General features: G+C 36.1%; 2 long non-coding RNA genes and 2 pseudogenes across 5 annotated transcripts; all 4 read left to right on the top strand.

The window, feature by feature from the left end:
- The first annotated feature begins 15,250 nt into the window (after positions 1-15,250).
- Positions 15,251-17,790, top strand: LOC147388073 (uncharacterized). Of its 2 annotated transcripts, none has more exons than XR_015171588.1 (3): positions 15,251-15,603; positions 16,838-16,967; positions 17,477-17,790. It is a non-coding gene; the product is annotated as an uncharacterized LOC147388073 (long non-coding RNA). The 2 variants fall into 2 exon arrangements; XR_015171587.1 differs by having other exon boundaries at positions 17,063-17,790.
- Positions 17,791-25,456: 7,666 nt separating this feature from the next.
- Positions 25,457-28,959, top strand: LOC147388072 (expansin-A8 pseudogene; annotated as a pseudogene). Its single transcript, XR_015171155.1, has 3 exons — positions 25,457-25,584; positions 27,733-27,911; positions 27,988-28,959. The product of XR_015171155.1 is annotated as an expansin-A8 pseudogene (transcript).
- Positions 28,960-36,393: 7,434 nt separating this feature from the next.
- Positions 36,394-46,428, top strand: LOC147388071 (expansin-A8-like; annotated as a pseudogene). Its single transcript, XR_015171192.1, has 5 exons — positions 36,394-36,447; positions 42,405-43,342; positions 43,511-45,540; positions 45,617-45,929; positions 46,026-46,428. The product of XR_015171192.1 is annotated as an expansin-A8-like (transcript).
- A 601-nt stretch (positions 46,429-47,029) lies between these two features.
- LOC147388070 (uncharacterized) lies at positions 47,030-50,252 on the top strand. The gene is made up of 3 exons (XR_015171193.1): positions 47,030-48,132; positions 49,552-49,601; positions 49,720-50,252. It is a non-coding gene; the product is annotated as an uncharacterized LOC147388070 (long non-coding RNA).
- Positions 50,253-72,089: the final 21,837 nt, after the last annotated feature.

Here is a 72,089-nt window from a genome sequence, read left to right as displayed (position 1 = left end):
ATTATCTTTTATATACCTACGGGTTCGAGTCAAGAGTTGTATCTTTCATAAATGATTTTTGCATCCCGCGAGGGGATCGACCACGTACTAGTACTACGTTGGCAATTGGGACATGTGACCGTGCGGCTTACCATAGGACAAAGGCTCAGGTCGCTCCAACATGGGTGTATCAATATACCTTTCAGAATCACCCGATCAAACGGTATTGATGCCCCAATTTTATATACCTTATGGTACGTGATTGGAGTTGTGGTTTTCATGAATGACGTCGCATCTCTGAGGAGACCGGGCCACGCACTAGTGCCACGTTGGCTATTAGGGACATGCAAGCGCGCAATGCAGTAAAGTAAACGTGCTAGTGATGTGTGCAAATAGGATAGGGTGTGCCCGGGGCATTTTCTAGATGAGTGGGCCCGTTGGCAATATCAAACCATTTCTACATGGATACCACATAGCTCAAAGACTACCAAATCTATTACATCCACATTACAATCATGTAGGCACATTAAAATATACCTATAGAGACCATGGCCTTTTAGATAATTAGTCCACAAGGATAGCACATTCATGGTTATGCATCAACCAATCGATTTTTTTTTTTCATCATTTTTTTTTCAATTTCTTTTAACGAATGAACTAATAACAAAAGTGCTTCTCTTTCTATTTTTATATTTTTTATGTTCCAATTGATGATCGCTTTGAATTTTCATTTTGATCAATCAAATAGTGGAGAGCGGTACGCCTTGAGTTTAAAAAAATGATCCGTTAGATCTTTTGAAGCTTTAAAACTTAAAACAAAAATAAATTCCAAGAGGAAAATTTCCAAGACTGATGTAAGGAACAAGTTGAGTAAAAACAAAAATTTTATTTTAATTTTTTTTTTTAATTAATTTTTTTTGTGCTCATTTTAAGGCACATTGCCTCTGGCTTTTGGCTTGGGCCAAATTTTTATTTTATTTTTATGCTCTTTTTTCCTACTCATTTTGTATCCCGACGAGACGTCAAACAGAAATGCTAACGTAAACGATAGCAAACGAGTTCAAAAACTGATTCTGACTTGACAAAATATTGCTGACTTTGTCATATTTGGAAGAAAATTTTATTTTTCCCCAAATCGATATACACTAATAGCTAATCGGAGATCGGACAAGAAAGTTACAATCAGTTTAAGTTCGACTGTCCATTCGACCAAAAAAAAAAAAAGAAAAATGACTTTTTTATTTATTTATTTTTATTTTTTTATTTTTATTTTTTTATTTTTTCATACCCATTTTGAGGCACATTGCCTCTGGTTTTTGGCTTGGGCCAAAAAAAGAAGTATTTTTTTTTTCATTTTTTTAATGATATGCATGCTTAAAAGACATATAATCGGATAAATAAAGTAAAAAATCGATTTTTTTTTTTACTTAAGGAGTAAATAAATAAAAAGAAAACTACCTAAAAAATAAATACAACAAATAATGTTAGCTTGCAAATAAGAATATTTTGAAAATTTTTTTTTTCAAAATGACCGAGTTGATACGAGGGTAGAGCCTTTACTCCCCAGTGGAGTCGCCAAGTATAGATACGTGATTTCGTCATTAGGATAATCACATCTACTAAGGTTAGGAGTCGCCACCATTCATATTGTAAGTGGGTGTAAATGGTTACCCGATGTGCATTTTTTGAAAAAGTGAAATTTTGATGTTTAGTGACTCTCGATGGATAAGGTACGGAATCAAATCTTTAGATTCAGGATAAGCGGCTCGATTGGAGAAAAAGGAAGGTGTTACGCACCATTTTCTCCCCACTAAATAGTGGTAACCTCAACTCAACTCGGTTATTTGATTTAAAAAAAAATATGAAAAATAAAAGTACCCCTGTGTGCATTTGTACCCTAAGTAGGGATTTACTTTCGGCTCGATCATAGGATCATCTCATTGAAAGAGATGATCCTAATGGATCATTTGCCTTGAGATCCACTCATCTTAAATCCATTTAAAATAAATGAGGAGGAGAGGGGATAATAGAAAAGGAAGGAGGAGAGGGTAGAGAGAGAGAGGGGGGGGGATTGTCTTGAACCCACCTTGAAGCTTCAAAGTTTTCTTTTCTTTTCTTTCCTTCTTTCTCCTTCTTTGAGTCCTCTTGAGTCCTTAGTAGACTATGAGAATATGAGATTGGGAAGAGGTTATTAGAGAGAGTAGGGATTTTCTTTTTTTTTAGTGAGACTTGGTGTGGAGTTAATGAGAGATGATTGGTAGACTGGGTGAGAATTGGTGATGGTTGTTAGTAGTGAGAGTTGGGGGAGAATTTTTTATAGTGAAAGTTGGGGGATTTTTTTGGGGAGAGGATGAGGATATTTATAGATGTTGAGGAGTTATTTTAAGGATATAATAGGTAAAATGAAGAGAAGTGGTAGAATGGTGTGGGTTTAAGAGAAGGGTAGGGGTAAATTAGAGATGATTGAAGGGCATTTGTGTAAGAAGGGTAAATGGGTTATTTTACAACCCAAATGGGTTGGATCTTTCAACTCATTTGTGTTGAATATTAGATGGAATAAAATAAACGAGAATAGTTGAGAAGATGGATTGTGTAAGAGAGTAATTAATTGGTGAAGTGAGTTGAGGGGATGAGATTTAATTAAAAGAAGGGTTGTGTAAGAAGGTGATTGATGATATTTTAGGAGGGTGTGGGAGATGATGTCACATGTCAAAATGGGTTAGAGATGAAGAGTTGAGATGGTTTGATGGCGAGGTTGAGTGTTTTGACTTGAGAGGATGGGTGTAGGTTTAGGTTGTAGATGTGGGTTTTATAGGAGGATGATGGTAGATTAGGGGGAAGTATCGGTTAGGGGTGTGGGTAGATTAGATTTTTTGAGGACTGTGATGGGTTGATGTGGGTAGATTCGGGGAGGTATCGGTTCCGGTGTGGGTAGCTGTGCTTGATTTGAGAGAAAAGGGTGCTTCTGTTGCTGTGTGGGTAGATAAGATTTAAGAAAATTCCTGGGGCGGTAGTTGGCTGCTGGAGGTGAGATGGGGTGCTGCCATGTGTTCCCTTTTGATGCTAAAAATAGTGCTTGGTTTGCTGTCGGTCGTGGTTTGGGGTTATTTTGGTTTTGGCTGAGCTTTGTTTTGGCATCGATTTTTGGGGGTCGGTTCCTTTTCGGCTTTCGGTGCTATAGGATCCATTTTCGGTTGCGCGTCCGGTGCGCCCTTGTTTTAGAGCGCTGCGGGTTTCTGGCCCCTCCGTGGGCTTCGGTTTTTTTTTTTTCCCCTTTTTGGAGCTGGAGCGGTGGAGGGTATAGGAGGTGGTAGGCGTCCCAAGTCTCGTTTTTTTTTTATTTTATTTTCTTTTTGCGCTTTTTGAATCATTGGCTTGATGGAGCTGCCCCGTGTTGGCAAATCGGGCTTTTTAGGCCCCGTTGGAGAATTTCATCGAGCATTCGGGTATTCTTAGATACAAAGGCGGAACGGTGAGGGTTGGACAAGTGGAGGATAGGTGAAACCCCTTTGGTGGTTCCTTTGGACCATTGAGAGGTCTCAGGGGCCTCGGTTTGATTAAGACATCACTTTTTAGCGATTTGGGCTTTTGAAGCCCGTAGGCCAATTTTGTCGAAAAATCGATGTTTTGAGTAGAGCGGCGTAGATGGGAGCATGCCGAGTCGTTTTGGTGGGCTCCCTAGACCCTTAGGGGGTCTTAAGGGTCTTGATTCGATCAAAATGCCATATTTCGATTGCTTTGGGCTTTTGAGGCCCGTTGACAATTTTTATTGAAAAATCTGTATTTTTGGACCTTTTCGAGTATGGGCCCGTTCAAATTGGGTGTCTACAAAGAGAAATAAACCCGGATTCCAGTTGTGACTCCACTCTCATACGCATCCCATACCACATATGAGATTTGTGGTCCCTTCCGTATATCCCAAGATAGTACACCACTCTAGATGATATGACGCACTATCCTTTTAGGCATTCACAGACTCTTTAACAGCTCACAAAATAGCTACATATATAGACTATTTTCATTTGAAAACAAAAGAGAAATTAACAATACAAGGTTGAGAATGGATATCCAGTTTTCTACAATGCAAGTGTGGCCAATCGTCCTAACATAAATAACAGAACAGAAAAGTAAACAGCGCCTCGCGCTAATAGAAAGTAAATTAACATGTAACTAGTAACATTATCCCTGGATATCTATTCACCAAACTACATAACACAACAACGTAAAATGTAAACATCACCCCTCGAGTGTGACTCTGACATTTTATCATTTCATACCCTTTTTCCCTTTTTTCGAGTTTTACAGTTTTCAATCTCTTCAATAAAATATCCATTTTATGATATTCATCAACTCAATATGAGTTCATTGAATATTAAATCACATTTTCCAATTATAGAATTTATTTTTATCAACAATATTGAAAAAAAAATACAAATTTTATATCAAAACGGGGTCCGAGCAGTGCACAAGACCCAATTGATGGAAATAACCCGTTAAAATACCCTACCCGCGTATAATTTGTTAAAAATACAATTAAACATATCAAACATGCAATTTCTGACGTGTATTTTTAAATAACAAAAGAATTCTATATTTTGGAAATACATCAAAAAAATTTCGATAAAATCTTAAATGTAATTTTCACAATCTACGATTACTAATAGAAATTGAAAGTTCCTTACAATCTATGTGCGAAAGGATCGAAGTGCATTCGTGAAAATCAAGGCGAATAGCACGGAAATCGAGGTAACTCATACTTCGAGATAGTTGATTTTCAAAATCGGTCTGGTGGTTTCGAAGATCTCGATGTTGTCGTCATTTCTCCCTTCTACGGCGGAAGATGGTTTGACCCCGAAACGGATGAAATCTGAGGTCGAAGTTTTGAAATCCCCGTATATACGTACGGCTGATTTTTGACGATACGAGGTGAAAAAGATGAGAAAACGGAAGGAATTTGAGTGGGTTTTGTACAGAATGAGGCTGCGGACGTTTCTCCATTCTGCGTCAGTCGACGATAGTGAACCGTTTGTCGTAGATCTGCGATTGAAATTTGAAAAAAAAATGAATTTTTTTGTTTAATTTTCGTTTGCTATTGGACGGGTTGGAGAAGACGAGTTTAAAAAAAAATTAAAATTTTATTTATATAAAATTTAGGACGAAATTGGTATTTCGCCTATTGTTTCGATCGTCGATAACTTGACTGTCACCTAATTTTTCATTCCGAATATAATGGTATAGTAAATTTTCACAAATTCTATCGCTAACAAAAATTTACATTTTTGGCTTGAGGTGACCACTAAAATTGATGTCGTTTTCATTTTTAATGATAATTCGACTTTCTGGTCTTCAAAAATGACAAATAAATAGTTTATGTTCAATAATTTTTTGTTATGAACCCAATGGTGTTATCAAATCTTAATAATTCTTACTTTAGCAAAAAGTCACTATTTTAGCCTAATCCGACTCGATAATCAAGGATTTTTCAATTTTTATATTCGGACTCGTAATTGAGCATGCTTACATGCTAAAGTGTTCTTTTCGATCATTTTGAATCCAATGATAAGTTCAGATTCCATTAAAAATGATCAGAAACATCCTAAAGTTTTACCCCTAAGTCCTACTTTCAAGATTTTCTTAAAATTCCACTATTTATTTTTTCCTCGAGATATAAATTGAAAATTCAAGGTTTTACAGTATACGAGTGGAGTGTTATTTTAGGAATCACATGCATGCCTGATAGGCATAGACGAAGATGATTAGTTAGTGATCACGAACAATCTAGTAGTAGTTAAACGTTCTGACACATCGAAAAGAGACCCATTGGTTACGGTCACGTCAAACGGTCAGCCTGAGCCAGATAAATGATCTCGCAAGTGTGGTAAACAGCGACCAGGCACAAAATCAGGAACTACAATGTTATCGAGGAATATCATGTCTTGACTGGGAGCGATCCAGTCGTGAATCCCAACTCTTTAATTCCAATACTCCACCACTTGTATTATGTATCTGTTGTTATATTTCGAATTATAAACTGAAAAGCATGTCTATTATTTCAATGTTGTCAATGGTATTTGCATAAAATTGAAAATGTATAATGAGTATGGATAATTGATGCTATGTGTAACTTTTAAACTGTTTAGTTGCTCATCCCTGGCTATATGTACTAGTTGATCGTATTTTATTCTGTAAAATCTTGCATGTATTAAAATGTTCAGTATACTTTATTCGATCATGTTTAGGAAGGGTTATTAGTAGGAATTGGTTGTAGACTTACTGGGTAACTCTCGTTACTCACCCTTTCCTTCCTTTTTTTTTTTTTAGTTTCAACACTTACAGTTATTGAGACAGGCGTAGAGTCAGTAATTGAGGAGTATCTGGTCGGTCAGATCGATGATCAGAGTTTATTGCCTAGTGAGCACTAGGACTACATCCCTTAGTGTTGTCAGTTTCATCCAGGATGTATGTAATTTTTGGATTGAGAGTTTAGGCCTATGTTAGAGTGAGAGTGTTTTGGTAAGCCTGCATATTGTTAAATCTTCTGTACTCTGATCTACTTACATGTTAGATGTAATTAGTCTTCCGCTGTTATTCCTGTATTTACAGCTTTACATACAAGTTTTGTTATAACTTGGATTATCAGGTTTTCGAGTTCCGTAGAATGCTAACATAAACAGAGGAGACCATGCCGAAATTTCGAGGTACCATCTAGTACCTTGGGATTTGGCCTTGGGATTTGTGTTAGTGTTTGGCAGGGCGCCAAAGAATGGTATCAGAGTATAACATTAGATCCGTTTGGGATACAAGGTCGATTATGTTTTAGAAAATAGGCTGATACCACCACATTAGAGGTAATCATAGAGTGTTACTAGTAATCCGATATCTGAGTTCATTAGTAGTTCCGTATTGAAATTGCTAGCTCCTCTATGTCTAGAAGTCCATAGAGCCTAGTAAACCTAAGATTTGTCATGTTAGTAATGAAAATGGTGTTCATTACTCGATTCCTTCTTATAATAATGGTTAATGCTTCCGTAAGAATGATGTTGACATGGATCTAAGGAGTGCCTTGCTTCTGATAAATAGTAGATTATTGAACTCGTAAGTTAGGAAAGATGCAAGGAAACAGAGTTACAATTGGACCCATGACACAGAGTCAAACTGGTGGGGAAGACCTATTTGGGCCTAGTAAACTCACCAAGATAGAACAGTTGATAGGAGCAGTCTCGGAATTACCCAAAGTCAAGAAAAGATACAATCGGAGATGTTTGAGGCTCAAATGATTATGGTGGGGCAACTGACAAAGAGGTTAGAGAAAATAGAAGAAAAGCTCGACCACTATCTTAAGGATAAATCCCAAAAGGATGCTAGAGTAGATATCCTAGCACAGGGAGGACTACGAAAAGAAATAGGGATAGGACAATCATCACCTCCAAGCCTATTTGAAGAAGGGCAGTTAGGACCTAATAAGAAGCAAACGATTATGAAGCTAGCAGAGTCACGGGAAAAACGGCCATACATAAGAAACGAGACTATAGAAATACTCATTCAAGAAATGGAGGAGTTTTGTAAGAACAACATCATATGATGTTAAATCCATCAAAGGAAAGAGTAGTGGCATGTTACAATGTGATAAGTTGGGACACAAAGGGGTGCAATGTTCGGGTCAATGGCAACCAATTAAGGATGCATGGCTCAGAAAGATGTTAAATGGGCCAATTCAAGGAACAATGAGGCCATCGAGTTTTAACGCGAGCGATGACATGCTTATACCATGGCAAACGAATCGAACTAGCAGTCAAAAACGAGAAGGGATGGAGTTACAGATGTCCTAGGGACAGACCAGTCAACTCTCGACCTCTCTTCCTTCCAGATTAGACCCAGCCAAGAGGTCGATGTATTCGAGGCCAACTGCCCCTGGATCAGCGTATGCACAGTATAGAGCTACTATACCACCGAGTTGTGGAGTGCCCTCATCGCTGAGTCATAGAGTGGTTGGAACTCCAGCAAGGCTAGCAAGGCCAAGAGAACCAACGAGACAGGTCCAGAGAGTACGGGCTCCAGTTTACCAATTGTCCACTCTACAGAAATGTATAAAGACAAAATCATTAACATGTTATGGGTGTGGTCAAGTGGGACATTTTAGGAGAGAGTGCCATCTATCACAGTCGCAGGCAGGGATTATGACCCAAGAGGAACCAACTGACTCCGACAATATATTAGAAGGTACGATTTTTAATTATGATGTTAGAAATTGGAGTTCTATTCAATATTGATTCCTTTAGATCATATATTGTTGCTAAGATTTTTCACAATTATTGGAGCTAGAAATTTATTGAGACGGATCGGATAATAAAACTAGTTACACTACTATCAGAAAAGTTGTTGAGAACTATGGGACAAAGAATGTTGATGAGATAGGCACAATTAGGTGAGGTAGGAATGAGTATTATGAGTAGAAATGTGTGTTGTGGTATAAGTGTACTCATAACATGATAGTAATATGGTATTGAGTATGTGTTAATTAAGACTAAAAGTAATTGTTAGAAAGTGAGGTTAGAATGATACCTTGTGAAGGAAAAATGAGATTCTTGGAAGATTAATTAGGAACCTACAAAAAATTAGGTATGCAATCGAAAATTGAAATTTTTGTGGGTAGCAAGAATGAACTAGTATTTAGAAGTAAAACTTGATGTGTGAAAGATACACTTCATTAGGAGAGGTAAGAAATGAATTTATGAATGGGGAAGCGTGTTGAATTTGACGATTTTATAAGTTAAAAGTATTGTTAAAACGATTGGAATGACGGTAGAGAAGAGTTAGGTAGAAAATGTAGTCTTGAAAGCAAGGTGGATCAATATAAGACGCGAGAAAGAATAATGTTGCGATAAGGTTGCATTAACGGTGACTTAAGGGAATTGTGAGAAAATAAATGAAGAAGGCAAGACAACGATACGACTTATGAATTGAAATTCACGAGAGATAGTTGTGAGATTTGTAAAGGCTAATCATAGTACAATCAGTATTGAGTGATAAGTGGAAATATGTATGATTTAGAAAAAATATAAAGTTACATGAATAAGAATTACTTGATATTACAAGGATATTTAAACAGTAACTAGTCAATACTGTGATTTTGGGAGTAGGAAAAGAAAGTATATGACTTGCGACTTATGGTACCATTTGAAGTAGTTGAATAGATCTTAAGTAGGTTCACCGCGTGTTCTACATGCTATGCCGAAGAAGTATTTGTCAGACCCTTCAAGCGTGATTTAATTGTAAAACAATTTTTTTGATGTAAGAGTTACCCTCATGATTAAGGTTTTTAAATCACGAAGATTATGACAAAAGCCTTGAGGAGATATCACGATAAGCAAAACTTGGAATATGGAGTCGAATGTAGAAATATTGGTGTATTGAGAATAAAGGTTTGATGTGATTTGTGAAGTAGTGTTAGTATAGTGGTGTTTGTAGTAAAATAGCGTATTGAAGAGTGATTTTCATTGTAGGTACAAGTACGCATAATAGGCGATGTAGTTGGTAAGGAAAACAATGATAAATGATAGAGGAGGTATGAAAGAATTATTGATAGAAATTGGTGGGGAATTGATATGATGTGAGTTGATTGTATTTTATGATTATACAAATGATAAATTAGTTGGGGCATGAGAATGATTTGGAGTGATTAACGGATGGATGTATTGGGTTGATGAAAACTATGTGACATGCGGTTAGGAGTTATAAAAGAAATGGGCTTGAAAACTTGAATGAATGATAATCGCATATAGGTGTTGTTAGTTATACATGTTGTGTTAGTGGGGTGGCGAAATAGTCCAATAAGATATGATTCAAATTTCGAGGACGAAATTTTTATTAAGGGGGGGAGAATGTAATACCCCGGATTTTCAACTCATATCTCGAGGAAATAAAATGGTGATATTTTTAGAAATTTTTTGAAATAGGATCTTAGAGTAATATACTCGGATATTGTTTTATTCATTTTCAAGAAAAACCAACTTTGCCATTAGATTCAAAATGATCGAAATATATACGTTAGCCTATAAACAAGTTTCAATTCGAGTTCGGATGGAAAAGTTATATAATCCTCGAATTTCGTGTTAGGTGGGATCCAAAACAGTTAAATTTTGTTAGAGCAAAAATTAAGAAAATATGGCGTCACCATTATATCCTTAGCGAAAAATTATTTGAAATGGAATACTCGTTCGTCATTTTTCGAGTCCAAATGGCCGAGTTGTCGCCAAAACTAGGAACAATGAAAAGAGAATTACAAGTTTACCCTCAAGCCTTTTATTTAAAAAAGAGTGGTTCTTTTTATTCATTTCTCTTCTTCTCCAAAGAACCAAACGACAGCCACTTTTCAACCCAAGGGTTTCGACCCATTTCCATCAAGTTCTAGCGCGATCGAGGCTGAGTTAAACCTCGACGAAGAAGGCAAAGTTGTCAGCCACGACGAGAGCTACAACTTCACCATCTTTGGTTATCTATTCTCGTTCGTTTTCCCCATCCTCCATCAAAAATCCGCAGTAGGGGTTTTGATCTTACCCATTTGGAGTTCCACTTAGCTTGAAGAAGAGTGATCCATCGTTGTTGGGGGAGGAAGGACACCTCCATCGAGGGTTTCGCAACTAACTCGACCGTTGGGTCTTGAAATCATTTCAACCTCGAGTCCTTGCTACCAACATTTGATTTTTGAGTTAGTTAAGCGTATCTGACAACCACAACCAAGTAAGGGACTTTTAATTCTTGTTAATAACTTTAGATTTCCGAAATGTGCATTTAGGTTTTGAAACAAAACTTATTGTTTGCATTTAAATCGTAGAAATTGGTGTTTGACTTCAAATTCATGGTAGAAGTAGATGTTTGGATTATGTTTTATCAAGTTTTAACTATAAACTCATGGGTAGGTTGAATGATTCGAAGAACGGATGAAAGACCCAAAAAATGGATTGAAAGAACCCAAAAATCACGAAGTTTTAGTTCTGTCGGTCCCACCGACACCTACCGATGAGCATTCTGTCGGTTCCACCGACAGAATCCACCTTCTGCCACCGATAAACTTCTTCTGTTGGCAGGAACCGTCAGTTCCACCGACAGAACAAGCTTCTGCCACTAATAGCATTTTTTTGAGTCAGAAACAGACCCTGACTCTTAGCTTGACTTCCATTTACTTTAAATTCTTTAATGAAATTAAGGTTTTACCCCCCATTTTAGAACAATGGGAATGGTTGCAAGATCAAAATCTCAAAGGATCAAAATTCAAATTTTAGTTTCAAGAACAAAACGTAAATTTCGACGTTTTTAGCAAATTTTCAAAAGTTAATATCTTTCGCGTTATTTTGAATTAGACTATAAAATTATATGGTGTCGAATCTCGTGCTTGAGACTTTCATTTCCAAAAACCCATTTTTAATTTCGAGAACTTTGAAAAATTAAGTTTCTGATACTTAGCCAAATTTTCACCAGCTTTCCTTGTCTTTAACAACTTTGATCCCGTGCATCGTTCGGACCTCGTTTTGAATAAAATTTGATGGTTTTCGATGGAAAGATCAAGAATGACTTTGAAAGATTAAAAATAAATGGTTTGATTTGAAAAGACGAAAAATGAGAATGTTGAAAGAATTGGAAATGGATGAATCGGTAAAATGTCAGAATCACACCTGAGGGGTGATGTCTGCATTTTACATTATATGTTGAATGTAGGTTGATGAAAGGATATCTAAGTTATTAATGAAAGGATTGCATGTTTATTTAAGATTCTGTTAACTCATGTGCTGAGTACTGTTATTTATTTTAGGTCTGGTGGCCACAGTTACATGGTAGGAACTGGATATCAATTCTCAACCCTGTTATGTTAATTTCTCTTTTGTTTTAAATGAAAAATAATATATATATATGTAATTATTTTGTGAGCTGTTAAAGAGTTTGTGAAGGCCTGAAGGGATAGTGCGCCACATCATCCGGAGGGGTGCACTATCCTGGGATGTACGGTAGGGACCACAAAGCTCATACGTGGTATGGGACACGTATGAGAATGGACTCACAAGTGGAATCTGGGTCCATTCCTTTCTTATCTTTACTAGTGAACGTGTATTGTAAAGGTAGTCGTATATGAGTGGAGTGTTATTTTGGGAATCACATGCATGCCTGATAGGCATAGACGAAGATGATTAGTTAGTGGTCACTAACAATCTGGTAGTAGTCAAACGTTCTGACACATCAAAAAAAGACCCATTGCTTACGGTCACGTCAAACGGCCAGTTTTAGCCAGATAAATGGTCTCGCAAGCGTGGTAAACAGCGACCAGCCACAAAATCAGGAACTACGATGTTATCGAGGGATATCATGTCCTGACTGGAAGCGATCCAGTCGTGAATCCCAACTCTTTAATTCCAATACTCCACCACTTGTATTATGTATCTGTTGTTATATTTCGAATTATAAACTGAAAAACATGTCTATTATTTCAATGTTGTCAATGGTATTTGCATAAAATTGAAAATGTATAATGAGTATGGATGATTGATGCTATGTGTAACTTTTAAACTGTTTAGTTGCTCATCCCTGGCTATATGTATCAGTTGATCGTATTTTATTCTGTAAAACCTTGTATGTATTAAAATGTTCAATATGCTTTATTCGATCATGTTTAGGAAGGGTTATTAGTAGGAATTGGTTGTGGACTTACTAGGTAACTATCGTTACTTACCCTTTCCTTCCTATTTTTTTTTTAGTTTCAGTACTTGCAGTTACCGAGGCAGGCTTAGAGTCAATAATTGAGGAGTATCTAGTCGGTTAAATCGATGATCAGAGTTTATTGCCTGGTGTGCGCTAGGGCTACATCCCCTTAGTGTTATCAGTTTCATCCAGGATGTATGTAGTTTTTGGATTGAGAGTTTAGGCCTATGTTAGAGTGAGAGTGTTTTGGTAAACCTGTATATTGTTAAATCTTCCGTACTCTGATCTACTTACATGTTAGATATAATTAGTCTTCCATTGTTATTCATGTATTTACAACTTTATATACAGGTTTTGTTATAACTTGGATTATCAGGTTTTCGAGTCCTGTAGAATGCTAACATAAACAGAGGAGACCATGCTGAAATTTCGAGGTGCCACCTACTACCTTGGGATTAGGCCTTGGGATTTGTGTTAATGTTTGGCGGGGCGCCACAAATCATACACAAATTACCAATTTTTCATAATCGAACTTAGATACATAATCGTCCCTTTATGTTTCCTATGATCATTGGTAAGAATTCTGTTAACTATTTACCCTAGTGAAATCATTGATATTATATTCTGGCTAAGTTTGGATATTGATGAACCTGAGTTAATTTGGTATCCCCAAATTTCTTGATCTTACAATTTAGTTATATCTTTAGTATGCCCAATTCATACAATAAATTAGGTTATTTATTGTAACTTCTAAATATGACATGTTGCACATTTGAACTTTAGATCATTTCAAGTAAAGCTAAAATGTGAGTCACTATATTTCACTTTTAACCAAAATTAACAATAAAAATCTCTGCCTACCCCTACCAACCAGGTTCGTTCTAGAGTGACAAATAGAGAACCCGAATCCAAATTTGAACCAACGAACTAAGTAACATAGGTTAGAACACATTTAGAGAAGAACTAGTAGTTAAGATTGACGGATGAATAGTACGCAAAAGATAATAATATGTTTGACTAGTTGGTAGCTTAATATATGAGCCAGTTTAAGTATCGGAAATCCTTTTGATCAAAGTCAACAATTTTTTTTCTTCATTCACCTAATAATTTAATGCTGTATTGTTAAAAATATCCATCTAACAATAATGGGACACCTATCACCTCAAAATTTAGGAGACTAGGCTCTTGGATATAAGGTTATATAGGGGTATATAAAAAATGTGGTACCTAGGGATAGAGTATAATCTTACCCCAGATACATCTTAGTCCTATGACATGGTGAATTTGTGACCACTCGACAGAATGATCCATATCCTTTAGGTAAAGTAATTTTCTTTTATGACAATATTTCAAACTGATAGGCTCGACTAGCAAGATAAAACAACTGACCTCTTATTAAGTTTGGGAGTATAATTTAGATGAGATGTTATCAATTTTGGTCTGAGTTTTTGCCTGCATGTATATATGTTATTATAGACAAACATATGAACTAATGACTAGGAGTAAAAAGTATTTTTTAGTGATCTTTTATCAGATTTTTCATTTTTTGGTGGTCATCTAGTGCTTCTTTAACATATACTTTGAGATTGATAAATTGTGTAAAATATGAAATGAGAATAAAAAAAGAGAATAGTCAGTGGCCATGCAACTCTTTCTCTCCCTCTTACTTAACTTGCCTTTTAATCACTAGTTATTATTAATTTCAAGAAGTTGAGTGGGGGCTATAGCCCCCACTGGTCCCCATGTGGCTTCGCCCATCTAAAAGATAGTCATTTCTATTATGTGATCCTAACCATCTGATTTGATGCAATTCAGTCGATTGTAAATGTAAGATAGCAACGATCAATAACACGGTCAATAGATTGTGTGCATAGGTTCACCAACTATGTTGGTCTTTGTCCTATGCAGCCATGTAGATGGCACATGATGGATGAAGCGTGTCCTCATTACCCCTCTTGATCCATGTTCTTATCATCTTCTTCATATATAGTTTTCATGTTATGCAAGTACGAATATGATGCTAGTTAAATTTCAGTCTATTCCACATTCAGTGTTTCCGGGAGAAGAAATTATTGGATGCTCAGCTGATTTTTTGAATGTGCTGAAAATAAAAGGAACGCATACTGCAATGAAGTCAGGTATCACTCATTTATCTTATTGAGCACAATAACTTGGATATCACACACCTTTATAAGAATATACAATCTAATAATGAAATTGTATGTTTTATCACACATGCAGTTGTACCAATAAAAAAGACCCTACGTCATATTACGGTATTGACGACGCTACAATTGCGCTAAAAATGACTGCTAAAGGTTGTCGTTCATTGCAACAGATTTTAGCTATCGTTAAAACGTCGTTTGACAATAATAAGTAAAAGTTGGGGTGCCAATATCCACTCTAAAAGAAAATTACTTTCAGACCTTTGTATACAGAAGCTCGAACTTCTTCTATTCTCTCACTCGACTCTATCTCTCCTCAGCCTCTCTCTCTCTCGCTCGATGGCTATCGATTCTCTCTCTCTCCTTTATGATCGGTGGGATTTCTTCTCATTTCTCGCTCGATTGTTTGTCTTCTCGCTTTCTCTAAAATTCAAAATCCATGATCGCTCTCTCTTGAATCGGATCGATTCTCTCTCTCTCTCTCTCTCTCTCTCTCTCATCTATCTTTCTCTAACTCGACTCTGTCTCGATTTTAAGAAGAAGATCAAATCTCTAAGTTTCGATCGAAATTTTTTTTTTGGAAAGAAATCGATCAGCGTTTGATTGAAAGATCTTCGCTCGATCTCTCACTCATAGAATCTGTGATTTTGAAGACGCAATCAGATTTCGATTTGCAAGTTTTAGGGCAGAATCGATCGGCGTTTGATCGAAAGTTTTACGGCTTTGTTCGATCTCCCTCCCTTTGCTTGATTTGTGATCGAATCTTGAGGTATGTTAAAGTTTTTTATTGAATCTTTGATTTTCCTTAATTAATTTTGGGTTTCAAAATACTATATATTCTCGGATGTTAATCCTTTAATTGATATAATTATAAAATCGTCATCTAATTTAGTTTTGAGAAGAAATCTTAATCTGAAGCTTTTTTCCTGTTGATTGAACCTTTTTCAAGACCTTGTTTGCCTCAACATACCCAACTACTATCACCTTCTGTTGTTTCCTGTTTATGTCCACAGATTTAACTCCTAAACAAAAAACAAAAATATTGGAGAAAAAAAATCCGGATTTCGTTAGCAAAGGATAATGGCAAGAATAAATAGGTTATTGATTCTTTGTTCCTTTTTAAGCAAATTGGACACCTCGACGACCTTTAAAAGCTTTTCCAGTTTCTGACTTCATCTACCTATAAACATATATAATGAAACATTTTCCAGATGGTGGATATGTATTCAAGGTCCATGTCCATGAAAAGAAAAACTTGCACTTAAAGTGCTATTAAAATAACCAAATTACCCTTATCTTCGACCTTAAGGTAAAGTCTTTCATTTTATTTGGCATGCAGTCCATAATTCTTTTTCGTTGAAGCTTTACATGATGCAAAGTCTTCCCAAAATGGCTTTGGTGTAAGAGTTATGAGTATGTCATTTATTATTTTCCAGTTTCAGCATGTGAAGATAATCGCTTCTAATTGATCAATTAACTTTGTGAACTTGATAATAAGTAGAACAAACCTTCAGCTATGATGTATTTTGCAAAATGAGTCCTAATCATTGTCATCAATTGGAGATGGACATCAACTTCCATTTCATTTAGTTTGGGTAATATATTTACATATCTTATGTCCTGTTCTTCACATTTTAGCACTATAAAAGAACAACCTGATTAATAGATTATTAGCACTATTTCCGTTATATTCTTAGCCACACATATTTTATGCTCATTGTTCTTTTGGATTTTTTTATTAGTGTCTAACTGGATTTTTCAATAAGGCTTTGTTGTTATTTTTGTTCAAGTTGGTATCTCATTATGAGTTTTCTTTATTGATATCTGACATTAACAGCAACTGGAAATTATAACTTATTTTGGAAAGATTTGGGTTGAGAAACCTATCATGTTCATTTATATTGAATTGCATCACACTATTCATAATTAAAAGAAAACCTTGAGTACTGGCCCTTTCACTTTAACACTTCATATTGATTTTTTTTTTTTTTTAATCTGGACAGAAAATGAGTAACGAGGCAAATGGAAATGAAGCTCCTAAGAAACGTCCAGTTGCACAGCTGAATGCTAGGATCCTTTCATCCTTGTCAAGGAGATCTATAGTTGCGCATCCTTGGCATGATCTTGAGATTGGTACCTAGATATTGATTGTCTTCATGATTCATAGATTGAGATCTGAATTTAAACAATATATCAATACTGATTATCTTTTCAAATTTCATGTCCAGGCCCTGGAGCCCCTTCTGTTGTTAGCTGTGTATGTGTCTGCTCAGTGATCTTTATCAAGTGCATAAGTTTTTTTTTAAGTGTAGTAATGTACTATAAGGATCTAAGTGAGAAACCATAAAGTGAGACCATGGGTTTCAACTAATTAATTTTCTTACATAAAGCATAATACAAACTACCACATTTTTTCTCTTTGGAATGAGAAAAGAGCATTTTAATTTTACCCTACAACACCTGTAACCAAGGACAATGGACTTTCTCAAGCTGCCCAAACAGGTTTAAATTTCTTGATAGCCATTTTTCCTGTCTAAAGAAGTATATGAAATAATTTCAGTACACAATAATTTTTCTACTTAAGTTCTACCCTTTATGAGATTGGTTAACTGCTTCATAATCCTTTTATTCATCTGGAATAGGTTGTTGAGATAACGAGAGGAAGTAAGTTCAAATATGAGCTTGACAAGAAGACAGGGCCGATAAAGGTACATAATGCCAAATCCCTATTTTGACCTGGTTAGCATTCATCTGTCACTTGTATGCATTTGTTCTTAGTTGTTACAGTTGAAATGTATGTCCAGGTCTGCTTGATTTATGCATAATGTTCCAAATCCAGTTGACTTCTTAGATAGGCCAAAGAGGTCGAAACCTGAATTTCATCCTACATTCTTAAAAGAAGCTTACAAACATTGATTGTTTTATTTGGAACAATTTGTGTATCCTTGATGTATCAGTTTTATATTACAATATTTTTGGTTTAGAAGCTACTTGATGCATCATAATCCAAGTTACATATACAACCATTTTGTATTTTATTAAAACGTAGCACCAGGAGTAAAATAGAAATCCTATTGTCATTATAAAATTCAAAGTAACAATCATTGTCGGTAGTAAACTGTTGAACTGATAAGAGATTTTTTGTAATTTGAGAAACATGCAAGACTTAACTGTAACTCATAAGTAGAATTCGAAGTGGAAATGGTAGAAGAACCAAGATGAGAAATGGGAAGAGCAGCACCATTACCTACAGACACACGGTCAAGTCCAATGTAATCAGATTGGAGAGACAGATTAGATAGATCATTTGTAATATGTTGATTAGCTCCAGTATCTAGGTACCAAGTATTATCAAGTGGTGAGTAGAAAGCTGCATGAAGTGCGCTAAGTTGATTTGGAATTCTACGTCCTTGATATGAGTGATCAAGGCGATGGTAACAGTTAAGGGCAGAGTGCCCAACTTTGTTACAAATATGGCAAATAAGACGAGTAGAAGTCTGATTGGTATGTGGTTGTCCAACATGTTGACCGCCATTAGCATTGCGACCTTTTCCATGACCACGACCTCTACTAAATGAGTGAGAGGCCCCTCGACCATAGTGGTTTCCACGTTGGGAATGTAAGAGAGAACGGTTAGTCACAAAGGCAGTAGCTTCATTTGCATTCGTTGAAAAAGAGCTTGTGATACGAATTTCTTCACTAATCAAGGAACCATAGAGTTCTCTCATAGTAATGGGTGGTTTTTTATGAGAAACAGAGGTGACAAATGGACCATATTCAGGTCCAAGTCCTTCCAAAACATATGTGACAAGATCAAATTCATCAACTGGTTTGCCTACAGCAGCTAGTTTATCAGCAGTAATCTTGCACTTGTGTAGGTAATCCACTGCAGACGTATTACCTTTTTTTAAAGTCTGCAATTGTCAGCGAAATTGCATCACTTGTGCTTGCGATTGAGATAAGAACATCGTCTCAAGAGCGATCCACACAGTCGTGAGTCACATAGCTCGACAACTTGGGCTAGAATACCTTCTGTCAACGTGGCATTGATCTAGCTTAGAAGAAATTGATCTTATTTTTGCCAAGCAAGATAAGCATCATTGACTTGATGAGGTTGCAATCCGCTATCTACAGTTGTCGAGGTAAACTTAGGAGGACACAATGTTGTGCCATTAATAAAACCAACAAGATCATTGCTCTTCAAAATTGACAAAAATTGTGATTTCCATAAAAGATAATTGTTCTGATCAAGTTTTATATTAATAAGATGAGAGATGTTCGGCATTTGGGAAGAGATGAATGATTCTTGGTGGGAGGAGATGTAGTGATGGAAGAAGAGGCATCCATGTGCAGAGTTCTGTTAATGAAGATGGATAAATAAATAAAAAACGTATCAAATGTTTATGGCTCTGATACCATAAAAGGACTGTATTGCAACACACAAAGTGATAAGAGTTACAACAAAATATATAGAGATGTTATTAGTTACAACCAATCGTCTTGTTATCCAAGTATTAGCCCATGATCAAATGGTTTGATGTTAATATTACCACAGTAGTATTATTTTTGGCACATGACCCATGCAATGGTATCACAATTATTGAATGGTCTGGAGTAATGTTTTGGAAACTAAAATGGACCGGCCAGTGCACCGTCTCCAAAAATGAACCGGGTGAACATTTGCCTGGAATTTTATTATTTTCGTGTTTATTTTCTTTATTTCCTGCCAACACCAAATAATTGGGATGAGGCTTTGATGCTGATTTTTTAGCCATCCCTAGAAGTGGGGTTAAGGCTTTTGTTGTTGGTGATTTTTTGACCTATTTGATTTTCAAAAATATGATTTTGTTTATGTGCATGGATGGGACACATTCAGCTCAAATGTTTCATGCTTACTACAAACACCAAAGTTTTGTTGGTACTTGGTGACAGAGACTATTAGCTACAATTTTTGAAGGGTTTGTGTTATTTGCAATCAGGTACTGATAAATCCACTCTCATTTGCAGCCAGCAAGTTTACACTCACCTATTCAATACTTAAAGCCAGATGGGTTGGTATCTTTTGATGTATCGACATCGCTATACATGTTTGTTTAACCAGAAATCTTCCATTTAGGTCCATATACATGTTCATGTGGGTGGGTAAAAGTAGGGGCGCAACTTGGTCTGGTTCAATCCAAGAATAGAATTGAACCGATAGCTTTGGGCTGGTTTGGTTCGGTTTGGAACAAGTTACGGTTCGGTTCTGGGTTAAGAAAATGAGAACTGATCAAATTCAGTTTGGTTCTCGGTTCAAGGCTTGTATAGAACTGAACTCTTATATTATAAATAACTATATTTTAATTTATTAAGAATTATTTTAGGATTTAGGACATAGATTAATAACATTTTTTATGGGTAGATTAGTGACCTATTATATGTAATTTCATTTTTATCATTTATCTTCTTTGTTCATTAAAATATGTTGCTTCCAAGCAAGCTTATAGGATATTGGCAACCCATAGAATCAAATCGACCTAAGTTCAGTTTGGTTCGGTTCTAAGGGCAATTTGGTTCGATTCTAATTCTTATTTAGTCGAACTAACCTATGTCGGTTCAGCTCCGATTTGACCCCAAACTGGACCCAACCGAACCAAGTTGCACCCCTAGGTAAAAGGCTAGGGGACCTTTTTTGTTTGAGTAATGACCTAAGATGAATGCCTAAGGCACACATCCTACCTATCTGACACACCGACCTAGCTATGATGTCCATGTGGTACGTGTGTGGTGTTGGGTACAACCCTTCAATGGTCCCATTCACAGATTTCCTACATAAAAAATTATATTAACTAGGTGATGCTAATTGCTAACCATCCAAGGTATCTTATTATTGTCCAAATCCCCCAACCTCAATTTTTTTTAAAATAATACTTATAATAAATTATGATTATTGTGATTCTGGGAAAACTATGTGGGAAAACTAGAATGGTCTTCCGAACAGAAGAGTGTCAAATGGGCAATAGGAGTTCTTATTATTCTACTAAAAGTACTTGAACTCCATATTTTTTTCTTTGCTCATGTTTTTTCTCCCCTTTCTCAATGTGATTTATTTATTTGTTCTGTTTCTACAGAAGCAACAAAAACCATGACCATGACCAACCCTCACATCGAGTGGATAGTGCCAGAAGGGAGATTTTGATTTAATGGGAACTCTTAGATGTATCTGATCATTGGGTATGTGGCATTCTTGGATCGTCAGAAAATAAGGCATCCAAATTGGGATTTGATTTTGTTATTTTGATTTTGTTGTCTATAATTTGAATTGTTGATCACAATGATAATCGTTGGAATGTTGAGATCGCAGAATGTAACTAGTTCAATCTTAACAATTTGAATGTTGATCTTGATAATTTATGTTTAAATATTGAGATCGACAATTTATAATTTTTTATTTCGATGATTGTACAAGGTGATCTTGATGATTGACATACACGTTAATCACAATGATTTGAACATTTAAAAAAGAAAAAGTGATACGTGTCCATATTTTTAGGGCCCATGTAAATGGTTGCTGCCCATGTAAGTGGTGACTTACTTAGTGGTAGTAGTGCTGACTTAGAATGTAGAGAGGGTAGAAGACGTGGTCTTAGTGATAGTAGTAGTTGTTGCCCATGTAAGTGGTTGCTGCCCATGTAAGTAGTGACTTACTTAGTGGTAGTAGTGGTTGATGCACTTTTACTATTAGCATTTTCTTTCTGCTGTAAAACTATATATAGTCTAATTAAGTTTAAGAAAGGGTATGAAACAATTGCCTTTAACTTCTCTCATCTCTTTTTAGATCTCTTCCCCATTTTTAAATTCACTCTTATTAGTGGTATCAGAGCAATGTCCAGATCATGGACACTCGCGGCAAAACAAATGAAGAATACCGCAATAAGGTGAATGAAATCTTAACTCGACATGAGTCAAGTTTTGATCAGGTTCATGCTGCCATCCAAATAGTGTTAACAAAACTTCAAGCTCTACGAACTTCCAAGATTCCACATACTAGCCACCTCGAATTCAACCCATTTGCCTATGCAGAATCCTCGCATTCCCAGAATGCTAATCGTTCACACAATGACCAACCTCATCATTACCTCAAATTGTCTTTCCCAATATTTATGGTGAGGACCCAACCAGGTGGATGTACAAAGCAGAGCAACATTTTGAATTCAAAATATTGCACCTGGTCAACAAGTTCAGCTAGCATCCTTCCATCTAGAGGGAATTGCCTTATAATGGCACAGGTGGTTGAAAAAATTCCATGGCCCTCTTACATGGAATGAATTCACCAGGGCTGTACTTCTCCGATTTGGCCCAACTGATTATGAAGATCCGTCCGAAGCCCTGACTCGCCTTAGGCAAACCACTACCATAACATCTTATAAAGAAACCTTTGAGAAACTATCCCACAGAGTTGTCGGTTTGCCCGAAAGTTTCCTAATTGGTTATTTTATTGTAGGACTTCGCGATGACATTCGCTTAGAGTGAAGATTAAACAACCCAGCACCTTAGCAGATGCAATAGGAATCGCTCGACTAATAGAGGAACGAAACCAATTACAAAAGAAACCAACTCCACCATTTCGTTCCCAACCAAATTCAGCGCCGTCAAAGACGACAACTAACCAACATCGGGTGTACTAGGCCCTCCACCAATCCAACAGATGAATTCCAATGTCAACACTCCAACAACAAATCTCCGCAAGATAACTAACCAAGAGGTGCGAGAACGTCGAGAAAAGGGATTGTGCTATTATTGTGATGAGAAATTCGCTCCGGGACATCGTTGCGAACGGCAGCAATTATTTATGATTGAAGATTCACCCCATCCAAGCCTCGATGATGCCAACAACGCTTCACAAGAAGCCAAAATTCAAGAAAAAATACCTAACATTTCTTTCCATGCAATTACAGGTGCAGATCACCCACAAACCATACGCGTTCTGGGAAAGCTTAGAAACAAAAACGTAACTGTGCTCATAGATGGAGGCAGCACTCACAACTTCATCGATCAGGCTATAGTCTTTTAAGTTGGGACTACCAGTGGTGCAAGACAAGAAATTCCAGGTCATGGTGGCCAACAGGGAGCGGATAGAATGCGTTGGACAATGTCAATCACTTACTCTCACCGTTTAAGGCCACACCATTATAGCGGATTACTATGTTCTTCCTGTCATGGCATGTCAATTGGTTTTGGGTGTACAGTGGCTTGAAACTCTTGGACCAACTGAAACGGACTATAAGAAGCTTACCATGTCCTTCAAGGTTGGAGGAGTTTCCCACACCTTCCAAGGACTTGGACGTTTTTCCATCGGAGCTCTAACAGACAAGGAATTCAACAGTTTACAAGGTACTGAACTTTTCTTCCAAATAATTCCTTCTATTACCAATAGCTAATTACAATCCTATGCCCCCGATATGAGCTACCTCCTCTCTAAATTCTCCCATGTGTTTGAAACCCCCACTAGCTTGCCTCCCAAACGATCACATGATCATCAAATTCTATTGTAATCCAATACAAAACCCGTGAGCGTAAGACCTTATCATTATCCTTACTACCAGAAAACATAGATAGAAAAGATGGTTTAGGAGCTTCTGCAATCTGGGCTAATTAGGCCTAGTAATAGCCCATTCTCATCACCGGTTCTATTAGTGAAAAAAGCAGATGGCGATTAGCAATTTTGTGTGGATTATCGGGCCTTGAACGACATCACAATCAAGGACAAATATCCTATTCCCATGATCGATGAACTTTTGGATGAGTTCCATGGTGCCAAGTTTTTTTCTAAATTGGATTTGCGATCTAGTTATCACTAAATTCGAGTGCACGAGGATGACATTTCAAAAATAGCCTTTCAGACACACGATGGACATTACGAGTTCATAGTGATGCCATTTGGCCTCACCAATGCACCAGCAACCTTCCAGAGCCTCATGAATGACCTTCTTCGCCCTTACCTCTGTAAGTTCATCTTGGTTTTCTTTGATGACATTTTGGTATATTCGAAATCATGGGAAGACCATCTCAACCATCTACAAATTATCTTGCAAATCCTATCAGCTAACAAATTATTTGCAAAAGAATCGAAGTGTCATTTTGGAGCTTTATAGGTTGAATACTTGGGTCACATAATTTCAAAGCAAGGTGTAGCAGTTGATCCAGCCAAAATACAAGCCGTCGTTGAGTGGCCTACACCGACAACATCAACGGGAGTCCATGGATTTCTTGGGTTGGCAGGCTATTACTGAAAGTTCATCCGTCATTTTGGAGGTATAGTAGCTCCCTTGACTCGACTCCTGACCAAAGCGGGTTTTCAGTGGAACATAGAAGTTGAGATGGCCTTCAAACAATTTAAGGAGGCATTAACTTCACTTCCAATCTAATGCCTTCCTGATTTTTCTCAACGGTTCGTGATCGAATGTGACGCTAGTGGTCTTGGACTTGGTGCAATCCTTACTCAGCACAATCGACCAGTGGCGTATTTCAGCGAAGCCTTAAAAGGATCGGCCTTGGCACTCTCCACCTATGAAAAGGAGATGTTGGCTATCGTCAAAGCAATTAAGAAATGGCATCCATATCTGCTTGGCAAACCTTTCACGGTCTGCACCGACCAAAAAAGCCTCAAATACTTACTAGAGCAATGGATTTCAACACTAGTGCAAACGAGGTGGCTGCCAAAGATTCTTGGTTATGACTATGAAATTGAATACAAACGAGTGCCAAAAAACCAAGGTGCTGATTCTCTATCTCATGTAGTTGAGTTCCAATTCTTATCTATTTCTATGCCACAAGCAGAATAGTGGCCAGTGCTCCAAAAGGAAGTCCAACATGATTCCTTTTATGAGGAATTTCTCAAGACAAGTTCCTTCCAATCACACCACAAATTGCTCCTACGAGATGGCGTATGGTTCACACGTGATAAAGTCTATTTGAGTCCAACCTCAACCTTGATTCCAAAGATACTTGCTGATTGCTACTCATCACCAATCGGGGGTTACTTTGGATTTCACAAAACTCTATCCTGTATCAAGCATAGCTTCTTTTGGTTTAATATGCGCCACACGGTGAAGGACTTCTTGCAACATTGTGATGTCTGTTAGAGGTTCAAAACTGATTGCATGCGACCAGCGGGATTGCTTCAGCCACTACCAATTCCTCCAAAAATATGGGCTGATGTTTCAATGGACTTTATCGAAGGTTTACCATCTTCAAAGGGATATACAGTCATTATGGTGGTAGTCGACCATTTGACAAAATATACACACTTTGTTCCCTTAAAACACCCGTTTACCGCGTTAACTGTTGCCAAGGCATTTGTCTCCAACATGATCCGCCTACACGGCCTTCCAACATTGATTATAAGTGACTGAGACAAGGTGTTTATTAGTTCTTTTTGACAAACATTGTTCCAGCTCCAGGGCACCAAGTTATGTATGAGCTCAAGTTATCACCCACAATTCGATGGTCAAACTGAAGTGGTGAATCGAACTTTGGAGTAGTATTTACATTGTTTTGCTAGTGAACAACCTCGGATGTGGATCGAATGGATTCCTTGGGCCGAGTTTGGCTACAATACATCCACACACTCTTCTACCAAAATGTCACCTTTTGAAGCCGTTTATGGCATTAGACCACCAAGTCTAGTAGCTCATGTACCGGGTACTTCCCGTGTCCAAGCAGTGGATGAGTATTTACGATATCGAGATGCCATCATTCGTGAGCTACGGCAAAATCTACTCTTGGCTTGGGATCAGATGAAATGTCTAGCGGATCAGCATCGACGTGAAGTCTCATTTCTTGTGGGAGATTTTTGTATTTGAAACTGCAGCCTTATCGACGAACTTCCGTGGTTTTTCGACGTTCAATGAAACTCGCGCCGCGTTACTTTGGTCCATATCAAATAGTTGAAATAATAGGATCGGTGGCCTATCGACTTGCTTTACCTGCAAGTTCTCAAATCCATGATGTGTTCCATGTCAATCTGTTGTGGAAGCATTTGGGACCAATCACCCCAGTCTCTTCCCACCTTTCACCAATTTTAGAGACTACTGCCATCCTTCCAAGGTCGGAAGCTATCCTAGACCATCGTATAATTCGTAAGGAGAAGTATCGTCCGAAGTCTGAAATCTTGGTTAAGTGGCAAGGGGCACAAACAGAAGATGCAACCTAGGAAAATGAGTGGCGTTTTTCAAAGTCTTATATTGATTTTATCCTTGAGGACAAGGATCCTTGAGTGGGGGGGAATGATACGTGTCCATATTTTTAGGGCCAATGTAAATGGTTCCTGCCCATGTAAGTGGTGACTTACTTAGTGGTAGTAGTGCCGACTTAGGATGTAAAGGGGGTAGAAGATGTGGTCTTAGTGGTAGTAGTAGTTGCTGCCCATGTAAGTAGTGACTTACTTAGTGGTAGTAGTGGTTGCTACACTTTTACTGTTAGCATTTTCTTTTCACTGTAAGACTATATATTGTCTAATTAAGTATAAGAAAGGGTATGAAACAATTTCCTTTAACTTCTCTCATCTCTTTTTAGATCTATTCCCCATTTTTAAATTCACTCTTATAAAAAAGTTTACTACCACTTTTTATTGTCTAGTTCAACATTTAATTACTATCGAGCTCAACAATATTTTCTTTAAAAAAACATCGATCTCGACAGTAATTAAATATTGAACTAAACAATAAAAATTGGTGAATTGGACAGTAAAAATGTTAAAATGGATAGTAAAAAGCGGTGAACTCAACATTGTAAATGCGCAAGATTTTTCTATTTCTCTTTTTCTTTTTTGTTTGATACTGAATAAACCTCATCGAAAGTCGAAATATCCAAAATGCTAAATAACGGTTGTCGATTATTTCAAATTGTTTTATTTTTTTTTTCAGAATTTAGTGATGTTACCGAGTTATCAAGCAACAATTTTGTGTTGTTTTGTGAGTAAAAACAAAAATCCAGAGAGGAGCAACAAACAACCATGTAAGAACAAATCAGTAGAATCCATGGGATTGGTAAAACCAATACTAATGTGAATTCATCCTTAAAACTTCACCTAAATACCTTGAACAGATAAAATGAACAGGATGATAGATGAAAGAATGAAAAATATTAATTAATAAATGTCGCTCAATAGTGATTAGTAATCATGGAGGTGGAGGTGGTAGTAGTAGTAGTACAAGGGTGACAATATGCTTATATTCTCCAAACAAACAAAAAATGATGGTCATACTAAAATGAAATAAGAGAAGAATGCGGCTAATTTTACCCGAAAAAATATTTGTAGAGAAGGAAAATAAATGCAATTCTGCTATTCGATTTCCTCACATCCTCTTTTCTCGACGAAATGATCACGATGACCAAGTGACAGTTCTGCATAGCCTAGGGCACACAAATGTGTAACCATCTTCAAGGCATTGGCTGAACCTGGATAATGAGGGTGTAATGTGGCCAAGCATAAAGTATAACAAAGGATGTTGGAAGCAGGAGTGGGAGATCATCAATGACTTGAGGGCAGACATGGCCAGGCTTAACAAGGGATGAGCCACATGCAGAGGATGTTGGAAGCCTGCATGGTAAAAAATGTATACGATACCATTGGGACGTGCATGTGCGAGTAGGCCCAATGCATAGCGGTTGGTATCCAATTTTCTACATATGCATGTGCACTTGACTCATGCAATTACTTCCATTTTTTTTGTGGCGTTGAACACCTCATACGTGAGAACCGCTAACTTCAGTTCCTTTATACAAATTCCATAGAAAATGCGGCATCTCAATTCCTCACCCAACTTGGCTTACATATGCCTATATAAGCACAACCCTCACCCCTGCCTTTTACCAACGAAACCAAAACCCATCCACCCCTAACTCTCTCTTTCAGATTTATTATTCCCTTGTTTGTTGCCCCTCTCTTGAGCTTGAAATGGCCATTCAAGGGTTATTTGTTATTCCTCCTCTTTCTCTTCAACCTATGTTTTCAAGGCACTTACGGAGATTATGAGGGTTGGCAAGGCGGTCACGCCACCTTCTTTGGTGGTAGTGATGCTTCTGGCACCATGGGTAAGTTTCATCTTTATCGATTAGTTAAAATTCAATCTTTAATAACAAATTTTCTAATGAGCTACTGATCTTGTAGGAGAAGCATGTGGGTATGGTAACTAGTATAGCCAGGGGTATGGGACTAACACTGCAGCACTCAGCACTGCCCTATTCAATGATGGATTGAGTTGTGGATCGTGTTACGAAATGAGATGCAACGATGACCCCAGATGGTGCCTCCGTGGGACAATCATTGGTACCGCAAACAAACTTTTGTCCTCCTAATTTTGCTTTGGCTAATGACAATGATGGCTGGTGCAATCCTCCTCTTCAATACTTCGATTTGGCAGAAACCGCCTTTTTGCAAATCGCACAATACCGAGCCGGGATTGTTCCAGTGTCCTTTAAAAGGTAACAACAACAACAACAACAACAACAAAATGTTACCAAGTTCTTTCCAACTAGTTAAACTTATGTGTTTATGTTACTTATAAAAATTGTTGTTGGTGTTAGCAGGGTCCCTTGTGTGAAAAAAGGAGGAATAAGGTTCACCATCAATGGCCACTCTTACTTCAACTTGGTCTTGATCACCAATGTTGGAAATCAGGTGATGTCGTAAAAGTATCAATCAAGGGATCTAAAACAGGATGGCAAGCCATGTCAAGGAACTGGGGCCAAAATTGGCAGAGTAACTCATACCTCAATGGGCAAAGTCTCTCCTTCCAAGTCACCACTAGCGATGGTAGGACTGTCACTAGCTACAATGTGTCACCTTCTATTTGGCAGTTTAGACAGACATTTCAAGGGGGCCAATTCTCGAGTTCCAACTACAAGAGATATAGTACTAGGTTCATATGGAAGCTAGTGGCCGTATGCTGTGGTAGCTAATTAGCACCCGCTAGGACTTTATATACAAAAGGTTGTGGTTGTTAATTGTTTGACAACGTTAGATTTGCATAATTGTTTGATTTTACTATCTAAAAATAGATAATTTACAGTAGGTGGTTCCGAAAATAGTTAGACTTATGAAAGTTGAAGATGAGGGGCATTTGGGTCTTTTCAAGTTGTTAGTTGGGGTCTAGGTCATCAATGTCAAAATATGGGGGTATCTCCAATATTTAGCAACATGTGAGGGGGGGAAGTGTAAAATAATTTTTTTTTTTTTTAAATACGCTATAGTGACGGTCGTTGACCGTCACTATATGCCTAGTTTATTGTCATTTTTTTCCGACTGTCTTGGACTGTAGTTTTTAAAAAACCACTCCTTTTATAATGACTCTTTTCACGACTATAGGGGCAGTCGTTTTTGGCGCATTATGACATAGTGACATGATGGATGAAGCGTGTCCTCATTACCCCTCTTGATTCATGTTCTTATCATCTTCTTCATATATAGTTTTCATGTTATGCAAGTACGAATATGATGCTAGTTAAATTTCAGTCTATTCCACATCCAGTGTTCTCGGGAGAAGCAATTATTGGATGCTAAGCTGATTTCTTGAATGTGCCGAAAATAAAGGGAACACATACTACAATGAAGTCAGGTATCACTCATTTATCTTATTGAGCACAGAAACTTGGACATCACACGCCTTTATGATATACAATCTAATAATGAAATTGTATGTTTTATCACACATGTAGTTTTACCAATAAAAAAGAAAAGATAATAAAATAAATGCGTGGCAATGTTTCACTTTTGAATGTTTACTGGTTTTTCTTAAATTTTTTTTGCCTCTATTTTTCTTTTTTCCATTCCATGTCGAGTAAAATTTGTAGCTTATTGTATGCAAATGTTTGTATCATTTTCTTAGTTATGTTAAGTGGTTGGTTAGTGTGTGTGTGCTATATTGCAAACAGGTATTATTCAAGTTGAACACTTACTACAAGCTAAAACCTTAGAAGATTCTACGGGGTGCTAATTTAACTATATCTATACATTCTTAAAGAAATAGATTTAAGTATATAAATAGGAAACGAATATAACAGTCTATCTTTAATAACCTAATCTAACTCTTAACAGTAATGTAACAAATGCTACTCCCAAAGTGATCTCAATGATTTTCAGACCACATTTGATACCTGAAGCAACACCATCTTTAAAACTTGGTAGAAATTGAAGTTGAAAATCTCAAAAGAACCTAGAGAACATATGCTTATGAACCTTGAATGGACATTTACCCAAAGCTATGCCCTTCAGACTGACTGTATCAAGAAATGAGAAAATGAGAATTTTTATTTTCCCTACTCTATTGTAAGATTTTCTTCTTATCTAGAATTTTTTTTTCTTTCTAAATAACTGTGATGCCTTTTCTGGATATTCGAATAACTGCAACAAATCAGATTGGTCATCATCCGAATGGGTCACAGATGAGACCGATTGAACATTGAGTCCAGACGCCTTGTAAGTGTGCTAGATGTAACAGTGCCTATGGGTTTACCTTTAGCTGTATTTTCTTTTTCTTTTTTTGCTAAGTGATTACCTTTAGCTTTATATCTGTACTATCATATATATAATTCAATTTGATTGGCATCTAATAAAGTAGGCCATCTTTTACAGGAATGCTAGCTGCAGAAGTTGCATTTGGTGTACTACATGAAGGCTCTGGAATGGAAAGATATTGGGACAGCTTAAAGAAGTCATGGGTCTGGGAAGAACTCCATAGAGCTTGGAATTATTGTCCGATTAGTAATGATATCCAAAATATTCTTTTTTTGATAGGCAAACAGAAATATATCCACAAGGAAAAAGATTTACAAAAAGGAGGATGATCTATCCAACTCGAAAAAAGGAATCAACAACACAACACGAACAAAGAAAACCAACCAAGGACAATTACTCCTCTAGGTTACAAACCTTTTCCCATCTCACCAGGAAATCCTCAAAGAATACCCCTTTAAGCACCTTATAGACCTTTTTCTTTTTCTGTTTTGCTTCGCAAGCTATTTTTTGTTTTTAAGTATAAGAAGGGGTTTAAGGGGTTTGAACCTAAGACCTTGAGAACATCCTCCCAAGGTCTTACCACTTAGCTAAGTGGTCCTTCTAAGCACATTATAGACCTTGCTCCAATAGAACAACCACACCAAAATCAAGATGATAGTGTCCTTAGTATCCGTCTCTTTCCCATAAAAAATCCTGCTATTACGTTCCTTCCATATGGCCCAACAAATGGCAAAGGGACATAAGCTCCAAAGAATTCTCTTTGCCTTTGCAGAAGGGTAGTACCCCCCTGGTTCTAAACTTCAAACAAGTTTTTTACCGAGCGAGGAAGGCATCCAACAATCCCAAACAGGGATAAGAAAAAATCCCAAATATGTTTAGCAAAGTTGCAATGAAGAAAGATGTGATTTGAAGATATTCAATATATTCTCTTTATCCTTTTCTCAAAATTATCATTTTTACCACTCTTGAAGGGACAACTATGAATATAAGAGGATCACGGATCGATTGACCCTCACCAAATCCATCTCTCTATTTATTTTTTTCTTTTATGTTCATTTCTCTTCCGAAGGGGGGAGATTTGCCAAGTTGGTATTGAAAAAAGTGGGGTTAGATCCACGGTTAACAATTCATCATAGTTTTAGATTTATTATGAAAGATTCCACACCTTAAACTTTGTTTGTTGTCCCCTTTTATTACTTGAGGAGTGGGGTTAAGTCACATTTCCCTTCTACCTTTCTGTTTTGAGCCCATGCTTTGTGGTCAGGGATAGTCACTTCCATTGTCTTTTTCGTGACCTATGGTTTTGTTAGGCTCCTGACCTCTTGAGACCCCGTCTTTTTGTCAAGGTATGGTTTGTTTGGTCATTATCAATTTCATTAGATCTCTATTTATTCTATGTTTTATTGTTATTAGGTGTGCCCCTTGAGTAGTAATTCCTTTCTTTAGATACCGCGCATATCCTGACTACATGGAAACAGGAGCTAGCTCCTGACTATAGACACAACTCTGAATTGTTAGGGCGGTTCTTGATTTTTAAGTTGGCTGCAGTCATCCCATCTTGAAATTTCAATCAGATTTGTTCTAAATGGACAGGTCTTTCTCGTATCTTGAGGTAACATGTATACCTATCGAATAAGTGCTCTTTTTCTTCCCCAACAATCCTTGTGAGATTCTACTACTTCGGAGTTATTTTTTACAGCTTTATTTTTCACCTTTTAGTGGTTTTTTTTTTGCCTACATTCGAGTATGGGTTGATCCCAGGTTTGGCTTTATCTACATTGGAACAGTAAGATTTTGCCTTCTTTAGTTTATCATAGATTACTCTTAGGCCATGGAGTGTATAGGTTTTATATTCCCTACTTATCTTTATTGTATCCACTCTTATAGTTCTTTGCTGTTTTATATGAGAGGAGAAATGAATCATTTTTCTCTCCATTTCTCTTGTTTTGAGGTTATATTTGAAGATTGAGAGAAGTGGAGAGAAGAGAATCTCAATCTCTCCAACATGTTTGATTGACAGGAGAGAACTTGGGACAACTTTGGAATCTTAAAATATCTTTAAAAAGATCTGGGGACGAAGTTAGAATTATGAAATATTTTTAAAGAATTTCTTTCCTCTCTCACCTTTTTTCTCTCTTCTCTTCTCAATTAACAATCCAAAGAAGAGAAATAGAGAGAAATTCATTTATTTTCTCTTCTCTTCTCTCTATTTCTCTCGATTCAAACACAATGTAAGTGAAGAGAGAAGGGAAAGTGGGAGAAAAATGCCAATTTTTGTTCTTCCCTCAAATCAAAAAGAAAGTTACTTTCTCTTCTCTCAATCCAAACAGGGTCAAGGGAAAGAGATTTCTTCTTATAATGTGATTTTGTACTAGTTATTTTGCTGGTGAAAATTAAGGATTTTAAATGAATGTTCTTCGCAGACCTTCTTTTCATATGGGATGAACTATATATACTCTTTGTTTATGTGCTTAGTAGTCCTTGTATTTTATTTGCTTTTTTTTTCATTGTTTAGCTTCTTGTACTTAAAAAAGGGATTCATCTCATCCTCCTATTTTAAAATTATACTTATTAAAAAAATGTGTTTTAGAAGAATTTTATACACACGTAACACGTACGAACTCAAACATAGGAGATCTCGATCCTCGACTGTGTGAACATGATATTCAACAGTTGAGATTTATACGTAACCTAATCACACACCTTAAGGATTTTATAATAATAAATTTAATTTTTTACATGGTTGGGATCTTATGTTTTTTTTGCAAGGAAGACTAATGGTTGAAGGTTAGGGTATTTAAGTCAAGATCAAGGGATGCATCCTTTGAAACACAGGGACACACCAAATATTCCCCACAAGCTCCTGCTTCCAAGAGTCAAAAAAACATCTTCTTTTGGAAAATTACTTAAAGGATCCTTGCGGAAGGGTAGCTTGACAGGACATCTTAATAGTCCTTTGTTTGTATTATCGAGTTCAAAAATTTTATTGTTGAATTAGACACTTTTTTATTTAGTGTCGAGTGATGACCACTTTTTATTTACTGTTGAACTGACCACTTTTTATTTACTGTTGAACTTGGCACATTTTAATTACTGTTGAGTTCACCACTTTTTAAAATAAAAAGTGAACTCAACACTAGTAAAACCCACCAGTTTTTTATTTTTGAATTTTTTCCCACAAAAATACATGAAAAGATCAACTAAAAACTTGATATAACGACTTGTTTAAATGATTTCAACTCAAAAGAACCATATTCTTGATCGATTTTCATTCAAAAACTAAGAAAAAAAAGGAAGTGAAAAAACCCTTATTTTTTACGTACATCTTCAAAATAGTTGAAAATATCTTTTTCTTCTTTTCTTAAATCCTTTCTGATAGAATGAAATCTCTGAAACTCGATTGAAATGTCAAAAATCCAATTTTTGGATGAAAATGATGAGTTCGAACTTTTAGTGCATTTAATCGTGACAAATGTGAGAGATGAGGTCTAGGGACCATTTAGAAACTAAAAGTTTACTAAATGTCAGGGAAAAAGTTTACTAAAGTAACTGTTGGCGACGTAGGGGATATTTAGAAAGAAACCCTTCCACAAGGGTCCTATAAGTAATTTTCCCTTCTTTACATGATACGTAACTCCATATATTCTCAATTGGTGAATAGTTGAGATTTTCAAAGTTCAAATGATCGTTAACCATGGTCTTCTCTTGAGGATTAATGAAAAACCTACCATAAGTCACCATTACAAATAGCGAAGATACATCGTAACACTTTTTTTTTTTTCCGATACCGTATGATATCCCACATCCCTTTTGGGATATGGATTAATTTAAATGATTGCATACCCCAACACCATGGAAGTTTCTCAACATGAAATAAGGTAAGTCAAGCGGTCACCCAGTTTCGAATACACGGCTAGAGGGATTCCCACATTTGATCAGCAAGATTAATTTGTTTAGTTTGGATTTTGATTTCTTTTGCTTTACCAGTTAGTTGGCACCTGCATTATACCTTCTAATCTTTCAACTTCATCTGTGGTTATTATATAAGAAAAAGAAAAGCAAAGCTAGAATTTTTTTAACATTAAACTCATCCTGAATTATATATATACATACAGACGAAACTCAAAACCGATGAATGAATCAAATTAGCAAACCAAGAAGCTAATTTTCTAACTAGGCCTACAAATCGGACCTCAGATGTTTTACTGGTCCGAGTACATAGACCATGAACCCATCTATTTACCTTTATTTTTTTTAATAATGATTTTACATTACTTTTTGTGTGGTCTTATTGGACAAGGCATTGCCAATTTAACCATGACTGCCAAACGATACACTTCTATATTGACATATCCTGCATACGTTTTTTTTTAGCTGCCACATTGCCTACTCCCATAATGGTTTTGTACTGAACACATTATTTAATTTGCTTATAATGTTATACATTTGAGCTTCAGCTATTTTCAGTCATTTTCTTGTAGCTCTTATGATTCGTTTGGCAGAATGGCCGTAGATCTATATTTCTATTGGTTGCTTTAACTTTAAATAAAGAATTGATAATTTACGGGTTTTAAAGCGTAACCCTCAGTTCAGGTGTGCTTAAATTTCGTTCATATTTCTGAAATCATATGCGTGGTGAATTATGTTGAATGGAAAACTATTTTTTAGGGACAACATCTTCCTTTTCCTCTTTATGTTTAACCTAGAGAAATATGATACGTGGATTTTGAAAATCAAGATGTATTTTCTATTCATAGTTTCTTAACATGACACATTGCCACTAACAAAGAAATTATTCGTGTGGAAACAAGCTATCTTCTTAAATTTGATATTATTTTGGTAGGCCTCTGACCTAGAAGATCTTTGGTCTTTGTGGTTTATGGGTCTTCTTATTAATTGGAGGATAGTGAAAGATAATGTGGAAATTGGAATTATTGATACCACCTTTTGAGAAAATGAGCAAATGTATTGTTCAACTAGACTATATTTCTGTTGAATTGGTAATCTAGGTACTATTCAGTGATTGATGATTCTCCTCATTCTTTATAGAATTTCTAAAAGGCATAGGGCCTTTCAATGTTTGACAATTTGTAGCATCATCAATTCTTTGAGTTCACTATGGGCTTGGATGTCTCATTTATATGCACCTTATGTATGTCGTGAGGGCAGCTTGGATGGAAATGAGCTGGCCATCCCTGTAGTGACAAGTTGGGGAGGTATTAGATGCCTAGCCCTTTCGGGAGGGCAATTAGATTCCTAACTCGACCCACGGGCTTGATGAGATGGCAAACAGGATGGATGGGGCCATGTTGAAATTGTTTAGGTTTATGTCATCTTGGTTGCAGGAGGTGTGATGTTGCTATGGGTACTGGAGGGTTTAGTAGTTTCAAGAGTGTGGAAGGATGTTTCTTGTGAGTGACAGGAGAGCGTTTCTCAACCGGAGCTACGGAAGTGGTTGCAGTATTGTTGATAGCTGTGAAAAAAGGATCAAAATTAACGTCATAGTAAAAAAGTGGCAATTGAAAGTAAATCAATTGTTGAAAAGAAAATTATTTACCATTGAAATCTCTTTGGACAGCAGGGCCAAAACACTTAGGACGAAAACCAAGTTCCCAGTCCCCGAAAACAATAAATGGGTCTTTAAACTAGGTGTTATCAGAATTAGGAAGGCATGTGACAAAGGTGTCTTGGCTGGAGTGAAGGGATAGAAGAAATGCTCAGGTCTTCTGACGTAATTTAAGAATGTACTGCGTTCCAATGTCTTGGCAAGAGATGTTTTAACAGGGACATCAGGTCCATGGGCCGGTTTTAGGCATTTAGGTATTATTTTATTATTTTTCAGCTAGCGATATTTTTGTTATTTATTTTCCAGCTATAGGTTTATTTACTATTATGATAGTTTTAGTGGCTTAGAACTAATTTTTATTAGTTGTAGGGAGTTTTAATTAAATAATTTATTTTTTTAATCATGTTATGCTTTAATTTTGGCCATAGATTAGTTTTAATGGTAGAGATTAGTCCTAGGGTTTTAGAAAACATATAAATATTGATTGTAAAGACTCTTGTGGGGTTACATGGTGTGAAACCATCACTTGTTCTTGGTGTGAAGCCAAGGTAAGTTCAATTCATATTATTCTCTTCCTCTTCCTCTTCCTCTTCACCTCCTTCATTTTCTAGTTTTGTTTTTACCACCACAAACTGCTGAACCTAATAGCCAATCAATCCCCACATCTAAATTCCTTGCTGCTGTCCCTACACAATCACAAATCCAGACCACCCCAACAGTTCCTAGTGTTGCCAGACTGAACCAGACTCACCCTATTGTTGCCAGACCTAAACCAGGTCCATCTATTGTGCTGCCAAATCAGATTCGATCCATCTACTGTGTTGTTGAACCCTTTTATACTCTCCTCGTTGCTGCCTGACCTCAATAACAGAACCATATTGCAATTAGATTTAGTGTTGCAGTCTTCTAAACCCCAACCGGCCCAAAATCTTACCCTAAGCTATTCTACACCTAACCATAGGCCAACCTACACCTTTTTAACCCTACCAAACCCTATCTAGGGTCCATTAAACCAACTAAAAATTGCAATCCGCACACCTAAATTTTCCTAATAGTTGGCCCCAAGAGATACACTTGGATTAAAATTGAATCCTAATCGAATGGAGGTCCAATCTTCCATTGGCATCTCTCTTCTTCCTATTTGAAGGATTTTGTTTGTGGGATTGTGAGTGCCTTGGAAATTTTAATATAATTATTCATTTGATATTCTTGTGTTTTTAGGTGAATCAGGGTCAATTTATGTTTTCAATTGCTTTTCAGTAATCTTATCTGGATCTCTAATCATCCGTTTAGTTAGGCATCATGTCCTACGTCATGTTCACTCCTAACTGGTTCATTTCGATAATTTTGTTGGCATATCTATAGAATTACCAGCCTTTTGTCTAGAAACATGGTTGTAATGACCAAAAAGCTCCCTGATAAAGGATGGGTTGGAAAGGACAAACCATTATTTAATTGGCCACCATAGAATTTGTTTGCCCACATACCAATTGGCTAAAGGCCTACCAGATATTTATTCCAATTGGACTATGGTACTTCATCGTAAGCATTTCTAGTTTATTGTGGCTCATAGCAAAGGGAAATAACAATTACAAAAAGTTAGTTATCTGAGGACAAAGAACTAGAGTGGCAAAAGAGAACTCTGAGAAATCGGATAAGAAGAAGAAAGAATGAGTATGGTGATGTAAAGAATAGAGAAGTTAGGTATTGACTCATCTATTTATTGAGAAGAATGGATAGGAAGCGAAAATGTCACCACATTGAAGGCATTCAGCCATGAAAATAAAGCCTCGTCATGGAGACGATTTAGAAATCAATGTGTTGAAAAACATGATATCTTCTGCATCTTGAGAGAGGGTAGTTGAATGAACAAAAGTATACAATGTGCCTTAGCTGGACACATGTCTCTTAAAGACCTGTGTTTAATGGAGGTGGATAATTTCCCCATTTGTGACTAATGGTTTGGCATGGGAAAGAAGTGGTACCCTGAGCTTAACGGCATTTAGGCACAACACTTCGTATGTGATGCCTGGGGAAGCCCAACGAGATGTGCTGCTATCATCATCATCTTCGGAAAGCGATGAAGTACATAATAGATGGTGCAAATCTTATAAGAGGATAACTACAAATTATTAATATCGAAAGATGATCATGGGGAGAAATTTAATGGTAGGAAATTGCTAAATTCAGGTTAATGGAGTTGGGACCTATAAATAATGTAAATTGATGCTTGTTCAAAGAAATTGGATTTCTTATTGAAAAATTATGAATCGCGCCTACCAATCTTCTCATCATCATCATCTTCTTCCAGTTCCTCTCTCTTAGCCATCTCTCTATATTTCTCCAAATACGTCTTGGCTACTCTATGTTTCTTCTCGCCAACAATTTCGACTGTAAATTCTGATTCCTCTTCTTCTTCAGCTTCTCCTCCATTGGATAGATAAATTCTAGTTTCTTCATCATCCTCGCTAATGATTTCCTCATCGATCTTACATCACCTCTTAGAATCGTAAATTTCTAGAGAAAATTTAGTGTTTTTTCTGATTCTCTTTGCGTTTGAAGGCTTCTTCTTAACGATTTTGTTCATCATATTTGACAGAGAGAGAGAGAGAGAGGTGCTGTTTGTACGAAGGCGCCTGAGAGATCGATAGCTCAGAGATTTATCGAAGCTTTTTTAATTAGAGAGAGAGAGAGAGTTCAGTCTTCATTTTTCGATGAGTTGGCGAGGCGGTGAGGTGAGGTGAGTGAGAGAGACGACTGAGATTGAGAACGACGGTGGCTCTGTTTTCAGAATTCTTTGAACAGGAAGAAGATGAAAGAAATAAAAAAATCAAAATTTATATTTTTAAATAATTATATATATATATATAATTGGTTCGGTTTTCGGATTGGTTCGGTTCTATTATATCCTAATCCGGAACCAAACCAAATTAACCGAATTTTTTTCTTCGATTCGTACCCGAACCGTGGGTGTGTTTAATCCCAGCCAATCCAATCCAAAAGCTTCGGATTGGTTCGGATCTCGGATTTACCCAATCCAATGTTCACCCTTATGTAGGACGGACCAAACTTTAAAAATAATGTTAAAAGAAAATATATTTTAAGGTTACTTGGGCCCTATAATAAAACTGGTAGCTTCTACAACTGGACTATAGTGTTAAAAAAATTTGATTTTACCGTTGTAAAAAATTGCAATTGAGAAAAAATTATTTGATATAACAGTGCAGAAGTGTTATGTTGTTTACTAGAATCTGATAATTTATTATATAATAAAACATCAGATCGTCATAAAATGAATTTTAATTAACAGAATCATCTTATAAATATAATAAAATATTAATATTTAATATATAATTATTTTAAAATAAATAATAAATAATAAAATAGAACATAAATAATATAAAATTTACCAAAATTTCAATGGCATCTCCTTTAAAAAACGAACTTATGAAAATTTACCTAATAAAAAAAAATTTACATAAATGATATCTTTAATATCAATCAGTTTGGGGTTTAATCACCAGTTATTATTAAATTCAAGAAGTTGAGTAGGGGCTATAGCCCCCACTAGTCCCTATGTGGCTTCGCCCATCTAGAAGACAGTCATTTCTATTATGTGACCCTAACCATCTGATTTGATGCATTTCAGTCGATTGTAAATGTAAGATGGCAACGATCAATAACACGGTCAATAGATTGTGTGTATAGGTTCACCAACTATGTTGGTCTTTGTCCTATGCAGCCATGTAGATGGCACATACTACGTCAAATTGCGGTTTTCACAACACCACACTTGCACTAAAAACGACTGCTAAAGACTGTTGTTAATTGCGACAGTTTTTAGCGGTCGATTAATTGTCGTTTCTACTTTATTAATTTACATCAACACCACCAAATCAAATCTCTCTCCCTCGCTCGCACTCAAATCTCTCGATCACACTCTCAGTCTCTCGCTCTCAAATTAATGGAGTCTTATTATGAATCTCGTAAGTGGAAACCTTAACAGTGTTCATATCATTAACGTTTACGAAGACGAGGATTATCTCCATATGGTTATCGAGTTCTGTGAGTCGTTCGATCTCTATGATCGCATCTCCAAACGGATATGCTGGAGAGATATTTGAGGCGAATCTGAGGGATAGATATTTGAGGCTGTTCTCCATGCACATCTTCGGTTTCCAACTCCAATCTTTCATTCTGTGTCTTCGTCGGCAAAAGATCTTTTGCGGAGGATTCTCTATAAGGATATTTCGAGGAGATTCTCAGCAGAAAAAGTTCCTAGTAATTGATTCTTGATGAAACCTTATTTACTCTATTTAAATATCCTTAAATACCTTCAATGAGAGTCTTTCAAAGAGATTTCTCAATTTCTTGCTAGTTTTTAGGGTTTTGATCACTGTTTTACTCTTATAATTCAAGGTTTTTAAAATGTTTTTTGTTTGCTTCTTTAAATTTTCCCTATTTTAGATTTGCAGTAGTTTTGGTTAAACTCGATGAACCTAGGGTAAATGAACTCTTAGAGAATATTTAAGGACATCCACCAATGCAAAATATTTGACTTGTAATCAAAATAGCTTTAACTTTTTATTATAACGTTGTTTCTTGTGTCTTCTGTAACTTTTTAATTGATTGTCTTCAAGCAAACTGTTTTGTGTTTTTGAATTTGGTCAAAATGAAAAATAATAACAATAACACGTCTGATCTAATTTACGGTGTGTTTTCTTTTCAACATTAAAGCATAGGTTAATTTACTGTTGAGTAGATGGATGAAGTATTTGGAAAAGATATTCTATGGGAACATTGTTTCATATGATATTGCCATGCTTCCTGAAGCTAAACAGGATGAGCTTCCAAATACTATTTGGAGGTAAGACAGCTCTCTGAGTGATGGTTCAACATTATTTCTACATTAATCTCTGAGGTAGTGTTGAATTGAACTCCATATGCTTATTAGTATCAAGGGAAAACTTTGAACTGATTTTCTTTGAGGTTAATAATCTAGTTAAATATAGATTTTTTGCTTTTACTTTTTCTTCATTTTCTAGATTTGGAAGAAATAAAAAGAAATAAAAATGAAATTATGGATTTTTACTCAATTTATATTTGTGTTCTGCTTCAATCTTCAATGGCTCTTTCGGGCTGGGCTTGTCACTAAATAACTCACCTAGAAAAAAAAGTTAGAATTCATTATGACTATTGAAACGAGCCTTCATTTTCCTATCTTGTCAAGTTCCCCCAGTGGAATACGCCCCGTATCGCTTTCGGCCTATGTTCCTGCATTCATGGATTAGTGGTTGTGCTTTTCGAAAAGCCATTGTTTTTTCTTTTGTTACAATTCTCATCTCCTGTCCAAACAACAGGTACTCTTAGTGCATGCTTTATCGCATACACTTTATTAATGACATTCAACATGAAGACACATTCCAATTTAGGTTCAAATACCTCACTCTTTCTCAACTCTATAGGATCTTCAAAGAGTATTTCTTTAGGTGAAAGAATGTGAAAAATTAAAAAATACATGTTTTATTTTTCATGGCATGATTTGCCTAGATCAGTTTTGAGGGTTAGTAACGTCTAGGTTTCTCATTCTCTAATTTGAAAAGGATTATGTGGGTCATAATTCCTTTTACCATGTGTTGGAATATTAATGAAGAGAGAAATCTGCGTGTCTTCGAAGGGTATGGGCACTCACTTTAAGAGATAATCATATCCATGTTCTACAAACTTAGGGCCACTGGGATGCTTTAATTGAGAACAACTTTGTGGTTGGCAATGGAACCAGGGATTAGGAAAGTAGTTTTAACACACATCTTGAGTTAGTAGCAATTGCCTTTTCTTTCATTATGCTAGTCTCCTTTCAGATCTCTCAATAACCAGATCCCATATAGACTTTTCCACTCGTTGGGAGACCAAGCTATGACATGGGAAGGCATTCTTTTAATCACTTATACCTCAAATCCGAAGATACTCTCTTGTTATTATTATTATTTTTTTAATCACTCGTTGTGCATGAATACATGTTTAAGTAGATGCTATTGACAGTTGGAATATGCACTGTAATTGCTTTTAACATATTATGTTTAAAAAAATGTGCTAGAATTTTTTTTGACACTAAATCTTCTTGTTTATGGGGATCAAAGGAATGTCATATTTCACTAAAACTTACTGGTCATTAATCTCGATCCAGACACATCTTGAAGATATATAGTCTGATACGAGATGTAATTAACAATGGGTTAGTTAAATTCATGTCTACATTCTGGATATGTTTTTGTATTTTTTATTTTATTTTATCCGGCTCACTATAAAAATCATTCCGTGTTAAAGTTATTTCTTAGCCCAACTTAGTCTCTTATCTCTGATTGTTTCTTGGAACCACAGCGATTTGTCTAACCATGTTTTGCTGTATTGTTTTCTACCTGATTGCAATTTCTTCCCATCTTTGGTGTGAAAAGCAGTTTAACTTCTATATATGATAACAAAGGTTGCTCCCTGCTTTATGCAGGTAGAAAGAGACATTGTAGCAATTAAATTGGATCCTGTTGCATTGTGGGCCAGGTTGAAAGGGTCAGCTGGTCATATTAACAATTCTGCTCCAATTGATGATTCTAACATGCTCCCTAAAGTTGTTGAAGTGATTGATGATGAAGGCAAAGAGAAGGAAAAACTTGTTCATGACTATTAAGTGTAATGGACATTGTCCATTTGTCTCAGATTTTTCAAATGTAGGTTATGTCCATGAGAATAATGAAGTTCCAAGTTCAATAAAGAAGATATGTGCCATCAGATTTTTTAAATGTAGGTTATGTCCTATTCAAGCGACCAACTGGAAGGGTTGTAGGTATCATTGAAGGGTCTCATCGTTGTGGTGCTGTTGTTGTTAAACAGTGGCTTTCTCATAGGGGGAGACCAAGAAAAACAAGAATTCCTCATTTTCTAATTGGGAATTCATCCAATTGACACCCAATGATGCAAAATTTCCAAATATGTGGGTCTCCGTGAGAAGCTTACAAGATTGCATCAAGAAAATATTGGAGGTTGATGCAACAGTTGAGATGGACTTGGTCACTGCACGAATTGATGATTGGAGGGAAGAAAATCTTCTATCATTAGCTCATGTCATTCATATTTTTGGACATGGTGGAGAAATCAATTCACAGATTGCTGCAATTTTATTTGAAAATACAATTTGCAGTACCAAGTTTTCTCTCGAATCATTTTCCTGCCTTCCAGATGTTCCGTGGGAACTGCCTGTGGAGGAATTGGAAAGAAGAAAAGATCTTAGAAGTCTTTGCACGGTTACTATTTACCCTTCTACAGCCATCGATCTTGATGATGCTCTATCAGTTGAATGGGTTTCTGAGTGAAGGATCTTAATCTTTGCAGCTCATGCTATTTGACACTAAATCGTAATGGAACGGGATTATAGTTACAATTAGAAAGGTAAATATTGGGTCCCCAATGTAGCTTCACTCATTCAGTATTTAGTTCATGATTTAGATCCTTTTGTTTTGTGTTTGCAATCGGTCTGATGATTGAGAGTTGATCCAAGACAATTATTATTCTGTAGGTTATTTGGCATAAATTTTCTCGCATGTCCCATAACTGCAGGTGTGTGCTCTTGATGAAGACGGTGTGCTTGACATAGACACAATCATATCCCTTGAAACTACCTAGCATGCTATGGAAGATCTAGTTTCAAAGGGTAATGTTCGGAGCATCGGAATAAGGTAAACCTGCCAATTTTTGTTTTTGTTTGTTTGTTTGTTGGATCTGGCTCATTTTAGTGATTGTTTTCTAAATTATGACTCCTTCCATCTGGAATCAGTTATAATGTCATAAGATCTTTATTTTTTGACAGTACCATGTTATGTAAATACTCCTTGTTAAAATGTTTTGCTCTTTATATTCACAAGTCATTTAGATGAATAGCACACAGAGTCAGGCAGACATGGCCAGGCTTCAACAGGGGATGAGCGATTAGAACCAAGTCAATATATCTCTTTGTGCCCGTACAATAGTAGATCGACGGATAAAATTGATCCATCTCAACAATGGTCACCAAGTCAACCATTGGTGTAATACATATCAAATAGAAAAATGTCCTTCAGCTATTCACAACAATGCACTTGTGTGAAGGTGAATATTTCTAATTCTCACGGTTGAACAAATAAAAATATAAGATAAACTTCTACATAAAATTAAAGGTATTGACTTAACTCTAAACTTTAGAGAGAAAATCTTTTTTTCTTTTTTAAAAATTTCAAAATTCTCACCATATATTTCCCACCAAAAACTAAATAAAGGTTGAGTTCAAGTCTCCACCAAATTTATTTTGAAAAGCTTATCTGTTTAAATTAAATCTACTAAGAAACCAATACAAGTTTATTGGAGAGGAAATCATCATCACCAGTTGCACCTTATCCCTATAGCATTTAAACATTGATTAAGATAATGTTCACTATGCAATGAAACAGTGTTCATATTCAATGAGTAAAAACAACAATCCAGAAAGGAGCAACTAACAACCATGGAAGAAAAATCAGTAGAATCCATGGAATTGGTAAAACCAATACTAATGTGAATTCATCCTCAAAACTTCACCTGAATACCTTGAACAGATAAAATGAACAGGATGATAGATGAAAGAATGAAAACTAATAATTAATAAATTTCGCTCAATAGCGACTAGAATAGCGACTAGTAATCATGGAGGTGGAGGTGGTAGTAGTAGTACTAGTACAAGGGTAACAATATGCTTATGCCTCCAAAAAAACAAAAAGAGATGGTCATACTAAAATGAAATAAGAGAAGAATGCGGCTAATTTTACCTGAAAAAATATTTATAGAGAATGAAAAGAAATGCAATTCTGCTATTCGATTTCCTCACATCTTCTTTTCTCGACGAAATGATCACAATGACCAAGTGGCAGTTCTGCATAGCCTAGGGTACACAAATGTGTAACCATCTTCAAGGTGTTGGCTGAACCTAGATAATGAGGGTTCAATGTGGCCAAGCATAAAGTATAACAGAGGATGTTGGAAGCAAGAGTGGGAGATCATCAATGATTTGAGGGCAGACATGACCGGCTTCAACAAGGGATGAGCCACATGTAGAGGATGTTGGAAGCCTGCATGGTAAAAAATGTATAGGATACCATTGGGACATGCATGTGCGAGTAGGCCCAATGCATAGCGGTTGGTATCCAATTTTCTACATATGCATGTGCACTTGACTCATGCAATTACTTCCACTTGTTTTGTGGCGTTGAACACCTCATACGTGAGAACCACTAACTTCAGTTCCTTTATACAAATTCCATAGAAAATGCGGCATCTTAATCCCTCACCCAACTTGGCTTACATATTCCTATATAAGCACAACCCTCACCCATGCCTTTTACCAACGAAACCAAAACCCACCCACCCCCAACTCTCTCTCTCTCTCTCTCTCTTTCAGATTTATTCTTCCCTTGTTTGTTGCCCCTTTCTTGAGCTTGAAATGGCTATTCAAGGGTTATTTGTTATTCCTCTTCTCTTTCTCTTCAACCTATGTTTTCATGTCACTTACGACGATTATGAGGGTTGGCAAGGCGGTCACGCCATCTTCTATGGTGGTAATGATGCTTCTGGCACCATGGGTAAGTTTCATCTTTATCGATTACTTAAAATTCAATATTTAATAACAAATTTTCTAATGAGCTACTGATCTTGTAGGAGGAGCATGTGGGTATAGTAACTTGTATAGCCAGGGGTATGGAACTAACACTACAGCACTCAACACTGCCCTATTCAATGATCGATTGAGTTGTGGAACGTGTTACGAAATGAGATGCAACGATGACCCTAGATGGTGCCTCCTCAGGACGATCATTGTTACCGCAACAAACTTTTATCCTCCTAATTTTGCTTTGGCTAATGAAAATGGTGGCTGGTGTAATCCTCCCCTTCAGTACTTCGATTTGGCAGAACCCGCCTTTTTGCAAATCGCACAATACCGAGCCGGGATTGTTCCAGTGTCCTTTAAAAGGTAACAACAACAACAACAAAATGTTACCAAGTTCTTTCTAACCAATTAAACTTATGTGTTCATGTTACTTATAAAAATTGTTGTTGGTGTTAGCAGGGTCCCTTGTGTGAAGAAAGGAGGAATAAGGTTCACCATCAAAGGCCACTCTTACTTCAACTTGATCTTGATCACCAATGTGGGAAATCAGGCGATGTCGTAAAAGTATCTATCAAGGGATCTAAAACAGGATGGCAAGCCATGTCAAGGAACTAGGGCCAAAATTGGCAGAGTAACTCATACCTCAATGGGCAAAGTTTCTCCTTCCAAGTCACTACTAGAGATGGTAGGACCGTCACCAGCTACGATGTGGCACCTTCTGGTTGGTAGTTTGGACAGACATTTCAAGGGGGCCAATTCTAGAGTTCCAACTACAAGAGATATAATACTAGGTTGATATGGAAGCTAGTGGCCGTATGCTGTGGTAGCTAATTAGCACCCGCTAGGACTTTATATACAAAAGGTAGTGGTTGTTAATTGTTTGACAATGTTAGATTTGCATAATTGTTTGATTTTACTTTCTAAAAATAGATAATTTACAGTAGGTGGTTCCGAAAATAGTTAGATTTATGAAAGTTGAAGATGAGGGGCATTTGACTCTTTTCATGTTGTTAGTTGGGGTCTAGGTCATCAATGTCAAAATATAGGGGTATCTCCACTATTCAGCAACATGTGAGGGGGGTTCGTTGCTATATGCCTAGTTTACTGTTGTTTTTTTCCGACTGTCTTGGACAGTCGTTTTTAAAAAACCACTCCTTTAATAACGACTCTTTTCGCGACAATAGGGGCAGTCGTTTTTGGCGCATTATGACGTAGTGACATGATGGATGGAGCATGTCCTCATTACCCCTCTTGATTCATGTTCTTATCATCTTCTTCATATATAATTTTCATGTTATGCAAATATGAATATGATGCTAGTTAAATTTCAGTCTATTCCACATCCAGTGTTCCCGGGAGGAGCAATTATTGGATGCTCAGCTGATTTCTTGAATGTGCCAAAAATAAAGGGAACGCATACTGCAATGAAGTCAGGTATCACTCATTTATCTTATTGAGCACAGTAACTTGGACATCACGCACCTTTATGAGAATATACAATCTAATAATGAAATTGTATGTTTTATCACACATGTAGTTGTACCAATAAAAAATAAAAGATAATAAAATAAATGTGTGGCAATGTTTCACTGTTGATTGTTTACAGGTTTTTTTTAAATTTGTTTTGCCTCTACTTTTCTTTTCTCCATTCCATATCCAGTAAAATTTGTAGTTTATTGTATGCAAATGTTTATACCTTTTTCTTAGTTATGTTAAGTGGTTGGTTAGTGTGTGTGTTATATTGGAAACATGTATTATTCAAATTGAACACTCACTGCAATCTAAAACCTTAGAAGATTCTACGGGGTGCTAATTTAACTATACCTAGAAGTTCTTAAAGAAATAGATTTAAGCATATAAACAGGAAACGAATATAACAGTCTACCTTTAATAACCTAATCTAACTCTTAACAGTAATGTAACAAATGCTACTCACAAAGTGATCTCATCGATTTTCAGACCACATTTGATACCTGAAGTAACACCATCTTTAAAACTTGGTAGAAATTGAAGTTTAAAATCTCAAAACAACCTAGAGAACATATGCTTATGCACCTTGAATGGACATTTACCCAAAGCTATGCCCCTCAGATTGACTGTATCAAGAAATGAGAAAATGGGAATTTTTATTTTCCCTACTCTACTGTAAGATTTTCTTTCTTGTCTAGAATTTTTTTTCTTTCTGAATAATTGCGATGCCTTTTCTGGATATCCGAATAATTGCAACAAATCAGATGGTCATCATCCGAATGGGTCACAGATGAGACCGATTGAACATTGAGTCCATACCGCTTGTAAGTGTGCTAGATGTAATAGTGCCTATTGGTTTACCTTTAGTTGTATTTTCTTTTTCTTTTTTTGCTAAGTGATTACCTTTAGCTTTATATTTGTACTATCATATATATAATTCAATTTGATTGGCATCTAATAAAGTAGGCCATCTTTTAAAGGAATGCTAGCTGCATTCGGTGTACTACATGAAGGCTCTGGAATGAAAAGATATTGGGACAACTTAAAGAAGTCATAGGTTTGGGAAGAACTCCATAGAGCTCGGAATTACCATCCGGTTAGTAATGATATCCAATATATTCTTTTTTTGATTGGCAAACAGAAATATATCCACAAGGAAAAAGATTTACAAAAAGGAAGATGATCTATCCAACCCGAAAAAAGGAATCAACAACACAACACGAACAAAGAAAACCAACCAAGGACAATTACTCCTCTAGGTTACAAACCTTTTCCCATCTCACCAGGAAATCCTCAAAGAATACCCCTCTAAGCACCTTATAGACCTTTTTCTTTTTCTTTTTTGCTGCGCAAGCTATTTTTTATTTTTAAGTATTAGAAGGGGTTTAAGGGATTTGAACCTAAGACCTTGAGAACATCCTCCCAAGGTCTTACCACTTAGCTACGTGGTCCTTCTAAGCACCTTATAGACCTTGCTCCAATAGAACAACCACACCAAAATCAAGATGATAGTATCCTTAGCATCCGTCTCTTGCCCATAAAAAATCCTGCTATTACGTTCCTTCCATATGGCCCAACAAATGGCAAAGGGACATAAGCTCCAAAGAATTCTCTTTGCCTTTGTAGAAGGGTAGCCCCCCCTGGTTCTAAACTTCGAACTGGAAGTGGAGGCGGATAACGCAACACTCAACAAAGACAATGAAGAAAGCGATCATTGAGTGATCTCCTTTAAACTTACAATAGATGATCACTCAAATTGAAAACAAAATAAGGACGATTTATGATCGACCCTCACCAAATCCATCTCTCTATTTATTTTTTTCTTTTATGTTTATTTCTCTTCCGAAGGGAGGAGATTTGCCAAGTTGGTATTGAAAAAAGTGGGGTTAGATCCACTGTTAACAATTCATCATAGTTTTAGATTTATTATGAACGATTCCACACCTTAAACTTTGTTTGTTACCCCCTTTTATTACTTGAGGAGTGGGGTTAAGTCACATTTCCCCTCTACCTTTCTGTTTTGAGCCCATGCTTTGTGGTCAGGGATAGTCACTTCCATTGTCTTTTTTGTAACCTATGGTTTTGTTAGGCTCCTGACTTCTTGAGACCTCGTCTTTTTGTCAGGGTATGGCTTGTTTGGTCATTATCAGTTACTTTAGATCTCTATTTATTCTATGTTTTATTGTTATTAGGTGTGCCCCTTGAGTAGTAATTCCTTTCTTTAGATACCATGCATGTCCCGACTACATGGAAACATGAGCTAGCTCCTGACTGTAGACACAACTCTAAATTGTTAGGGCGGTTCTTGATTTTTAAGTTGGCTGCAGTCATCCCATCGTGAAATTTCAATCAGATTTGTTCTAAATGGACAGGTCTGTCTCGTATCTTGAGGTGACATATATACCTATCGGATGAGCGCTTTTTTTCTTCCCCAACAATCCTTGTGAGATTCTGCTACTTCAGAGTTATTTTTTACAGCTTTACTTTTCACCTTTTAGTGGTTTTGTTTTTGCAGGCATTCGAGTATCGGTTGATCCCAGGTTTGGCTTTATCTGCATTGGAATAGTAAGATTTTGCCTTCTTTAGTTTATCATAGATTACTCCTAGGCCATGGAGTGTACAGGTTTTATATTCCCTACTTATCTTATTGTATCCATTCTTATAGTTCTTTGCTGCTTGGCAGCTACATTATGAAGGGGAGATCACCTTCGACACTGAAGCATGGGAAACCTGATCACGAAGCTTCAGATGTAAGAGCCCACTCTTTCACAAGTTATGAAACTGGTGGATAGTACGTGGTTACTAAAAGGACTGTATTGCAACACACAGAGTGATAAGAGTTACAATAAAATATATAGAGATATAAAATAGATTTGTTGCAAATCTGTTACAGACTTACATTGACTTGTTAACTCCTAAAATATTGTTATTCTTGAAATAAAGGAGGAGCAGATTCTTATCCTTTAGGATTGACATCAACTGAAGACTTTCTGTTAAGGCTGAGATTTGGAGAATCAAGGATCCTAGGATAGGATTCTGTGGTTGATTTTGCAGGTGTGTTATTATGCCCCCTCAAGTTGACAGGGGGAAGGCCAATAGTCAACTTGTTCCGAAGAAGATGAAATCTAGGTGCAGATAGGCCTTTAGTGAACACATCAACCAAGTTGTCAACAGTATAAATGTAACGAACATTCAAAAGATGTTTGAGAACTCTTTCCCGAAAAAAAGTGATAATCGACTTCTATGTGTTTAGTTCTTGCATGAAAGATCGGATTTGCAGCAAGAGAGATAGCCCCGACATTATTACACCAAACAATAGGAGGGGCGAATAAATAAACATGTACATCCTTAAGAAGAGATTGAACCCAAGATAATTCAGCAGGGTGTGTGCAAGAGCTCTGTATTCAAACTCAGTGGAGGAGCGTGGAACAATAGGTTGCTTTTTGGTACTCCATGAGATGAGATTAGAACCGAAGAATAAACAATAACCGGTTGTAGAGCGTCGATCATCTGGGCTACCTGCCCAATCTATGTCACAAAAGGCTTGAAGAGATAGTGGAGAAGTCCCTCGTGAAAAGTAATACCATAGTCAAGAATCCCTTTGAGATAACGAAGAATTCGTTTCACAGCTAGCCAATGAGTACTCATAGGAGAATGCAGGAATTGGAAAACTTGGTTGACAGAGAAGGCAAGATTTGGTCATGCTAAAGTAAGATATTGAAGACTCTCGACAATACTTCGATATTCAGAACCATCTGATAATGGAATACCATCATATTTGGACAATTTTTGACTAGTAGGCATTGGAAATTTAATGGGTTTAGCACCATCCATACAAGAGCGATGAAGAATATCAACAACATATTTGTGTTGGCAAAGAAACAAAGAGTCAGATGATCTAGAAACTTCTATACCCAAGAAGTAAGTGAGATCACCAAGATCTTTCATAGCAAAAGTAGTCTTCATTTGAGAAATAAGATGGGAAATTGTCTTTGTACAACTGCCGGTAATGATCATATCATCTACATATATCAAAACAATAGTAATGCTGCCATCAAATTTGCGTATAAACAGAGAAGTATCAGAAGAAGAGCCCACAAAATGAAGTTCTTCAAGAAATCGAGTGAGACGCATAAACGAAGCACGCGGTGCTTGTTTGAGGCCATATATGGCCTTATGAAGTCGACAAACATAGTTAGGATGTTGAGAATCAACAAAACCCTGTGGCTGAGTCATATAAACTTCCTCATTTAATTCACCATGCAAAAATGCATTTGAAACATCAAGTTACTTGAGAGGCCAATTAAAGTGAACTGCTAGAGATAAAATCAACCGTATTGTAGTAGGCTTAACTACATGACTAAAGGTTTCGGTGTAATCAATACCAAGTTGTTGGTGATTACCTCTTGCAACCAATCTTGCCTTGTAGCTGTCAACAGTACCATCCGATTTTTGCTTGATCTTGTAAATCCAACGACATCCAACAACATTTTGTTTAGACGTGGGTGGAACTAAAGACCAAGTGCTCATTTTGATAAGCGCATCCATCTCTTGAGCCATGGCAGCTCGCCACTCAACCACCTTTGGTGCTTGGGTATAATTAGAAGGTTCAACAGGTTGAGAAGAGGCAATGAGGGCAAGAGGATAACGAGTAGCAACATAGGTCTTGGGTGTGCGGGTACCACGAAATCGAGTAATCATGTGATGCTTAGAGGTAGTTATAGGTTGAAGTTGGGAAGGCATGATAGTGGGAGGGATGTTAGTAGATGGTGGGATTGATGAAGTTAGGTGGTTTACATTGGACTGAACCATGTCTGTAGGTAGGGACTGAATGGTGGCTGCTGGTGGGTTTGGTGAAGGTGAGTGGGTCTCATTGGATTGAACCAAGACATCAGGTTGTAAGGATGGTAAAGTTGTATGGGAGGAAGATTGTAATGGGCTTAGAACTACACCAACCGACGAAGTAGGGATGGATGATTGGGTAGGGGAGAGAGTGGCAAATGGAAATTGAATTTCATCAAAAATTACATGACGTGAAATATAAACCTGACCACTTGGAATATGGAGGCAATTATAACCTTTATGTTGCAAACTATAACCAATAAAGACACACTTGGAAGAGCGAAAGTCAAGTTTATGATTTCGATAAGGCCTCAAGTATGGATAACATGCACAACCAAAAGTCTTGAGAATGGAATAATCAGGGACTTGATGAAATAACTTTTCCCAAGGGGAGATGTGATTAAGGATACGCATTGGAAGCCTATTAATGAAAAATACTGAAGTAAGAAAGACCTTAGTCCAATAAGAGGGAGGTATGTGAGAATGAGTAAGAAGAGCAAGTCCCATTTCAACTATATGCCAATGCTTACGTTCTACTACCCCATTTTGTTCTGCAATGTGGGGACATGTCATGCGATGGTGGATGCCATTGAGGGATAAAAAATTACGAAAGGAATTGCTTGTGAATTCACCCCCTCCATTAGTTTGGAGAGATTTAATCTTGGCATTCAAGAGGTTTTCAGCATGAATTTTAAAGTTAATAAAGGTAGCAAGAACTTGAGATTTCAACTGAAGAGGAAAAAGCCAACAAAATTTGAGATAGTCATCAACAATTGAAAAATAATACCGAAAACCTTTATTAGAAACAATGGGAGATGGTCCCCATAAATCACAATGCAAAAGTTCTAAAGGGGAACTAGAAACAGATGATGAAAGACAAAAAGGTAATTTGGAGCTTTTACCAAGCTGACATGCATGGCATATGGACTCTTGACGCAAAAAACCTTTAAAAGAAAGAACTTCCTTTGCAATAAGACATTGAAGCGTACGCTTAGCCGGATGTCCTAAGTGATAATGCCATTGATGAGGAGTCACATGTTCGCCAACAAGAGCTTGAAAAGATGCATATTTATTTGGGAGTTTTAGGTTTATTGGAAGAACATAGAGTCCATCTTTACTCCGTCCTTGAAACATGATCCTCCCCATGTTGATTTCCTTAACACATAAAAATGAAGGATAAAATTCAAAGTAACAATCATTGTCGGTAGTAAACTGATGAATTGATAAGAGATTTTTTGTAATTTGAGGAACATGCAAGACGTTATATAACTCATAAGTAGAATTCGAAGTGGAAATGGTAGAAGAACCAAGATGAGAAATGGGAAGAGCAGCACCATTACCTATAGACATGCGGTCAGGTCCAGTGTAATCAGATTGGAGAGACAAATTAGCTAGATCATGTGTAATATGTTGATTAGCTCCAGTATCTAGGTACCAAGCATTATCAGGTGGTGAGCAGAAAGCTGTATGAAGAGCGTTTAGTCGATTTGGAATTCCACGTCCTTGAATTGAAATCGCCTCGACAAGACAACGATACGACTTATGAATTGAAATTCACGAGAGATAGTTGTGAGATTTGTAAAGGCTAATCATGGTACAATCAGTATTGGGTGATAAGTGGAAATATGTATGATTTAGAAAAAATATAAAGTTACATGAATAAGAATTACTTGATATTACAAGGATATTTAAACAGTAACTAGTCAATACTGTGATTTTGGGAGTAGGGAAAGAAAGTATGTGACTTGCGACTTATGGTACCATTTGAAGTAGTTGACTAGATCTTAAGTAGGTTCACCGCGTGTTCTACATGCTATGCCGAAGAAGTATTTGTCAGACCCTTCACGCGTGATTTAATTGTGAAACAATTTTTTTGATGTAAGAGTTACCCTCATGATTAAGGTTTTTAAATCACGAAGATTATGACAAAAGCCTTGAGGAGATATCACAATAAGCAAAACTTGGAATATGGAGTCGAATGTAGAAATATTGGTGTATTGAGAATAAAGGTTTGATGTGATTTGTGAAGTAGTGTTAGTATAGTGGTGTTTGTAGTAAAACAGCGTATTGAAGAGTGATTTTCATTGTAGGTACAAGTACGCATAATAGGCGATGTAGTTGGTAAGGAAAACAATGATAAATGATAGAGGAGGTATGAAAGAATTATTGATAGAAATTGGTGGGGAATTGATATGATGTGAGTTGATTGTATTTTATGATTATACAAATGATAAATTAGTTGGGGCATGAGAATGATTTGGAGTGATTAACGGATGGATGTATTGGGTTGATGAAAACTATGTGACATGCGGTTAAGAGTTATAAAAGAAATGGGCTTGAAAACTTGAATGAATGATAATCGCATATAGGTGTTGTTAGTTATACATGTTGTGTTAGTGGGGTGGCGAAATAGTCCAATAAGATATGATTCAAATTTCGAGGACGAAATTTTTATTAAGGGGGGGAGAATGTAATACCCCGGATTTTCAACTCATATCTCGAGGAAATAAAATGGTGATATTTTTAGAAATTTTTTGAAATAGGGTCTTAGAGTAATATACTCGGATATTGTTTTATTCATTTTCAAGAAAAACCAACTTTGCCATTAGATTCAAAATGATCGAAATATATACGTTAGCCTATAAACAAGTTTCAATTCGAGTTCGGATGGAAAAGTTATATAATCCTCGAATTTCGTGTTAGGTGGGATCCAAAACAGTTAAATTTTGTTAGAGCAAAAATTAAGAAAATTTGACGTCACCATTATATCCTTAGCGAAAAATTATTTGAAATGGAATACTCGTTCGTCATTTTTCGAGTCCAAATGGCCGAGTTGTTGCCAAAACTAGGAACAATGAAAAGAGAATTACAAGTTTACCCTCAAGCTTTTTATTTAAAAAAGAGTGGCTTCTTTTTATTCATTTCTCTTCTTCTCCAAAGAACCAAACGACAGCTACTTTTCAACCCAAGGGTTTCGACCCATTTCCATCAAGTTTTAGCGCGATCGAGGCTGAGTTAAACCTCGACGAAAAAGGCAAATTTGTCAGCTACGACGAGAGCTACGACTTCACCATCTTTGGTTATCCATTCTCGTTCGTTTTCCCCATCCTCCATCAAAAATCCGCAGTAGGGGTTTTGATCTTACCCATTTGGAGTTTCACTTAGCTTGAAGAAGAGTGATCCATCGTTGTTGGGGGAGGAAGGACACCTCCATCGAGGGTTTCGCAACTAACTCGACCGTTGGGCCCTGAAATCATTTCAACCTCGAGTCCTTGCTACCAACATTTGATTTTCGAGTTAGTTAAGCGTATCTGACAACCACAACCAAGTAAGGGACTTTCAATTCTTGTTAATAACTTTAGATTTCCGAAATGTGCATTTAGGTTTTGAAACAAAACTTATTGTTTGCATTTAAATCGTAGAAATTGGTGTTTGACTTCAAATTCATGGTAGAAGTAGATGTTTGGATTATGTTTTATCAAGTTTTAACTATAAACTCGTGGGTAGGTTGAATGATTCGAAGAACGGATGAAAGACCCAAAAAATGGATTGAAATAACCCAAAAATCACGAAGTTTTAGTTCTGTCGGTCCCACCGACACCTACCGATGAGCATTCTGTCGGTTCCACCGACAAAATCCACCTTCTGCCACCGATAAACTTCTTCTGTCGGCAGGAACCGTCAGTTCCACCGACAGAACAAGCTTCTGCCACTAATAGCATTTTTTTGAGTCAGAAACAGACTCTGACTCTTGGCTTGACTTCCATTTACTTTAAATTCTTTAATGAAATTAAGGTTTTACCCCCCATTTCAGAACAATGGGAATGGTTTCAAGATCAAAATCTCAAAGGATCAAAATTCAAATTTTGGTTTCAAGAACAAAACGTAAATTTCGACGTTTTTGGCAAATTTTCAAAAGTTAATATCTTTCGCATTATTTTGAATTAGACTATAAAATTATATGGTGTCGAATCTCGTGCTTGAGACTTTCATTTTCAAAAACCTATTTTTAATTTTAAGAACTTTGAAAAATTAAGTTTCTAATTGAAAGCGCCCTCGATCCGCGGGGTGCGCGGATCCGCTTTTGACCCTTGAGGTTTGGGAGTCACCACCTAGTTATTGCGGTCTAGGAACCAAATTGACCCTACAATGGATAAAAAGAACTAATCTACTATAGAAATCTGAACCCGGGGATCATGTTACGGGGTTGGAAGGTGTTAGGCACCAACCCCGCCCGGCCAATGCCGGTCTCTACTTATCCCAAATAGATCTACATTGCTAATGATAAACCTAGATTAAAAAAAATAAAAAATAAAAATTACCTTTGATCTGCAAAAGTGTTATTCCCTCAAATCTGGTTAGAATGGCTCCTTGTACCGTATTCCTTACTTCGTTCTATCTCCGGATCTGATTCCTGATCTCAGAGGTAAGGTATCTCCTTCTTGGATCTGAGTGCTTCAAATTTGTTGTGGATTTTTGGGATGTTTTTGAGAGGTTTTTGGGTGTTTTTTAGGCTAAAATCGAAGTAGGGGTGTTAGGGAAGGAGTTGGGGCTCCAAAATTAGGGTTTTGGGGAGGCTATGGAGGCTTCTTTACCTACTTTTCCTAGGGTTTTTTCTTTGATACGAAAATAGGGTGTGGAGGCTCCTATTTATAAAGTTTTTAGAAGCATTTAGGGTTTGATTATGGTTTCTTTTAGGGTTTCAATTAGGGTTTTGACTTATTCTTTAGGGTTTTAGGGTTTTGACTTTAGTCTTATGAGATTGACTTGATTAGTTTTAGATTAGGGTTTGGATTTAGGGTTTTGACCTTAGTCTTATGAGATTGACTTGATTAATTTAGATTAGGATTTTGATTTAGGGTTTTGACCTTAGTCTTATGAGATTGACTCGATTAGTACCTTGACTTCAGTCTTGCTTGATTGACTTTAATTTTGACTTCAGTCTCACTTGATTGACTTTAATACCTTGACTTCAGTCTTGCTTGATTTACTTTTAATTTTTAGAGAACCCCCTTCTATTATATCTTTAATTCTTTGGACCCCCAAATGGAGGGGTCCTTAAAGAAATATCCCACGAACCCTCAACAATTTTGCCTGAGAGTCCAATTAATCGATTTTTTAGGTTCAACTTTTTAAATTAATTTCATTAATGTTTCACTTTAATTATTTAATATTTTATTTATTAATTTCGAATTTTTTAATTATGAAAATTGTGAAATTACCGTTTTGCCCTCGGAGAGGATTTTTTACGTTTTAAGTCGTTTTTCAATGTTCCAGGATGTTTTGGAATCAGTTTTTCGTAAGGAATTCAATGGGAATGTTGGTTTTTGTCATTTATGAAGTTTTTTATATGAAATGATCGTGAACTTTATGAGGGGTATTTTCGTAATTTTGTCAAATTTTATGAAAATTGGCGAAGTGGTTTACTTGGTTTCGATTTGTTGTTTTATGTGTTTGAACGGATTTTCCTAAGTGTAATGTAGGCTCTAAGGTTGTTTTGAGGTTAGGGGTATTTTGGTAATTTAATCATTTTTAGTGATTTTTATCGTGAAGCTTCTTTTTGGTTTGCAAGATGATGATTTCTATGTTTCTGGGGTCGTATTTTCCTAGCGTAGCCTGGTTTCTAAGTTTTGTCAGTTCGAGATACCTCATCCGGATTTCTGAAACATATCTGGTAACAAAATAAAGCATTGGAATAGACATTCATCATTGGGAACCTTTGCGATCGGGTTGACGACTTGATTAATCAGGCGGATGCAAAAATGGGGTGTCTACAGATGCCCCTCTTTGGCAGAGGGTTGAAGCAAACTAGATAGCAGATCTATCTTGGTAGATTAGTGCGATATCCGAATGTCAAAGCTAGTGACAGTTCATTTTGCAGCCTGATTTAACAATTCGTCGGGGTATTCGGATCATTGAGCATAAAACTCTCCTCGAACTAAAAAAAATGTCAGGTCCTTGAGCGCGAGCTCTCACTGGCAGTGTCAGATCCTTGAATTTTTAAAAAAAAATTCTCCTTGACTGATATAACAACTGTGCAAGTGTGTGGGCTCAAAATCTGAGATAGATTTCAAAGAGTTTGAGTTGGAAATGAGTCAAATCTGAGCATGAAGTAAATATAAACTGAGCATAATTCCAAGAAAACCCTTGGCGGTATCTGAGCATAGTTCCGAGAAAGCCCTCGGTGGCATCTGAGCATAGTTCCGAGAAAGCCCTCGGTGGCATCTGAGCATAGTTCCGAGGAAACCCTCGGCGGCATCTGAGCATAATTCCAAGAAAACCCTTGGCGGCGTCTGAGCATAGTTCTGAGAAAACCCTCGGCGGCATCTGAGCATAATTCCAAGAAAACCCTTGGCGGCATCTGAGCATAGTTCCGAGAAAACCCTCGGCGGCATCTGAGCATAATTCCAAGAAAACCCTTGGCGGCATCTGAGCATAGTTCCGAGAAAACCCTCGGCGGCATCTGAGCATAATTCCAAGAAAACCCTTGGCGGTATCTGAGCATAATTCCAAGAAAACCCTTGGCGGTATCTGAGCATAGTTCCGAGAAAACTCTCGGCGGCATCTGAGCATAATTCCAAGAAAACCCTTGGCGGTATCTGAGCATAATTCCGAGAAAACCCTCGGCGGCATCTGAGCATAATTCCAAGAAAACCCTTGGCGACATCTGAGCATAATTCCAAGAAAACCCTCGGCGGCATCTGAGCATAATTCCAAGAAAACCCTTGGCGGTATCTGAGCATAATTCCAAGAAAACCCTTGGCGGTATCTGAGCATAGTTCCGAGAAAACCCTTGGCGGCATCTGAGCATAATTCCAAGAAAACCCTTGGCGGCATCTGAGCATAGTTCCGAGAAAACCCTCGGCGGCATCTGAGCATAATCCAAGATAACCCTTGGCGGCAACTGAGCAAAATCCAAGATAACCCTTGGCGACAACTGAGCAAAATTGGCAAAGGAATGGAGGATTTTTGGGAAAGAAAGAATGAATTTGGAAAAAACTGATCAGAGTGAATTGAATAAATCTGGAAGATACTGAATCTGGAAGAGAAATGATCGAATCCAGGAATGATTGGATCTGGGAATACCATATTAGTTGATCTTTGGACACAGTCAAATGTGAGATCCAAAGTGCTTTTGTTTGAACCTCAAGGATTTATCCAAAAGTTTTATGAATTTAAAACCTGAGTTTTTATTTCTTTTGAACCTCAAGAGTTTTTTTGAAGAACTGTTATCAAGTGGGTAACCTTAAGTTTGGAGTTCTCCTTATTTTTTTAGGATTAACATTGCTCAAAAACAAAATGTCCCTAGTTTGACAATAAACATGGCATTGAAAATAATTGAACACATCATTAAAAAATGCCCCTAGTATAAGGGGGGAAATTACATATCTAGAGGAAAATAAAAAAAATGCCCCTTGTATGAAGGTTTGAAATATTTGATTAACACAAGAATTATGCATAAAATTAAAAATGTATAATGAGTATGGATGATTGATGCTATGTGTAACTTTTAAACTGTTTAGTTGCTCATCCCTGGCTATAGGTACCAGTTGATAGTATTTTATTCTGTAAAATCTTGCGTGACTTAAAATGTTCAGTATGCTTTATTCGATCATGTTTAGGAAGGGTTATTAGTAGGAATGGGTTGTGGACTTACTGGGTAACTCTCGTTACTCACCCTTTCCTTCCTAATTTTTTTTTAGTTTCAGTACTTGCAGTTACCGAGGCAGGCGTAGAGTCAGTAATTGAGGAGTATCTGGTTGGTTAGATCGACGATCAGAGTTTATTGCCTGGTGAGAACTTGGGCTACATCCCTTAGTGTTGTCAGTTTCATCCAGGATGTATGTAGTTTTTGGATTGAGAGTTTAGGCCTATGTTAGAGTGAGAGTGTTTTGGTAAGCTTGTATATTGTTAAATCTTCCGTACTTTGATCTACTTACATGTTAGATGTAATTAGTCTTTCATTGTTATTCCTGTATTTACAACTTTATATACAAGTTTTGTTATAACTTGGATTATCAGGTTTTCGAGTTCTGTAGAATGCTAACATAAATAGAGGAGACCATGCTGAAATTTCGAGGTGCCACCTACTTCCTTGGGATTAGGCCTTGAGATTTGTGTTAATGTTTGGCGGGGCGCCACAAATCATATCACAAATTACCAATTTTTCATAATCGAACTTAGATACATAATCGTCCCTTTATGTTTCCTATGATCATTGGTAAGAATTCTGTTAACTATTTACCCTAGTGAAATCATTGATATTATATTCTGGCTAAGTTTGGATATTGATGAACCTGAGTTAATTTGGTATCCCCAAATTTCTTGATCTTACAATTTAGTTATATCTTTAGTATGCCCAATTCAGACAATAAATTAGGTTATTTATTGTAACTTCTAAATATGACATGTTGCACATTTGAACTTTAGATCATTTCAAGTAAAGCTAAAATGTGAGTCACTATATTTCACTTTTAACCAAAATTAACAATAAAAATCTCTGCCTACCCCTACCAACCAGGTTCGTTCTAGAGTGACAAATAGAGAACCCGAATCCAAATTTGAACCAACGAACTAAGTAACATAGGTTAGAACACATTTAGAGAAGAACTAGTAGTTAAGATTGACGGATGAATAATACCCAAAAGATAATAATATGTTTGACTAGTTGGTAGCTTAATATATGAGCCAGTTTAAGTATCGGATATCCTTTTGATCAAAGTCAACAATTTTTTTTCTTCATTCACCTAATAATTTAATGCTGTATTGTTAAAAATATCCATCTAACAATAATGGGACACCTATCACCTCAAAATTTAGGAGACTAGGCTCTTGGATATAAGGTTATATAGGGGTATATAAAAAATGTGGTACCTAGGGATAGAGTATAATCTTACCCCAGATACATCTTAGTCCTATGACATGGCGAATTTGTGACCACTCGACAGAATGATCCATATCCTTTAGGTAAAGTAATTTTCTTTTATGACAATATTTCAAACTGATAGGCTCGACTAGCAAGACAAAACAATTGACCTCTTATTAAGTTTGGGAGTATAATTTAGATGAGATGTTATCAGTTTTGGTCTGAGTTTTTGCCTGCATGTATATATGTTATTATAGACAAACATATGAACTAATGACTAGGAGTAAAAAGTATTTTTTAGTGATCTTTTATCAGATTTTTCATTTTTTGGTAGTCATTTAGTGCTTCTTTAACATACACTTTGATATTGATAAATTGTGTAAAATATGAAATGAGAATAAAAAAAGAGAATAGTCAGTGGCCATGCAACTCTCTCTCTCTCTCTCTCTCTCTCTCTCTCTCTCTTACTTAACTTGCCTTTTAATCACCAGTTTAATCACCAATTATTATTAATTTCAAGAAGTTGAGTGGGGGTCATAGCCCCCACTGGTCCCTATGTGGCTTCGCCCATTTAGAAGATAGTCATTTCTATTATGTGATCCTAACCATCTGATTTGATGCAATTCAGTCGATTGTAAATGTAAGATAGCAACGATCAATAACACGGTCAATAGATTGTGTGCATAGGTTCACCAACTATGTTGGTCTTTGTCCTATGCAGCCATGTAGATGGCACATGATGGATGAAGCGTGTCCTCATTACTCCTCTTGATCCATGTTCTTATCATCTTCTTCATATATAGTTTTCATGTTATGCAAGTACGAATATGATGTTAGTTAAATTTCAGTCTATTCCACATTCAGTGTTTCCGGGAGAAGCAATTATTGGATGCTCAGCTGATTTCTTGAATGTGCTGAAAATAAAGGGAACGCATACTGCAATGAAGTCAGGTATCACTCATTTATCTTATTGAGCACAGTAACTTGGATATCACACACCTTTATAAGAATATACAATCTAATAATGAAATTGTATGTTTTATCACACATGCAGTTGTACCAATAAAAAAGACACTACGTCATATTACGGTATTGACGACGCTACAATTGCGCTAAAAACGACTGCTAAAGGTTGTCATTCATTGCGACAGATTTTAGCTATCATTAAAACATCGTTTGACAATAATAAGTAAAAGTTGGGGTGCCAATATCCACTCTAAAAGAAAATTACTTTCAGACCTTTGTATACAGAAGCTCGAACTTCTTCTATTCTCTCACTCGACTCTATCTCTCCTCTGTCTGTCTGTCTGTCTCTCTCTCTCTCTCTCTCTCTCTCTCGCTCGATGGCTATCGATTCTCTCTCTTTCCTTTTGATCGGTGGGATTTCTTCTCTTTTCTCGCTCGACTGTTTGTCTTCTCGCTTTCTCTTAAATTCAAAATCTATGATCTCTCTCTCTTGAATCGGATCGATTCTCTCTCTCTCTCTCATCTATCTTTCTCTAACTCGACTCTATCTCGATTTTAAGAAGAAGATCAAATCTCTAAGTTTCGATCGAATTTTTTTTTTTGGAAAGAAATCGATCAGCGTTTGATTGAAAGATCTTCGCTCGATCTCTCACTCATAGAATCTGTGATTTTGAAGGAGCAATCAAATTTCGATTTGCAAGTTTTAGGGCAGAATCGATCGGCGTTTGATCGAAAGTTTTACGACTTTGTTCGATCTCCCTCCCTTTGCTTGATTTGTGATCGAATCTTGAGGTATGTTAAAGTTTTTTATTGAATCTTTGATTTTCCTTAATTAATTTTGGGTTTCAAAATACTATATATTCTCGGATGTTAATCCTTTAATTGATATAATTATAAAATCGTCATCTAATTTAGTTTTGAGAAGAAATCTTAATCTGAATCTTTTTTCCTGTTGATTGAACCTTTTTCAAGACCTTGTTTGCCTCAACATACCCAACTACTATCACCTTCTGTTGTTTCCTGTTTATGTCCACAGATTTAACTCCTAAACAAAAAACAAAAATATTGGAGAAAAAAAATCTGGATTTCATTAGCAAAGGATAATGGCAAGAATAAATAGGTTATTGATTCTTTGTTCCTTTTTAAAGAAAATTGGACACCTCGACGACCTTTAAAAGCTTTTCCAGTTTCTAACTTCATCTACCTATAAACATATATAATGAAACATTTTCCAGATGGTGGATATGTATTCAAGGTCCATGTCCATGAAAAGAAAAACTTGCACTTAAAGTGCTATTAAAATAACCAAATTACCCTTATCTTCGACCTTAAGGTAAAGTCTTTCATTTTATTTGGCATGCAGTCCATAATTCTTTTTCGTTGAAGCTTTACATGATGCAAAGTCTTCCCAAAATGGCTTTGGTGTAAGAGTTATGAGTATGTCATTTATTATTTTCCAATTTCAGCATGTGAAGATAATCGCTTCTAATTGATCAATTAACTTTGTGAACTTGATAATAAGTAGAATAAACCTTCAGCTATGATGTATTTTGCAAAATGAGTCCTAATCATTGTCATCAATTGGAGATGGACATCAACTTCCATTTCATTTAGTTTGGGTAATATATTTACATATCTTATGTCCTGTTCTTCACATTTTAGCACTATAAAAGAACAACCTGATTAATAGATTATTAGCACTATTTCCGTTATATTCTTAGCCACACATATTTTATGCTCATTGTTCTTTTGGATTTTTTTATTAGTGTCTAACTGGATTTTTCAATAAGGCTTTGTTGTTATTTTTGTTCAAGTTGGTATCTCATTATGAGTCTTCTTTATTGATATCTGACATTAACAGCAACTGGAAATTATAACTTATTTTGGAAAGATTTGGGTTGAGAAACCTATCATGTTCATTTATATTGAATTGCATCACACTATTCATAATTAAAAGAAAACCTTGAGTACTGGCCCTTTCACTTTAACACTTCATATTGATTTTTTTTTTTTTTTTTTTAATCTGGACAGAAAATGAGTAACGAGGCAAATGGAAATGAAGCTCCTGAGAAACGTCCAGTTGCACAGCTAAATGCTAGGATCCTTTCATCCTTGTCAAGGAGATCTATAGTTGCGCATCCTTGGCATGATCTTGAGATTGCTCCTAGATATTGATTGTCTTCATAATTCATAGATTGAGATCTGAATTTAAACAATATATCAATACTGATTATCTTTTCAAATTTCATGTCCAGGCCGTGGAGCCCCTTCTGTTGTTAGCTGTGTATGTGTCTGCTCAGTGATCTTTATCAAGTGCATAAGTTTTTTTTTAAGTGCAGTAATGTACTATAAGGATCTAAGTGAGAAACCATAAAGTGAGACCATGGGTTTCAACTAATTAATTTTCTTACATAAAGCATAATACAAACTACCACATTTTTTCTCTTTGGAATGAGAAAAGAGCATTTTAATTTTACCCTACAACACCTGTAACCAAGGACAATGGACTTTCTCAAGCTGCCCAAACAGGTTTAAATTTCTTGATAGCCATTTTTCCTGTCTAAAGAAGTATATGAAATAATTTCAGTACACAATAATTTTTCTACTTAAGTTCTACCCTTTATGAGATTGGTTAACTGCTTCATAATCCTTTTATTCATCTGGAATAGGTTGTTGAGATAACGAGAGGAAGTAAGTTCAAATATGAGCTTGACAAGAAGACAGGGCCGATAAAGGTACATAATTCCAAATCCCTATTTTGACCTGGTTAGCATTCATCTGTCACTTGTATGCATTTGTTCTTAGTTGTTACAGTTGAAATGTATGTCCAGGTCTGCTTGATTTATGCATAATGTTCCAAATCCAGTTGACTTCTTAGATAAGCCAAAGAGGTCGAAACCTGAATTTCATCCTGCATTCTTAAAAGAAGCTTACAAACATTGATTGTTTTATTTGTAACAATTTGTGTATCCTTGATGTATCAGTTTTATATTACAATATTTTTGGTTTAGAAGCTACTTGATGCATCATAACCCAAGTTACATATACAACCATTTTGTATTTTATTAAAACGTAGCACCAGGAGTAAAATAGAAATCCTATTGTCATTATAAAATTCAAAGTAACAATCATTGTCGGTAGTAAACTGTTGAACTGATAAGAGATTTTTTATAATTTGAAGAACATGCAAGATGTTATGTAACTCATAAGTAGAATTCGAAGTGGAAATGGTAGAAGAACCAAGATGAGAAATGGGAAATGCAGCACCATTACCTACAGACACACGGTCAAGTCCAATGTAATCAGATTGGAGAGACAGATTAGATAGATCATGTGTAATATGTTGATTAGCTCCAGTATCTAGGTACCAAGTATTATCAAGTGGTGAGTAGAAAGCTGCATGAAGTCCGCTAAGTTGATTTGGAATTCTACGTCCTTGATATGAGTGATCAAGGCGATGGTAACAGTTAAGGGCAAAGTGCCCAACTTTGTTACAAATATGGCAAATAAGACGAGTAGAAGTCTGATTGGTATGTGGTTGTCCAACATGTTGACCGCCATTAGCATTGCGACCTTTTCCATGACCACGACCTCTACTAAATGAGTGAGAGGCCCCTCGACCATAGTGGTTTCCATGTTGGGAATGTAAGAGAGAACGGTTAGTCACAAAGGCAGTAGCTTCATTTGCATTCGTTGAAAAGAGCTTGTGATACGAATTTCTTCACTAATCAAGGAACCATAGAGTTATCTCATAGTAATGGGTGGTTTTTATGAGAAACAGAGGTGACAAATGGACCATATTCAGGTCCAAGTCCTTCCAAAACATGTGGACAAGATCAAATTCATCAACTGGTTTGCCTACAGCAGCTAGTTTATCAGCAGTAATCTTGCACTAATGTGACAATCTTCACTACAGATAGTATCACTACAGACGAGTATTACCTTTTTTTAAAGTCTGCAATTGTCGGCGAAATTGCATCACTTGTGCTTGCGATTGAGATAAGAACATCGTCTCAAGAGCGATCCACACAGATCGTGAGTCACATAGCCCGACAACTTGGGCTAGAATACCTTCTGTCAGCGTGGCATTGATCTAGCTTAGAAGAAATTGATCTTGCTTTTGCCAAGCAAGATAAGCATCATTGACTTGATGAGGTTGCAATCCGCTATCTACAGTTGTCGAGGTAAACTTAGGAGGACACAATGTTGTACCATTAATAAAACCAACAAGATCATTGCTCTTCAAAATCGACAAAAATTGTGATTTCCATAAAAGATAATTGTTCTGATCAAGTTTTATATTAATAAGATGAGAGATGTTCGGCATTTGGGAAGAGATGAATGATTCTTGGTAGGAGGAGATATAGTGATGGAAGAAGAGGCATCCATGTGCAGAGTTCTGTTAATGAAGATGGATAAATAAATAAAAAACGTATCAAATGTTTATGGCTCTGATACCATAAAAGGACTGTATTGCTATACACAAAGTGATAAGAGTTACAACAAAATATATAGAGATGTTATTAGTTACAACCAATCGTCTTGTTATCCAAGTATTAGTCCATGGTCAAATGGTTTGATGTTAATATTACCACAGTAGTATTATTTTTGGCACATGACCCATGCAATGGTATCGTAATTATTGAATGGTCTGGAGTAATGTTTTGGAAACTAAAATGGACCGGCCAGTGCACCATCTCCAAAAATGATCCGGGTGAACATTTACCTGGAATTTTATTATTTCCGTGTTTATTTTCTTTATTTCCCGCAACACCGAATAATTGGGATGAGGCTTTGATGCTGATATTTTAGCCATCCCTAGAAGTGGGGTTAAGGCTTTTGTTGTTGGTATTTTTTGACCTATTTGATTTTCAAAAATATGATTTTGTTTATGTGCATGGATGGGACACATACAGTTGAAATGTTTCATGCTTACTACAAACACCAAAGTTTTGTTGGTACTTGGTGACAGAGACTATTAGCTACAATTTTTGAAGGGTTTGTGTTATTTGTAATCCGGTACTGATCAATCCACTCTCATTTGTGAAATCGCCTCGACCCGACCATCCGCTAAATAGCAAATAGGGATCCGATCTACGTATCTCGAGAATTTTAAAACAATAGAGAGTCGCCACCTTGTTTAGGTCTAGGAACCAAAATTAACTTCAAATGGATATGAGTCGGTCCACGGATCAAAGAGATGGGTAAGGGGTCAGGTTACGGGTTTCGGAAGGTGTTAGGCACCGAACCCGTCGGATCAAGATGATCGGTATCTACTACGATCCAAAACTAACTATGGTCAACGGGATAAGACTAGGGTCAAGAACATAGTCTAATCATCATCATCAGTTTATGTCTGGTTTGCTAAACAAATCTTATGGTTAAGATAATTACATAGATTCTTGAATTTCGCATGAAAGGAATCCCACGATTTAATAAGGTTTACATGGCACAAAAAATTAATTGATCAATTCGGTCACATTTTGAATAGTATGAAATCGATTCTCAATGTCATGTATACAAAATTAGTGAATTGGCTCATTGACGATATTTTATTAAAGAAATTCGATTTTTTGAATTGCCACGTGATGACATTTTATCAAAGAAATTTGATTTTTGAATTGTCACGTGCATCATAAAATCAACGAGTTAACTCACAAATTATTAATCAAAGAAATCCGATTTTCGAATTGCCATGTGTATTAAAATCAGTGGGCCAACTCGTTGTTCAATTTCATAGGAAATTTCGGTTTCCAATGCACATGAAAATCAATGAATTGACTCGTTGATTTTCATTGAGAAAATCGATTTTTTTTAATTTTCCGTTTATTCAAAACTTCAATGAATTGATTAATACTAATATTAATGAGTTGAGCCACACATTATTAATCAAAGAAATCAATTTTTTTGAATTGCCACGTACATTAAAAATCAGTGAGTTAATCCATAAATTTTTTATCAAATAAATCTTGATTTTTGAAATGCCACGTGTATTAAAATCAATGAGTCAACTCACATGCCCGATTTTATAGAAAATCTCTATTTGGAATTTTCAATGCACACAAAAAATTAGTGAGTTGACTCATGCACCCATTTCATAGAAAGTTTTGATTTGGAATTTTCAATGTATACAAAATCAGTGAGTTGGTTCACATATCCATTTTATAGAGAAAAACAAATCGATTCAAATTTCTAATGCACCCAAAATCAGTGAGTCAACTCAATAATTTTAATCAAGGAAATCTTAATTTTTCAAAATCGCTACGTTTGTCAAAATCATTGAATTAACTTACATATCTATTTTATAGAAAACAAATCAATTCAAATTTCTAATGTGCCCAAAATCAGTGAGTAGACTTGTAATTTTGATCAAGGAAATTTGATTTTCCAAAATCGTTACGTACAGCAAAATCATTGAATTAACTCACATATCTATTTTATAGAAAATAAATCAATTCAAATTTCTAATGTACCCAAAATCAGTGAATCAACTCAACAATTTTGATCAAGGAAATCTTGATTTTTCAAAATCGTCACGTGCGCCAAACTTAATGAATTAGCCCATACATTTTGCAAAATCTACGAATTGATCCATTAATATTACAAAATGAGAAAATCGATCCAGTAATGTTAATAATCAATTGGTTGATCCACCAATATTTCAGAAAATTTAAAAATTATCATTAGTACTACGTACACCTCAAAAATCGACAAATTCATTCGGGTACATAAAAATTATGAAGTTAAGAATAAATAAATAAAATAAAAAAATTACCTTTGCCGAATGATTTCGAATGCTTGGATTCTTTTAACAAAAAACTCGAAATAGCTTATGAGTAATGCCGTGATCTTGCGAGTTTGATGTGTGAGTCTTTCTCAAAAATCAATTTTTTTCTTTGAGGGTAACGAAGAAAACGTTAATGGAGGTAAGGCTATAATTGATTTTTTTCGATGGTAAAGAGAGAGGAAGAGAGGAGTTGAGGACGTTAGTGGAGAACTTTTTTTTTTTTTTTTTAGAAGGAAGAAGAAGGTTGTAGGTTTAATGGTGAAAAAAATGTTGTTGTTTTTCTAAAGGGTAGCCTCAAAAACGTTTTTCCTCTTCTTTAATGGTTCCTTTGATTCTCTTTTATGGTGGTTCTACCATCAAACATGAGAGAGGGATAAATGGGAGTGATGGTGGAAGATATGGGTAGTTATGAGAAGTTGGAGAGAGGGAGATGGAGGACATGGGGAAGAGAGAGTTGGAGAAGAAAATGTGTGTCCACGTATTTTCTTTATCTTTTCTATTTTTTATTTTTTTATTTTTGGAGAATGGGGGGTGGTGATCCTACGCTACTCGCCTTAATGATCTCTCATAGACCATTAAATTGATTGGTCGGTTGGAACTCGATTTTGATTCAATCGGATTTGGATTTCAATTTGATCGAGTAAATTTAATTTTTGCAGTTGATTGATTTAATTTTAAATTCGATTGGTCAATTTAAGTTTTGAATTTGGTTGATCAATTTTAATTGGTCGATTGGATTTTAATTTCAATGTTAATCAATGGATTTGATTTTGATTTAAAGTTTGATGGATTTTATGGATTTTAATTTTTACTTTGCTTAATTAATTGAATTTTAATTTGACTTTTGTTTGATTATGATTTGATTTTGAATTTTTTTAATTTAATTTGATTGATTCAATTTTAATTTGATTTTGATTTTATTTTGATTGGTTGATCGATTTGATTAATTCGAATGATTTTCAACTTGATTTTCAATTTGATTTTGGAATTGAATTTCGATTGGTTTTTGTTGATATTTTAATTTGATATTTAAATTTTGATTTTGATTTTATATTTCAATTTAATTTGGTTGATTCAATTTTAATTTGATTTTGATTTTGTATTTTAATTGGTTGATTAATTAGATTTTGATTTGATCGAATGTATTTTAATTGGTCAATTTGGTTGATTGATTTTAAATTTTACTTTTGCATTTTGATTGGTTGAATGATTTTTAACTTGATTTTCAATTTTTTTTTTTTTATTTTAATTTTGTATTTTTAATCGATTTCTCGATTTTAAATTAATTTTAAATTTTTTATTTTAATTGGATCTTTGTTAAATTTTAGTTTAATTTGTAATATGAATTTTATTTTGGTTTAATTTTTTATTTGAATTTTATTTTTCTAGGATCAAAGTCTCTATGTTAGAGATGGATGTTAAGGGGTGTTTTGGTCATTTTTATAATTTTGACGATTTTTCTTGAATTTATCTGTTTCATCAATTTGGGTCCCGTTAGACTCGAAATCACATTCTGATTGCAATGGAGGTACTTTCGAGATTTTTCAGAGGTCCAAATTTATGAGGAACATTTTCGTCATTTTGATGATTTTTTACAGATTTTTTTTTCGAATTTTAGCGTGAAGTTTCTTTCAGTCACTGTGTAAGTCTTTTTAAGTTCCAAAGTTATATTTTCCTAGTATAGCGAAGTATCTAAGTTGTTGAACTGTGTAACGAATTTAAACATACGTGTTTGCTAAATTGATTGTAAGGTGTAGCGATCTTAAGCGTGCGTAAATTTCTATAACAATTCATGACAAGTAGGAGGGATGAAAAGACTAGAAACAGAAGGAATGAAGCAGTACTCACAAGCCTTCGAGTTCTTTTATTCTCATAATTAGGAATCCACAACAGCCAGCTGACGAATTGTCGAATTTGGCAGATGCAAAAATGGGGTGTCTACAATTTTCAGCCAACAAGTTTACACTCTCCTATTCAATACTTAAAACCAGATGGGTTGGTATCTTTTGATGTACCGACATCACTATACAGGTTTGTTTAACCATAAATCTTCCATTTAGGTCCATATACATGTTCATGTGGGTGGGTAAAAGTAGGGGAGCAACTTGGTCCGGTTCTATCTAAGAACAAAACTGAACCGATAGCTTTGGGCTGATTTGGTTCGGTTTGGAACAAGTTGCGGTTCGGTTCTGGTTTAAGAAAATGAGAATTGATCAAATTCGATTTCGTTCTCGGTTCAAGACTTGTATAGAACTGAATTCTTATATAATAAATAACTATATTTTAATTTATTAAGAATTATTTTAGGAGTTAGGACATAAATTAATAACATTTTTTATGGATAGATTAGTGACCTATTATATGTAATTTCATTTTTATCATTTATCTTTTTTGTTCATTAAAATATGTTGCTTCCAAGCAAGCTTATAGGATATTGGCAACCCATTGAACCAAATCAACCTAAGTTCGGTTTGGTTCGATTCTAAGGGCAATTTGGTTCGGTTCTAAGGGCAATTTGGTTCGATTCTGATTCTTATTTAGTCGAACTGACCTATGTCGGTTCAGCTCCGATTTGACCCCAAACTGGACCCAACCGAACCAAGTTGCACCCCTAGTTAAAAGGCTAGGGGACCTTTTGTGTTTGAGTAATGACCTAAGATGAATGCCTAAGGCACACATCCTACCTATCTGACACACCGACCTAGATATGATGTCCATGTGGTACGTGTGTGGTGTTGGGTACAACACTTCAAGGGTCCCATTAGTAGATTTCCTACATAAAAAATTATATTAATTGGGTGATGCTAATTGCTAACCATCCAAGCTATCTTATTATTTTCCAAATCCCTCAATCTCAATTTTTTTTTTAAAATAATACTTATAATAAATTATGATTATTGTGATTCTGGGAAAACTAAGTGAGAAAAGTGGAATGGTCTTCCCGACAGAAGAGTGTCAAATGGGCCATAGGAGTTCTTATTATTCTACTAAAAGTACTTGAACTCCATATTTTTTCTTTGCTCATGTTTTTTCTCCCCTTTCTCAATGTAATTTATTTATTTGTTATGTTTCTACAGAAGCAACGCAAACCATGACCATGACCAACCCTCACATCGAGTGGACAGTACCAGAAGATAGTGGCAGCTTTGGATATTCAATCATGTAAATTTCTTCTTCATTTTCATCTTCATCTTATAATGGATTTATTCTAATTTTCATGATTTTAGCAGACTTAGATCTACATATATGACACTTGTCCTAATAATTTAAGGGAGATTTTGATTTAATGGGAACTCTTAGATGTATCAGATCATTGCGTATGTGGCATTCTTGGATCGTCAGAAAATAAGGCATCCAAATTGGGATTTGATTTTGTTATTCTGATTTTGTTGTCTAAAATTTGAATTGTTGATCATGATGATAATCGTTGGAATGTTGAGATCGCAGAATGTAACTAGTTCAATCTTAACAATTTGAATGTTGATCTTGATAATTTATTTTTAAATGTTGAGATCGACGATTTATAATTTTTTATTTCAATGATTGTAAAAGGTGATCTTGTTGATTGGCATACATGTTAATCACAATGATT

This window comes from Akebia trifoliata, chromosome 13, assembly GCF_017979445.1.
Source record: "Akebia trifoliata isolate Shusen 1 chromosome 13, ASM1797944v1, whole genome shotgun sequence".
Classification (NCBI taxonomy): Eukaryota; Viridiplantae; Streptophyta; class Magnoliopsida; order Ranunculales; family Lardizabalaceae; genus Akebia; species Akebia trifoliata.
This window is presented reverse-complemented; position numbering and strand designations above follow the sequence as displayed.